This window comes from Callospermophilus lateralis, chromosome 4 (genome assembly GCF_048772815.1).
Source record: "Callospermophilus lateralis isolate mCalLat2 chromosome 4, mCalLat2.hap1, whole genome shotgun sequence".
Taxonomy (NCBI): Eukaryota; Metazoa; Chordata; class Mammalia; order Rodentia; family Sciuridae; genus Callospermophilus; species Callospermophilus lateralis.
The window spans coordinates 107660362-107721309 of NC_135308.1; the positions used below are offsets into that span (position 1 = coordinate 107660362).

Sequence of the window (60948 nt, forward strand, 5' to 3'; positions counted from 1 at the left end):
TCATGGTTGATATGTAGAGATGGTGAAGTAGTATTAATTGATTCATTTGGAATATTCATAAGGGGTAAGTAAAACCCATTTTTAAAATCTAGAGCCATATTCAGAATAGTACAAAAACACTTTTGTGTGAAAATAATAGTATTTTCTTTGATTAAAGAATTTTTCTAATTATAACACATTAGAATTGAAGCCTATTTTTACGAATTCCAGAATACTTCTGTTCTACCATTTACTGTTCCTCCCTATTGTGATCCTAATCTATCAAAGGAGTTGTATACTTTCTATAATCACTGGGGTCTTTTGAGAACCTGATTGACTTTATTGAAACATTGTGTTAGTTTGAAAGTAGACAAACACACATAAGAATTAGTAGGGTTGAAACTAGGAATACAACACCTTTTACAACATCCCCTCATTTGTACATTTTCTCATCAACATTAGATTTTACACCACAATATAAAAAAAGGAAATAATAAAAGTAAACACTTGACATTTTCTTTAGTATATTTATCATTGATTTTTATAATATTTGGAGATACCAAATACTTCTCAAAAGAATAAAGGTCAAATGCTCTCATTAAAGTAGACCATCAATGCAAATATTAGAAAGACAAAAAGATCACATATGATTTAAATATCAAATTCTTTACAGAAAAATTGTGAACATATATATTTCAACCATTAAGGAAGACTAAATAATTCAAGGCACACTGCTGAAAACGGTTGAAAGCATCTAATTCAATTTGCTTCAATTTGCTCCCTCATATGAGGACACCTGTACTAAAGATTTTCCTTTTGTATTTTTCAAGTATTCAGATTTTAGAAGATTGGATACAAAATGTTTCATTAATATGACAATGAATCAGTGGCAATCAATACTAAAAATAAAAAAAACAATACAATGCAATTAAACATCAATGAAATTAGTTGAGTTACTCTGTTAAAATCATGATGGCACAGAAAATAATGACTCTTTCACAGTGACAGTTTTTTTTAAGGAGATAGACTGAAAGAAAGTCTCTGTGAATATATTTTATAAAAGAATCAGGTTTTGCAACTCATAAAGCATTCTTCTTTGGGATGGTGTTTCTGAAAATCACAGAAGTTTCTGTGTGAGTTTAACATTTTACCAAAGCAAATTTTCTCCCACAATGCCAGTAAACCCAGAGGAAAAAATAATGTTAAATCCCCCTTTCTCCCACTGTCATAAAGATAAAATGAGAAAGAGTGAAAATTGTATTTCTATTCATGAAATGGCTGCAAATTTTATTGATGTCTAAGATATGCAGACATAACACTGTTCTTTTATAGAAGAATGAATGATGGATGAATACTACCCCTTCATTAGTAATAAATCATTAGTGAGGTGGTCAGCTTAAAAACTCCCTGAATGACTCAAACTTGATCTCATATTAAAATCAAACCAGGATAAATCAGTGGGACCCTCAATGAGGAAACACCAAGAAAGGAGAATTAAGGTAAAACTTTCTTGTTTCCTAGGATTTTTCTCAAAGCTTGTTTGACATCTTTGTTTCTTAGAGAGTAGATCAGAGGGTTTAACATGGGTGTTACCAGTATGTAAAATACTGAGGCCACTTTTCGGAGTTCAGGATTGCTGGGAGGTACGAGATACACAAACGAGACAGTCCCATAAAGCACACTCACCACCCCAAGGTGGGAGCTGCAGGTGGAGAAGGCTTTCTTTCTCCCTTCGGTGGAGGGAATCTTCAAGACTGTGGACACAATGTACATGTAAGATACTACAATGACAACTATTGTAGGCAAAATAATGAAGATAGCCAAACTCAGAGAGACCATCTTATTGACAAAGAGATTAGAGCAGGAGATCTTCTCAATTTGGTAAGAATCACAGTAGAAGTGATCAATGACTCGGTATGCACAAAAAGACACTGAGAATGTCACACTGACTTGAATGGTGGAACTGACCCAGCCACAGAAATAGGAACCAGCCATCAGCTGGCTGCAGAGGCGTCTTGACATGTAGACACTATAAAGAAGAGGATTGCAGATGGCACTGAAGCGGTCATAGGCCATGGCTGCCAGGACAAATCCCTCTGTTACAATGAAGAGTGTAAAAAAGAAAAGCTGGGCAGCACATCCTCCAAAGGATATGGTTTTTTTCTCAGACAGGAAGATGACCATGGCTTTAGGAGCAATAACAGTGGAGTAGGAGAGGTCAATGAAAGACAGATTTCCTAGAAAAAAATACATTGGTGTGTTCAGCTGGGAGTCAGTCACAATGACTGCCATCATACTAATGTTCCCCAAAAGGACCATGCCATAGATCAGCAGGAACAGGAGGAAGAGGAGAACATAGAACTCTGGAGGCACCCTGAAGCCTGCAAGAATGAAGTCAGTTACATCCGAGTGGTTGTTTCCTCCCTTGTCACTCATGGCAAGAACCTACTAGGAGGTATGAGACAAGGTTAAGAATTAAATTTTATACCTTTGCTCTAGTATCATAAAATATCCTTTTTTTTTCTTGGAGAAGACGTTGAGATTTGTATTTTCATCTCTTTTAAGCCACCCACTTCTTGTAGGTTTGAATTGTTATATCCTTTTATAGGAATTGAATCTGAGGTATATTGAAATTGCTGATCATCACACAAACTCATGGCTTTCTAATATATGTCTTGGCATCCAGTGCTCTTCCCAGTATATCACATATGCTTTCACTACTAAAGAGCTATTTCTTTCTATCGATTGAGGTCACCACTTTATTTATGTGGTACGTTTAACATATCTGACAGTTTTGAGAGATGTACAATTTTTTTTCACATTTATCTGGTAATTTACACTTTATTTTTATCCTCAATAATGCTTCTTTTGTAATAATAATTTTTGTCATGTTTTGTTAAATGAATCTTGTAATAAACAAAAATTATTATTGCAAAAGAAGTATCAAAATTAAAGAGTGATTTAAAACTCCATGAATAGACATGAGATATTATTAGAGGTCAGTATAGTATTCATAATTTCTGAGAATTTTAAATAACTTTAGTTATATATCATGAACTAGAAAACCTTAAAAATAACATGCCTTTTAATTTCTTGACATGAACACTGTCCAGATGTGCTTCCAGAGAAAGAGCCTATGATTTTTACAAACCTACAAACCTCTGTACAAGAAACTAGATTGACCATCTGTGCAACCAAAAACAACAACAACAACAAAAAGGAAACTTTAAAACAATGTATGTACAAAATTTTTTGGTTAGGAAGAAGAAATATCAGTTGAGAAAGCTGATTTTATGATCTCTAATATTAAAGGTTTCTAAAGGTATTTAAATGGTCATAATAATTGCTTTGAGTCTATCACAATTAAATACTCTGATTTGTTTGTCTTAAAGCTTTTTTTCTGTTTTGAACAATGAAGTGACATGGTCATTTATTTATTGTATTTAGATTTTAAAATCTTCCTTTAATAGTCCCTTCCTCAGCAGAATAGAGAGATTATGTCACTTATCAAAAGCAGCCAATGATCTAAAATTACTCTGTGTTGGCCTGGCATGGGTGACAGGGGCACTTTCCTTTGTCCTTTGCTCCCATCTTCCCTCACACCGGTGACCACTCTGTCTCCTCTGTCTACTCTCCAAACCCTCAACTCCTGTTGCTATCATCACCTTCTCATCGCTTGATCTCTCTCCTCTCTCTTCTCAATACCAGCTTTTCTTTTAAAAAGTTAAAAACAGAATTCACAAGAAGACACCCAATGGGTAACAGCTCAGTTATGATTCTTAGAACTCCTGTCTACCCTATGGCTATCATTTCTGTCTAAAATCCACTCAATCTTAAATTAGTTTTTGAAAAAGGCACTGGGGGTGTGAGAACAATTCCACTCTAATACTGTGGTAAAACAGTGACAATAGAACAGGGAAAAAAGATTATAAATTTTTAGAGAAAATAAGAAGGCCTGTCAAAGGCACCAGATTCACACCACACAAATGGATATTTGACAATATTTAGCTGTAAGCTTTCATTTTATTTCTAATTCCCATTTTTGTTCCTCAGGTATGTTATCTGTCACTACATCGACCAGTATCTTAGTGGACAGGAAATTACTATTTTGAGACCACTACTTTTTCAAGAATAATGTGTATTCACCCAATCATTTATTAAATCAGTAAACACTTGTGGGCCACCTACTGTGTACCAGCCAGGATGAGAGAATGTGGCAGTCTTTGCATCAAGTTTCTTCTCACAGTACAGAGGCAAGGCTAGGTTAGTAGCTCAGAAGTAGAGCACACCCCCAGCCTACTCAAGGCCAGGGGTTCAATCTCCAGAACTGCAAAATGATTTTTAAAAATGTACAAATGCATTGCTTTTTCTTCTTTGTCTACATTCACTTAAAAATAACCAAGATATAATCATCTGCCTTTCAATAAAAAGGGTATTACTTTCTAAGGTGAGTACTGATTTCTTTTGTACATAATTGGTAAGAAGAAAGTTTTACTCATTATAAATTTTATTCTTTGAAGCATACACAAGCCCCTGCCCCTGCTTCTTGGCTGCCACGTGAACATCCTTGCTCTATCCCATGCTCCTCTCCATAGTGCCAGTCTACAAAATAAGTCATTGGTTATCTACTTTAAAAAAAGCACACAAGCTCATGGATAACTAGTTATTTGAGTGAAATAAATAAGTTTATGTTACTTCTTACCTGAATATTTCTTCTTTCCTTACTGCTTCTGAATAGTGATTTTGTAATAGTGGATGCAAGGACACAAAAGTTACTGCCTTTAATTCTAGAAAGGTAAAAAAAACAATTGTACAACTAGATAAATGTACTTAAAGCCAACTTCAGAATTAAGAATTATACACAAAAGTTAAGCACAAGATATTAAAAGCTGGATTAGACATTTTATTCTCAGTTTTAGGTTCTGCCCATAGATTAATATCTCATTCTCTAACTGAGTGGTTCTTTTTCATTTTCTTAGTAGTGCCTGAAAATCCCCTTTAAATGTGCACCCCTTCCTACAGACAAGAGATAAAAGAGTTGATCTCTTAAGCCCTCTTCCAGGCCTTTGAACATTTGTTAATAAGACTAAAAAGAAAACGCAACTGAACCTTTAAATCACACTCTGTGAGCATGGCTCTTCCGTATTAGGGTATATTTTATAGGCCTGAAAATGAAACCAATGAAAGTAAAACAGAAAAATAAAATCACCAATGAATAGAGAAATTCCCTAATGACCTGCAGGAATAGAGCAGGAGAAATCAACGCTATCTTTAGTTAGCATTACTGCAACAATTTCAGGTAATTACAGCAAAGACTGAGTAGAAAGTTGTCCCTCTGGGTGAGGAGAGGAATAACTCAACCATGAGTGATTAGAACAGAAAGCTCCAGGTCCATCCCATGTGGGCCAACAGGGACAGATAATAAAAAGGATGATATCTACCCTTATTACTCACCTAAATTAACACGGGGTCTTTTGGGATATGACTTATGGATAGAAAAACTTGCTTTAGAAAATATATTTTATGAAGTTTTCATTCTTCAATTTACACCTTCAACAGTCACAATAAATTTATTTTTTGCTTCTTTTACATATCAGCTTATAGTTCATTTCTCCTGATTTTTCATAGGATCCTAACTTTTGCTGGATTTCTATTTTGCATATTATAGCATAAATTATATTATAGACCATGTTATTAATATAGCCAAAATTTAAATTAATATTAATGTTTTACAAATAAATATTTGAATGTAAGACCTTGTTGCCATTGGTGAACTTAATACTGTGAGTCTAGCTACACCTCAAGTATGAGGATCCAGATATCAGAATGTCCTTTTTCCATAAAATATAAGAAGTAATCAAAGGAGTGATAAATTGGAGGAAATAAATATTTAGAACTCTAGCAAATCTTACTCTACAATATACTGATTTTCGAAATCCATACTGATTTCCATAGTTGTACTAACTTACAGTCCTACCAACAATGAATAAATGTACCTTTTCCCCCACATTCTTGGCAGCAATTGTTGTTAATTGTATTCTTGATGACTGGCATTCTAACTGGAGTAAGACTGAATCTCAATGTATATTTTATTTGCCTTTACCAGATTGCTAAGGATGTTGAACTCTTTTTCATATATTTGTTGGTCATTTGCCTTTCTTCTTTAGGTAAATGTTCGTTTAGTTCATTGGCCAATTTACTGACTGTATTATTTGAGTTTTGGTCTTAAGTTCTCTGAGTCCTTTAAATATTCAGATATTAATTCCCTGTCAGGAGGATTGGCAAGGATTTTCTCCCATGCTATACACTCTATGTTCACACTATTAATTGCTTCCTTTGCTATGTGAAAGTTTTTTAATATGATACCATTCCACTTACTGATTCTTTTTTTTTTTTTTTTGGTTAAAATTTAGGAGTCTGAGGATCCATCATGGTGGTGGGAAGGGAGTGAGCTGCCCAATGCCCACACAGCCAGACCCAGAGATCTTGCCTAGTCGGAATACTACATCTCTGAGAGTGTTAGAGGACCCCTATCCAGCTGCTCTCTGCAAAAATCACCAGTGCTGTGACCCCACACAGAGCTCCAGGCCTCAGGGTTCGAGTAGGATGCCTGGTTTGGAGCAGGACCCAAAGCCCGGAAGTTCCTGTCCACGCGAGTCTTTGTGAGCGCCTTAGCAGAATCACCTATCAACACATCTGCAGATCGCCAGGACTTTGCTCTGCTCCCACGCAGGTCACTCAGCTGCTACCTACCCACAGCACAACGCCATTGCCTGGCTCCCCCCACCTCACCAGGCTCCCTTCACCTCACCAGACACCCCGGTGCTGAAAGCAGACTGCAGCCATCTTGACTCAACATTCTCACCAATTAGTTGGGGGCAGTTCTCAGATTGGATCTCCGGCAGCCAGGTACCAGATTTCCAACCTTCCCCCCTCCCCAGCTGTGGTAACCCAACACAATAGCTGCCCAACACAGGTGTGCAGTGCAACCAGGGAGCTGCCCACGGGAGCTCAATGGGGAAATGACTGCTAGGGGAGAGGGAGAAACCAGGAACTGAGAAATCTCTAGGCAAGAGATGGAGATAGTACCGGGCACTCACGTCATGAGTGAGTGGTCCCAAAAAGAGACCCTTGAGGTGCAATCTTTCTGCAGGGGACTGGTGGGTGCCACTCCCCGCATCCAGGCGCCCTGCACCAGGACCAGCCTTCCCACCCTGTTTACCCCCATCATCTAGAGGGCAGAGACACTAGCTTACAACAGACAATGCCACTTGCTGAATGAGAAGAGAAGCAGGAAAAGATACGGATTGCTAAAGCTAGCTACAATCCTGGTTTCTTCCTTTGAGTTTTTGTCTGTTTTTTTTCTCTTCTACCCCTCCATCCTCTGGCCCTCACATCCCCAACATATGTGAAACCAAGAACTTTGCATGAAATAGGACTTTGAAGTGGCAGTATCCCTATAGTATGCTCTTTTGAGGTCCTCAGGGAATAGTCCGAGAAGGGCAATAGCTGGGTCAAATGGTGGTTCCATTCCCAGCTTTCCTAGGTATCTCCATACTGCTTTCCATATTGGCAGCACCGTTTTGCAGTCCCACCAGCAATGTACAAGTGTACCCTTTTCCCCACATCCTCGCCAGCACTTATTGTTACTTGACTTCCTAATGGCTGCCAATCTTACTGGAGTGAGATGGTATCTTAGGGTGGTTTTGATTTGCATTTCTCTGACTGCTAGAGATGGTGAGCATTTTTTCATATACTTTTTTATTTTATTTTATTTTATTTTATTTTTTTTTTATTCAAAACATTACAAAGATTTCAGAATCACATCGGTTACACATCCACATTTTTACATAATACCATATTTTTCATATACTTATTGATTGACTATATGTCTTCTTCTGAGAAGTGTCTGTTCAGGTCCTTGGCCCATTTGTTGATAGGGTTGTTTGTTATCTTATTGTTTAATTTTTTATAGCAGCACAATTCACAATAGCTAGACTTTGGAATCAACCTAGATGCCCTTCAATAGATGAATGGATTAAAAAACTGTGGCATCTATACACAATGGAGTATTACGCAGCACTAAAAAATGACAAAATCATGGATTTTGCAGGGAAATGGATGGCATTAGAGCAGATAATGCTAAGTGAAGCTAGCCAATCCTTAAAAAACAAATGCCAAATGTCTCCTTTGATATAAAGAGAGCAACCAAGATCAGAACAGGGAAGAAGAGCATGAGGAAAAGATTAACATTTAACAGAGACGAGTGGGGTGGGAGAGAGGGAGAGAGAAGGGAAACTGTATGGAAATGGAATGAGACCCTCAGTGTTACATAAAACTACATATAAGAGTTTGTGAGGGGAAAGGGAAAAAAAAGGGAGAGAATTAAACCACAGCAGATGGGGTAGAGAGGGAAGAAGAGAGGGAAGGGGAGGGGGGATAGTAGGGGATAGGAAAGGTAGCAGAATACAACAGTCATTAATATGGTATTATGTAAAAATGCGGATGTGTAACCGATGTGATTCTGCAACTTGTATTTGGGGTAAAAATGGGAGCTGATAACCCATTTGAATCAAATGTATGGAAGATGATATGCCATGAGCTTTGTAATGTTTTGAACAACCAATAAAAAAAATATTAAAAAAAAAAAAGAAATAGGACTTTGAGGACTGAGTCATCTGAATAATATAATATAGAGGTGTTGTATATGCCCCCTTTTTTCTTTTCCTTTTTATTCTTTCATTTGTGTTTTCCCCTCCAAATTTTACTGTTTTAACATCTGTATTTTTCTAAAAATACAGTTTGTTTTATGTATTCTACTGTCTTCCCATGTACTTGCCTACCCTAAATTACTTCCTGTCTATTCTCTTGCTATTAACCCTCTTCACTAGATTTCTCCTTTATACTTCCTAAGATATATTGACTCTATATCCTCACATCCTACCTCCTCAGGTTATTGTCCATTGTCAGAAACTGTAAACCTTATTACAAAGCTACTGATTATATTTTAGATAATAATTGAATCCAATATTTTTGTACATCGAGACTAATCTATAATTGTATTCATAACAACAAATTGTTCATAGGTGGTATATTGTTGATATTTGGATCTGTTAACATTGTCCTTTCCCACAAAGGAGAGGTCTTGGAACCCTACAAGAGCACTACAAACCTATAGGGTAAAAACAATAACAATCTAGACCCACAGAGCTGGAAAGCAAGACACACAAGCAACATGAAAAGACAAGGGAAGAAGGTGCCCCAAACAAATGAAGACACCACATCATTAGAATCATTGGCAGCCACAGCAGGAGAAATGACAGAGAAAGAGAAGGAATTTAGGATATACATAGTTAAAATGTTCTGGGAACCCAAGGAAGATATAAGAGAGCCAATAAGGCAATGAAAGATCACTTCGACAAGGAGTTACATAAATAAATACACAAAGCAAAAGATCACCTCAACAGGGAGATAGAGGTGCTAAAAAACAAAAACAAAACAAAACAAAAAACCAACCAAACAGAAAATCCTTGAAATGAAAGAAATAATAAACCAAATTAAAAGCTCAAATGAAAGCATCACCTACAGAGTAGACCACTTGGAAGATAGGACATTAGATAATGAAGACAAAATATATAATCTTGAAAAAAATATAGACCACACAGTGATAATAGTAAGAAACCACAAGTAGAACATTCAAGAAATATGGAATAGCATAAAAAGACTAAATTTAAGAATAATTGTGATATAAAAAGGCATAGGGGTCTAAACCAAAGGAATGAACAATCTATTCAATGAAATAATATCAGAAAATATTTTAAACATGAAGATTGAATTGGAAATCCAAATTCAAGAAGCCTACAGGATGCTGAGTGTACAAAATCACAACAGATCCACACCAAGTCACATTATAATAAAAATGCCCAACATACAGAATAAGGAGAGAATTTTAAAAGCCACAAGAGAAAGGAATCAGATTACATATAAAGGAAAACCAATTAAGATAATGGCAGATTTTTCAACACAGACCCTGAAAGCAGGAAGATCCTGGAATAACATATATCAAGCTTTAAAGATAATGGGTGCCAACCAAGAATCTTGTATCCAGCAAAATTAAGCTTTAGATTGAAGATGAAATAAAAACTTTCCATGATAAACAAAAGTTAAAAGAATTTATAGCTAGAAAACCGACACTGTAAAACATCCTTGGAAAAATATTCCATGAAAAGGAATCAAAAAACAACAATGAAAATCAACAGAAGAAGGTAGTACCCTAAAGGAAAAACTAATCAAAGAAGAAAATCAAGTCAAGTTAAATAACAAAAATAAACAAATATGGCTGGGAATACAAACCATGTCTTAAGTAACACTGAATGTTAATGGCTTAAACTCACCAATCAAAAGATATAGAGTAACAGATTGGATTAAAAAAGACCCAACATATGCTGCCTCCAGGAGACTCATCTGATAGGTAAAGACATACACAGACTGAAGGTGAGAGGTTGGGACAAATCATACCACTCACATGAACTGAGGAAGCAAACAGGAGTTTCCATCCTTGTATATCAAATAAAGTAGACTTCAAGACAAAGTTAATCAAAAGGTATAAAGATGGAAATTACATACTTCTCAAGGGAACCATACTCCAACAAGACATAACAATCATAAATATATATGCCCCAAACAACGGTGCAGCTATGTTCATCAAACAAATTCTTCTCAAGTTCAAGAGTCAAATTGATCACAACACAATAATCTTGGGTAACATTAACACACTTCTCTCACCACTGGATAGATCTTGCAAAAAAAGTTGAATAAAGAATCTTGAGAACTCAATAATACAATCAATAACTTAGGCTTAACTGACATATGTAGAATATTTCAATCTGCATCAAGCAGATAGACTTTCTTCTCAGCAGCACGTGGATCCTTCTCTAAAATAGACCATATACTATGCCACAAAGCAACTCTTAGCAAATATAAAAAAAGTAGAGATACTACCATGTATTTTATCAGATCATAATGGAATGAAATTGGAAATCAATGACAAAATAAAAAATAAAAATTACTTCAACACCTGGAGACCAAATATGCTACTGAGTGAGCAATGGGCTTCTACATAAAAGAAGAGATTAAAAAATTCTTAGAGATAAATGGGAGCCTAGACACAACATATTAAAATCTCTGGGACACTATGAAAGAAATTCTAAGAGGAAAGTTTATTGCATGGAGTTCATTCCTTAAAAGAAGAAAAAGTCAACAAATAAATGACCTCACTTTACATCTCAAAGCCCTAGAGAAAGAAGAACAATTCAACAGCAAAATCAGTAGAAAGCAAGAAATAATTAAAATTAGAGCTGAAATCAATGAAATTGAAACAAAAGAAACAACTGAAAAAATTGACAAAACAAAAAGTTGGTTCTTTGAAAAAATGAATAAAATTGACAGACACTTAGCTACACTAACGAAGAGAAGGAGAGAGAGAATTCAAATTATGAGCATACGTGATGAAAAAGATACTATCACAACAGACACTACAGAAATACAGAGGATAATTAGAAATTACTTTGAAAACTTATACTCCAATAAAATAGAAGATAGTGAAGGCATTGACAAATTTCTTAAGTCATATGACTTGCCCAGACTGAATCAGGAAGTACACAATTTAAACAGACCAATATCAAGTGATGAAATAGAAGACACTATCAGAAATCTACCAACAAATAAAAGCCCAGGACCAGACAGTTACACAGCCAAGTTCTACAAGACCTTTAAAAAAGAAATAATACCAATACTCTTCAATTTATTTCAGGAAGTAGAAAAAGAGGGAGCAGTTCCAAACTCATTCTATGAAGGCAATATCACCATGATTCCAAAACTAGGCAAAGACACATCAAAGAAAGAAAACTTTAGACCAATATCTCTTATGAACATAGATACAAAAATTCTCAATAAAATCCTGGCAAATTGAATACAAAAACATATCAAAAAGGTTGTGTACCACGATCAAGTGGGATTAATCCCAGGGATGCACGTTTGGTTCAACATAAGGAAATCAATAAATGTAATTCACTACATCAATAGACTCAAAGATAAGAATCATATGATCATTTCAGTAGATGCAGAAAAAGCACTTGACAAAATACAGCACCCCTTCATGTTCAAAACCCTAGAAAAAATAGGAAAACCAGGAACATATCTCAACATTTTAAAGGCTATCTATGCTAAGCCTGAGGTTAACATCATTCTATATGGAGAAAAATTGAAGGCATTCCCTCTAAAATCTGGAACATGACAGGGATGCTCTTTTTCACCACTTCTATTTAACATAGTTCTTGAAACACTAGCAGAGAAATTAGATGAAAGAAATCAAAGGGATACATATAGGAAAAAAAGAACTTAAATTAGCACTATTTGCTGACCATGTGATTCTATACTTGGAAGACCCAAAGAGTTCCACCAGAAAGCTTCTAGAACTAGTAAATAAATTCAGCAACATAGCAGGATATAAAATCAACACCCATAAATCAAAGGCATTTCTGTATATCAGTGATAAATCCTTTGAAAGGGAATTGAGTTGACTTTTATGCAGAATCAGAGGTAAGGATCTAGTTTCATTCTTCTACTTATGGATACAGTTTTCCCATCACCATTTGTTTAAAGATCTACATTTTCTTCAGTGTTTTTGGCAGCTTTGTCTCTTATGGGGCAGGTTATACAGGCAATGACCAAACAGACTCCATTTTCCCTGAGACTCCACATCATGTAAGAAATGCTTCTCCCATGGAAAGCCCCACCTCTGTACCCATCAACAGTTCCTTAGAATAGTATATTTGTTAACACAAAATGGCAATTCTTATACAATAGAAAAGTGTCCTCTCTTTGGTTTCTATTTTTCTTTAACAATTTACCCTGTCAGAGATTGATTGGCTAGTAGTTAATAACCATTCTTTAACTTGTACTCAACTAGGGACATTTTGGCCCACTCACTTTTCTGCTTATGGTTTTAGATCTCCTGATGTTTGCTTATGGTTTTGAATCACAGCCACTTATGCTTTAATATGGTTAGGGACTATAAATTGTGTACTCAAACCCTGGGAGGGGGTTTAAGGGTGTAGACTTGCAGCCTACCCTTGGCCCACCAGCTGGTGAATCTAGAACACCAACTTGTGAATAAGTTCCGTCTCCTGTCTTAAGATTGACTGGGTGATTTATTGCCATCTCGCTTTAACATCTCAAGAATCAGTTAACTGTGTCTATGTGAATTTGTGTCTTTGTCTTCTATTCTATTCCACTGGCCTATGTGTCTGTTTTGATACCAATCCCTTACTGTTTCTGTTACTGTAGTTCTTTAGGATAATTTGAAGTTGGGTCTTCTGTTACCTCCAGCATTGCTCTTGTCACTTAGATTTGCTTTGGCTTTTAAAGCAAATTTTTAATTATATCTACTTCTGAATAAGCTGAAATTCCCAAATATTGTTATTTTTGTCCATGTTTATTTTCACTCTGTACTTAGGTTATTATTATTTGTAATGGCTTGTGCTCATATTGTGCCTGTTCCATCACCTCTTTTCCCAAATCCAAGCCAAAAGTTCAGAATAATGAAACTCTTTAGGTATCTCTTCCCCAAGTAGCACCCATTACAATTTTCACATAGTATTTACAAAGATTTTCACCTTAACATTATTTTTAATTTTTTATTTTAGCATTTTATAATTATACATAGTATTTGGGTTCATTTTGACAAAACCATACATTCATGGAATATGATTTCAATCCCCTCTCCCCAACATTCCCACCCCACTTCCCTCCTGCAGTCTCCTTTCTCTTCTGATCTTCCTTCATTTGTTTATTTATTCATTTTTACTGGTACCTTCTACATATTCATAAAGGTAAAATTCCATGAGGCATATACATATATTCTCATAATGTGATTGTGTTAAATTCATTCTATATTTCCTCCCCTTTCCCATCCCTCATCCTTCTCTTTTGATCTCCTTCTTCTATTCCACTGATGTTCTCTATATCATTGTAATATCTAATCCCTCCACATACTCTACCCACCTTCTTTCCTTTATTTTGCTCTAGCTTCCACATATGAGAGAAAACATTTGACCCTTGATTCTCTGAGTCTGGCTTACTAGCAAATGCCAAAATTTCATTCTTCTTTATGGCTAAGTAAAACTGCACTGTGTATATATACCACATTTTATTGGTCCACTCATCTCTTGGCAGGCATCTGGGCTGATTCCATAATTTGGCTATTGAGAATCCTGCTGCTATAAATATATCTTTTGGATAAATTCCAAGGGGTATAATAGCTAGGTCATATGGTGTTTGCATTCCTAGTTTTTTGTTTTTTTATGTTTTTTCTTAATCTACACATACTAAATTTCTTTTATTAATCCAGAATGGTGTGCTACAGACACTGTACAGCATGAACATTTATTCAATACAAAAATGGCTTCCAAGCCTTTAAAGATGAACTTGGAATAAGAGTATGAAATGGACCGGTAATATCATAAATGTTAGGAAATATTGAAAGAATTCACACACAAAAAGAAATATTATAGTTAGTTTTTTAATAAACCAGGGAAAAATTAAAGGCAGTTTTATAATCACTTCATGTCAACAATAATGCCACTGAATGAATAGCTTTCAGCTTTATACAGGATTTTGCAACTTCATCACATCTAGGGTTTTTGGTTTTTTGCTTTTTTATTTGTTTGTTTTAAAATTCACTACCTACTTGTATGTGTACATACATAAAAGTGGCAGCTGGTTTTTCATTTAAGAATAATCCAATATGCAGAATTTTGGCTCTTAAGTGTTTATGCCTCTTTGTTTAAAATGCTTTGGACAATCTGCTACCAAACACAATATTTTATAGGTGAAATTAAAGCTACATACAAATCTACTTATATAACATCACAGAACAAAAAGTACAGCATCAAAAACAGGGAAAAAGCTAAAGTCACTGAGAATTTTGGCACATCAAGTTTTGCACACAGTCAGTCCATACCCCTAGGGGGGGTCCAGTCATTTGAGTAGGAGTTCAAAGGGGCAACAGGCAGTTCCCTCTGTCGCTCAGACAGCTTTGCTAAGATTCCCTCAGTAATGTTCAGGTCTTGTTTTACATAATGGCTTTTAAAGAAACTTTTGTTAATGCTACTGATTCTTAATGCAACTATGAATGCCCTTTGATGACATCTGGGTTTCAGACAAAATAAATCAAAAAGGGAAACAAAAAATTTATCCATTTTTACATATAAATTTAAAAACCTTGTACAAATAAGTTGTTATATATAAGATGCTTATTCTGAGGAGCAAAAACTTTATACAGTTTCAAAAAAACAAAACAGGAAAACATTTAAAAAGAAACACACGTACCACAAGCAACCACTAAAGAACAACACCATTCAACAAGGTATATTCATTTAAACAATAAAAAGTAACACCACAATAAGTTGTTTCACACAGTAAAAGACAAAAGAAAACACACAGTGGCACTGCATTCACTGTGTCCCTGTGGTTAAAAAAAACAGACATAAGAAGATTTGTTCTCAAGTTCATATTTAATACAAATGATACAGAACCAACTCTATTTGGAGAGTCGCTTCAAAATTGCTTTTTTTTTTTACTGTTTTTTTTTTAATGAGTCTTTTAAAACTAAGCTATTGAAAACTACATAACAGTAGCCAAGTGGCACAAAGTGAAGAGTACAAAAGCTTTCTGGTGTGGGAGGGCAAACCAAGGACCAGCCCTCTATCTTGCCTCTTGGCCACTTCTTCCACACTGTCCCAAGATTTATCTAATAAGCTTTCTGAGAGAGGTGGAGGCCTTCTTCCCACCTTCCTTGGGGTTAGGGCAAGGCAAACACCACACAGAAGGGGGAGGGAACCCTTCTGTGTGATGTTTGCCTCTCCCTAAACCCAAGAAATAATGGGAAGGGTACTGGGATGGAAAAACAGAGTTACAAGTTTTGGCATGCACTATTGCCCACGCAGCCCCCCATTCTTAGTATTTTGAAGAATCTCCATACTGCTTTGTAGAGTGGTTGTACTAATTTTACACCAACAATGTAAGAGTGTACCTTTCTCCCTACATCCTGCCAGCATTACTATATTTGTGACCTTGATAATTGCCATTCTGACTGGAATGAGAAAAAATTCTTAGTGTGTTTTGATTTTCACTTCCCTCATTGCTAGAGATGCTAGAATATTTTTTCATATATTTGTTAGTCATTAATGTTTCTTCTTTTGAAAAATGTTTATTTGGTTCTTTTGCCCATTTATTGATTGGGGTACTTACTTATTGGTGTTAAGTTTTATGAGTTCTTTATATATTCTAGATATTAATTCCCTGTTGAAGGAGTAGCTGGCAAAGATTTTCTTCCATTATTTAGACCCTCTCCTGTTTTCTTAATTGTTTACATTTCTGTGCAGAAGCATTTAAATTTAATGCCATCCCACTTGTTGATTCTTGTTTTTTTCTTTTTGTTTGTTTGTTTGTTTTTTAGTTTTAAGGGTCTTATTAAGGAAGTAAGTGCTAACACCTATATGATGGAGCATGGACCCTATTTTCTTTTATCAGTTGCAAATTTCTGGACTAGTTCCTAAGTCTTTGATCCATTTTGACTTGATGTTTGTGCAAGAAGAGAGATAGAGATCTAGTTTTATTATTTTACCTATGAATATCCAGCTGTCCAGGTACCATGTGTTAAAAAGGCTATATTTTCTTCAACATATTTTTGACAAGTATCCAATGTCTGTGGGTTTGGAGATTTCATTCTGCATCTTCTATTCCATTGGTCTTCATGTCTATTTAGATTCCAGTACCATGCTGTTTTATTACTATAGCTCTGAGGATAAATGAGATCAGGTGTCATGATGCCTCCTGCTTGCTTTTCTTGTTCAGGGTTGTGTTGGTTATTCTGGTCTCTTATTCTTCCAAATAACTTTTAGGACTATCTTTTTTTTCTAGTTTTATAATGACCCCTGTTTGGCCTTCTGGCTTAGATCAAGTATAGTATCTAGTTTTGTGAAGAATTGCATTTTATTTTGATGAAAATTTCATTGAATCTGTATACCATTTTTGCAATAATAATTCTGCCCATCCAAGCTCATGGAAGTTCTTTCCCTCTTGTAAGATCTTCTTCAATTTCTCTCTTCAGTGTGTTATAATGTTCAATGTAGAGATCTTTCACCTCCATGGTTAGATTGGTTTTCAAGTTTGGGGGCTTTTTTGTTTGTTTGAGGTTATTGTGAAAGGAATAGTTTTCCTGAGTTCTTTCTCAGCAGATTCACTGTTGGGGTACAGAATAGCTATTGATTTGTGAGCATTGATTGTGTATCCTGCTACTTTGCTGAATTCATTTATCAGCTTTATATGTCTTCTCCTGGAGTTTTGGGGTCTTCAAGATTTAGGATCATATAATCAGTAAACAGAGATAATTTGATTCTTTCTTCTCCTATTTGTATCTCTTTAATTTCCTTCTCTTACCTAATTGTTCTGGCTAGAGTTTTGAGAACTGTGTTGAACAGAAGTGGTGAAAGCAGACATCCTTTTCTTGTTCCTGATTTTAAAGGAAATGCTTTTAGTTTTTCTCTTTTCAGTATGATGTTGACTGTGAGTTGTTCACATATAGCCTTTATAATGTTGAGGAAAGTTCCTTCTGTCCCTGGCTTCCTTAGCATTTTTTAAATAAATGGTTGTAGTATTTTTATTTTCTGCATCTATTGAGATAACCATATGATTCTCATTATTCATTCTATTTAAATGGTCAGTTACATTTATTGACTTGCAAGTGTTGATCCAACCTTGCAACTCTGGGATGAAACCCCCCTCATAATGGTATATTACGTCTTGATGTGTTTTTTAATGCAGTTTGCTAATATTTTATTAAGGATTTGCATCTATTTTCATCAGGGATGTTTGCCTGTATCTTTTCTTGTTGCATCTTTGCCTGGTTTAGATATCAGGATTATACTGGTTTCATAGAATGTATTTGGGAGTGTTCCTTCTGTTTCAATTTCATGAAATAATTTCAGAAAGACTGGTGTTGGTTGTTTTTTGAAGGTCTGGTAGAATTAAGCTGAGAATCCATCTCATCTGGGGATTTTCTTTGTTAGAAGGCCTTTTATTGCTACTTCAATTTTATTACTTGACATTGTGCAGGAAGCCACCCATGACATGTGCATGGACCTTTTCGTCTTTGAAGACAGTGAGTGGGAAGGTCTGGTATTTGGGAACTTAACGCAGCAATCCTGCTGTCAAGATGGCCAGATACACATGAACTCCCTCTCAGTTCTGCCACAAAGAGGTCCAAAGCAGCATCAGAGATGGGCGTGACCTGTCAGGAACCAGGCAGCCTCACCTCTATCCTGTTTTAGGTGAAAAACTTTCTATGAAATTCCTTTGATCTTTTCCCGTATAAATGTGGGCTCCTCTCTTTAGAAACTACACCTGTCTGGACAGCTTGGCCTGTTGCTGCCCCTACTCTGAAACATACTTTTCTGTGTCCTGTGATTACTTCATAGTACTATTTTCTTAACTTTTATTTATCAGCCAGCCCATCCCTGTGGAGGGGAATGCTTTCCCTCACCCACTCAGGACATGAGAGAGAATACTGGTCTGTTTAGATTTTCTGTATTTCCTGGTTAAACTTGGGCAGGTCATAAAAATCTAAAACTTTTTTATTATCTTCTAAATTTCACAGTTTGAGTATAAATTTTCAAATAGTTTCTAATGACCCTCTGGATTTCAGAAGTGTCTATGGCGATATCTCCTTTTGCATCTCTAATTTTGTTTATTTGAGCCTTCTTTCTCTTACTTTGGAGTTTGTCTAAGGGTTGATCAATCTTATTTGTCTTTCAAAGAACCAATCCTTTGTTGCATTGGTCCTGTGTGGTTTTCTTTATTCTCAATTTCATGGATTTTGACTATGATCTTAATTAGATCCCACCTTTTGCTGATTTTGAAATTATTTTGTTCTTTCTTTTGTAAGACATTGAGGAGGAGCACAAGCTTATTTATTTGGAATTCCTCTATTTTTTTAATATGGGTACTCTATGCTATAAATTAATATGGGTACTCTATGCTATAAATTTTCCTCTAGTAATGCTTTCATACTGTTCCAAAGATTTTGATATATTTTGTCTGTCCTCATTTGTTTCCCAGAATTTCTTGGTTTCTTCTCTAATTCATTTTTCATTTAAAATAGTACAGTTCAATCTCCATGTGTTTATGTGGTTTCAATTATTTTTCTTGGTGTTGATTTCTAATGTTATTTCATTATGATCTTATAGGGTGCACAGAATTATACTAACATTTTTGTATTTGCTAAGACATACACTGTGATTTAGAATATGGTCTATTTTGGAAAAGATTCCATGGGCTGTTAAAAAGAAGGTTCATAAATTCAGCTGTAGTGGGGTGAAATGTTCTGTTGATATTTATTAGGTCTATTTTATTTATAATATTATTTAAGTCAGAAATATCTTCATTGATTTTACGTTTGGACAACTTGTCTTTTGGTGATATGGGTATGTTATAATCACTCCATTTTATTGTATTGGGATATATCGGGGGTCTCATATCAAGAAGTACATTTTTATGTAATTATTTATGCTTACATTTGGGGTATATATATTTACTATCATAATATCGTCTTCTTGGATTGTTCTCTTTACCAGTATGTAGTAGCCTCCTTTTTCTCTTCTAATTTTTCTTTAAATCTGCTTTTTCAGACATGAGAACAGCTGCTTCTGCTTGTTTTCAGACTTTGTTTTTTTTAGAGTATTTTTCCATCCTTTAACTTTCTACCTCTAGGTGCCTATGAGATGAGTCTCTTGCAAACAGCATATAGTTGGGTCTTGGTTTTTGATCCATTTTGCTCATCATTTAATTGGGGAGTTGAGACTGTACACTCATTGGTATTATGGATATGTGTTTGTGTTTTCCTGCCATTTTGATTTGTTTGATATGTTTAATTATCTTGATTTTCATTTAGTTGGTTACTCTTCTAGTGATCTTCATCTGTATGGGGGTTTGGATTTGTTTGTAAGTTCCTCTGTTTACAGTATCTCTTTGAGTATTCTTTGTAATACTGGTTTGATGATCTAGTTAATCCTTTTGAAGAAAAGTTTTTATTTCTTCATCAATTTTAATGAAGTTTTGCTGGGTATAGCAATTTTGGCTGGCATTTATTTTCTTTTAGAACTTGTGATATCTCAACTCCAGGCTCTTCTTGATTTTAGAGACTAAGTTGTGAAGTCATAGGTGAGCCTCTAAATATAACCTGCCATTTTTCTCTCACAGCTTTTAATATTCTTTCCTTATTTTCTGTGGTTGTCATTTTGACTATGATGTGTCTTGAAGAATTTCTGTTCTGATCTTGTCAGTTTTGGGTCCTGTATGCATCCTGTATATTGATGTCTATCTCATTTCTGATATGGACAAACTTTGTTACTATCTCATTGAAAAGATGCTTGATGCCTTTAGTCTGTATCTGTGTGTTCTCTTCTATCCCAGTGACTCTTGGATTTTTCCTCTTGAACAAATAACTGGGTCAAATGTTGGTTACATTCCAGATTTTCTGAGGACTCACCACACTGCTTTCCATAGTGGTTGCACCAATTTGCAGTCCTACCAGCAACGTATGAGTGTACCTTTTTTTCCACATCCTTCCCAACATTTATTGTTACTTGTATTCCTGATAATTGCCATTCTGACTTGAGTAAGATGAAGTCTCAGCATAGTTTTAATCTGCATTTCTCTAATTAATAGTATTGTATTTTTGCCACTTGGTTTCTGTTTCTCCTGGTTTACTTTTGAGGTGTAGACCATTTCCAGTTTCATATAGTCTTCTGAATTCACTTTATGGTTCTATTCTTTTTTTAAAAAAAGAATATTTTTTTAAGAGAGAGAGAGAGAGAGAATTTTTTAATATTTATTTTTTAGTTTTCGGCAGACACAACATCTTTGTTTGTATGTGGTGCTGAGGATCGAACCCAGGCTGCACGCATACCAGGCAAGTGCGCTACCGCTTGAGCCACATCCCCAGCCCTATGGTTTTATTCTTAAGCAAGTAAATGCGCCCATCAGAAAGGAAGGCCAATGGAATGTTCCTGAATGGAATGAAGTTTTGACAGATTGCTTCAGAGACTAATGATGCTAGAAGCTCATATGTTCAATTTGTGACATTCTTATCAGATGGATGTATGTCCCACTTATTTTTTAAATGAAATTATTTATTTATTCGAATTTGTTATACATGATGTCAGTGTTGCACTTCTTTTTGCTCTGTAGTGTGTTTGCTCTTACCCTACTTTAAATGAGTTTTCTGCCCCCCCACACCAATTTTTTTTGTTACCAATATCCTTATCCTTTTAATACAACTTCTTGCTTAGGTTACCTAAAATCAGCCTCTATTGTATCCACCCAAAATTCTGAACAAATACCCCCAAATTAGTGCCAAGGCATACATGATACACTTGCTCCAAAGAAAATTAAGGTTTAGAACTGCCTATCTGGCTGAAAATATGATAAAAGAAAAAGAACTCATTATGTGTTGGTTATGGAAACAATGTTCACATTATTTGAGGATATTTTGTCGAATAACTAACTTATCACATGGTTAAATGAATCACTGCCTACAAAAAACAAGAATCTAGTGGACCATATGGCTACCATCATGAAATATAATTATAACATGATTAATTCAAAGACTGAAACATGTTAGTGCTTCTGCACTTAAAGCAAAAATTTATTTGACAGCATTAACACTGTCATCTCTAGACAGGGAATTTGTGTCTCCATAAGAAAGCAATTCCTTACTTTTTATACCTGCTGAGATGAAATAGCAGAAAACTAAACACAGTTTTTGAGTATAAACTGTTGAACTCAGATCTTCGACATCACTTATACAACTACACAGTGGATTTCTGAGTGTGTCAGACAATTAAAAACACATCACATACCCTTGGATTTTTTATACTTCATCCTAACTCCTTCTGCATAAGGAAGCAAACACTACTCATTTCTCTGATGAAGCTCTTCTCCACTTGCTTCAAGACATACTTCTTTACTCCTTCCCTTAAGGAAGTTACCTTGAAGGAAGACGCTATTAATTTTCTCACACCTCACTTCTTATTTTAATGAGACCAGTACTAGAGTCAGATCCCAGACAGCTAGACTGGAGTACTCCTCAATTACAGATTCAGAATGCACAGCAGACTGGTTTTAAAATTTGAGAAGTTTTCTGATACATTTTGACAGAAATGCAAGGTATTTTGATGTGAATGCATTATGGGAGTTCTTTACCGGGTATTAGCGGGGTGGAGGCAAGAGGGATATTGGGCAGAATTTGCACTTGAAGGAATTTGACATTTTATGTCTCACTCATGTAAATAAACAGAGATCGGACAGTTTTCTAGATTGATAAACTGTTAACTAATGATGGGTTTCAGTAGAGGAAGTTGAGGCACTAGAAACACTTTGAGGAAACTCTTCTCTTGAGCAGTGATTAAAGGAATGGCCATCGACTTTCAGACCAGCTGTGGTGCTTCTTTCTTTGAACATTGGTATGAGACAAAAAAGTCCAAATGGCCTCTCTGACATCTTGGGAATACTGGAAAGACAGAGTCCAAATCATGTCATTTGTGTAACATAGCAAAAAAATATTTGGTTTTCAATGATGGTAGAAGTTTTGGCTTATTAGTCAGGTGGACAGATATGCTGTCCACCTGTGGTAGTCAAGTTACCAGTGACTCTGGTCTTGGAGATCAGGAGTGGGTTCTTGTTCTTGTTGAAGACTAAACACAAGAAATGTGGAGGCAAGTGTAGAAAGCAAGTTTTATTTAAGAAAAGAAATAGCAACAGGCTTTTCTGAGTAGGCAGGAGCCCAGAGCTGGGTGTCCTTGGGGGTTGTGTGTCTTGCACTCTTGTAGACCCCCAGACTCCCCACCTTCTCTTTCTTCTTTAGGCCTAAAGACAGGATGGGGCAGGAGCACAAGGGATAAGAGTTAGCAATCCATTGAATTAGGCAGTGTGATCCCTGGAGGGTAGCTGTTAGCAGCCCGTAGTTTCTTCTTTGATAACCAGCCCTCATCTTCTCCACCCCCTGTCATTCATTGCCTACACTACCTGCTAGACCTTCGCCCCCTGCCTCAGTTTGTCAGTTTATCAAGGAATGTGATATGTCCTGTCCTATCAGATCAAACAGGGCAGCAGGCAGATTACTTTTTGGAAAAGTAAGCATGTGGAGAGTCAATACAATGGGCTCATTTTATAGAATTATTCTCTTAACCATGTTTCCATCATCCTCATCTATCTGTCCTCTTATACCAGGATATCTAGGAAAGAAGTAAGGAGAAAGAGAGAGAGAGAGAGAGAGAGAGAGAGAGAGAGAGAGAGAGAGAGAGAGAGAGAGAATGAGAGAAAGAGAGAGAGAGAGAGAGAGAGAGAGAGAGAGAGAGAATGAGAGAATGAATTTGATCAACAGAGACTCCTTATAAGCTACTGATTCAGATTATGTTCATCTCTACATTCTTAGAACCAAGTTGCTTCACACAGAGCCATAAGATGAAGAGAAGCTCGGCTACCCTCCAGTAAGAACCCCACCCTAACACTACACAGGTGTCAACCAAAATCTTCCCAACTATTTCAGTAGCTGATTTATGAGTGATCAAAATCGGAATAAAAATATAAACTCAAACTTTATTTTACAGATCTTTAGGGATATTTAGGCTGTCTCTCATATTTTATTTAAATATATTTTAGTAGAACATGTTCCCATTCCTAAATTAATGACCACTAAAGAAGAATAAAAACATCATAACCAGAGTAGACTGAAAAACAACCCCTGAGGATAAGAACTTTTCTGACTCCAGATAAATCAGATAGAAAAGAAGAGAGTGCCTACCGTAGAGTCAGCCAATGAGTACTACCTCCAGGTACTACACAAAGCTAAGACCATGCAAGGCCTAGATCCCTTAAAGAATAGAATTACAGAGAACTCACCAGACATGGGAATACGAACAGGAGAAATCAAAGCCAGAAGAATACCAAGTACAGAAAAGAAGTGTAAAATGTTGTAATATGTACTATAAGCCATGACCAGGTTCATAGATGAGGACTATTGAATGGGTCATATCTACTGCTTTGGGAAATATTTTCATAGAGTTTCAATGCCTTATGTTTTAGCATTATTAAATGATATATATTCATATATATATATATATCATTTAATTTATTATTGATTATAGTAGTGACAATAGTTATTCTAATCATAAAATTTTAAAATAGGATACTAAAATAAACAATAGAGGAATAGAAATCAACTAGAGATCTTACACGAGATGTTGAATAACAACGAGTAATAGTTGGGGCCTTGTCTCTTAGGGGACAGACTATAGTTTTGTAAGAACACAAAATTTTGGCATTATATTAGATGTTGGAAATCTGAGTATTGTATAAATAGAAAGAAAAGCATGTAAAACTTGGCATTGTATATGTGGAAGAAGAACATATAGAATTTGAACAGTAAAATACATGGGTTATTGGGAGAATATTGTTTTGATCTGTTTACCATAAATTTCCCCTTATAAAGAGTTCTCTGTTTTTCTTATTTTAAGAAGAATTAGTACTTCAGGATTGTATCCACAGTTTCACTTTATACACTTTCAATTTCAACTGCAGTTCAAAAATATAGGACAGCAAAATAAGATATTTTGAGAAAGGCCACATTCATATAATTTTTATTAAGTGTATTGTTATAATTGTTCCATTTTATTATTAGTTATTATTGTTAAACTCTTACTGTGCCTAATTTATAAGTTAAACTTTCCTGGGGTTTATAGAGTTAGAAAAACCATAGTGAAGAGAGCGTTTGGCATCATCCACTGTTTCAGGCATCCACTGGGAACTTGAAATGTATCCCTTGAAGACAGGGGGGAACATTGTACAGGCTAACAGAGTTTCAGTTAGGAACCTTGCCTTCCCAGAGAAAATGAATGCAACCCACCGTAAAGCTAGGACATAAGTGCCTCCTTCACCAAAATTTGAGTTTCCAACAGAAGGACCAAAAGCCCCAAATTTCTTGGAACAAATATCTCGGCACTGTGGCATTTGACAAGTTGGGAGGCTGCTTGGAAGTTGCTTCTCTGTTTTCTATTTTCCAACCTCCTGGAATGTTAAGTAGGAGCTCATCTTCTCCAAACTTACCATTGCATATGTGCACACAAAGCAAAGAAAATACACATGTGTAAATATTTATATCTTGTGTAAGCCATCTATAGGTAATTTATGTAGGTTGTTGCAAAAGAAACCTAACTCCAAACATTGAATGGAGGAAACAGATGCCAATTATTTGATTGCCAAAGGGTGTGTATGAATGGGTGTGTTTAAAATGTTGATGAAAGGAAAGAAGAAACTAGTTCAAAATCTAGAAGCCTTGTTCTATAGAAATAATAAACATGGAAATCAGTCTGGTTAAAGTTTTTGATTTGCTGTTGTTGCTTGTCTTATTATTATTATTTTTAACTGGAATAATTAAGAAATGACCTCAAAATGAATTCCTGTCCTCAGGTTGTTTTCAGTTCCTGGATACCATGTGTTTTTCTTTTTTCATGTTTTCCCACTTCTTCTCCCTTTTTTACCCTCAACATAGCTTTGTCCTCACTAAAATCACATCTTAAAAAAATTTCTATTGACTTCATGACCTATACTGATGGAACTGGACAAACTGACGACAGACAATACTACACTCATGAGAATGAGAATAACATAGCCCAATGTTGTTTCAACACTAAGATGTTTTTAGGATACCTTATCACTTTAGCTACTTCAATCACCATAACAATTCAAATCTCATAATGAGTTGAACCTAGCCTAATAGGATACAAATGGAACAAGCTGTAGGTGCCAGTCTGCAATGTTTTATTTAATAAATTTGACTTATATTTGTGAAGTTTGACTCAGTACTTAATTAACAGAAAAGCTTAAAATCCTGGTGATACAAAATACACTAAACACTGCATCAATACAATAAATATTCAGTAAATACCTACTATACATAAATTTTTTTTTTCTGGTACTGGGAATTGAAGCCAGAACTCTAACACCCAGCTACATCCACGACTCTTTTCATTTTTTTGAGACGGAGTCTCGCTAAATATCTATGGCTGGCTTCAAACTTGCAATCTTCCTGCTTCAGCCTCTTGAGTCACTGGGATTACAGATGTGCACCACTGCACCCAGTCATAACATTTAAAATGCATCACATGATGTTATAGTACAGTAGATAAACAAGCATGTCCAAACAGTTGTAACCAGGGAAGATGAGCAATGCAGTACAAGTAAGAGCATTTGAGAAAGCCTAATGCAGTCTCCAGCCTCTTAAGGTCATAGCACCATGTTCGAAGTTTTCTCTAGGTATACTTTTGGGTAGTTTTAAAATTACCTCTAAACAATGACTTATAATGTTCAGGACACAAAAGAGAATCTTCAAACTCTCTAGGATGTGGCAAAATTTTAAAAGCAGTTCATGTACCACCGAAAAACAAAATACAGCACGTTGGTATTACAGTGGGTAGGTTGGATGGATCTTGATGGCACAAGTGACAAGCGATAAGTTAGGCATTACTTCTTATACAAGGTTTGGTATCCAGAAAAACAATTAGCAAGGAAATTGCTTATGGAAATTTTAAAAAGAGAGAAAAATCTGAATTCAACATTTTTGGAAGCATTCTGCCTTGGATTTTCAACTTTTCTAGATTCCCTTGAACATTGAGAATAATAAGCAATGATATATGTGAGGTTATACAATGGAATACTGAAATCTGTTAAAACTACAAGCAGGAAATGGAAAGCACTGTATTTAAAAGAAAAGCAAATGGATCTAGGCTGTATTCTTATCCAATACCTGATTTTATTTTCTCAGTAGTCCTTAATAACCCTTGCTTGGGAGATACAGCAGAGAAGCAACATCCTGAGGCTAATGAGGGTACCATGGAAATGAGTAAATCCTAAATTTAGAAAAGGAGTCTTCCAGACCAGCACTAGTCCATGCCAAAGATCAGTTTACCACATTCTGGGGTCCCAAATTTGCTCTCAGGTGGTATTTTTGTGAAACTAAGCATCAAGAGAAATAGCAGATTAATAAATTTATAAAGAAAGGGATAAATATAACTTCATCTTATTAGGTAACTTAGCTTCCCTCTTTATTTATTAGATAGGAATTATTCTTCAAATCCCCTATCCCAATAAACATTAACCCACAAATATACATGACATTGTGCATCCATAAAAGGATGTTTTGCTACCTAATCAAAAACAGAAAAAGAGACCCAAACGACAATCCATATTTCAGGTTTACATATTGCTGGGTATATGGACTAAACTGGAAATTATTCTTTATTTCTTAGGTTGACTTTTTGCCTATGATAATATTGCCTAGATTTAGGTATTGGAATTATTTACCTGAAGCATTACTTAAATTACTTGCACGCTGGTGACTCTGGCATGATCTTCTCTCAAACCTGGCTGCTACTGACACCTGTCAAATCTGTGAGAATGTAAATGACCCTTTTCTCATTGATTTTTGATGTTTAGAATTAGTCATGTTGTTGAGTTACTCTGTAACCACCAAACTATACACATATCTCTATACATGTACACATATATACATATGCAAACACACAGACATACAATCTAACTATTTATATAGGTTATTGTAAAGTCTTACATTACTTTTAATTGAATTTTCAAATGTTCATGTCAATATAGTACTGTTACTTATTGCATATTCACAACCAATAATTTGTATTATCCTAAAGATAGAAGGCCTGAACTGAAAAACACTATAAACACCATGAGATGTTTTCATTATACTAGAGCAAAGCAGAGGTGACTATTCCATTCAAAGAACACTATATAAAATATCTTGATTTAAATCAAACCAAAGTCAATTTCCATGTTTCTTCTTTAATTAAACAGCGTATTCTCATTAATTTTTCCTTCCACATCCTCTTCATCATGCACACATGCTCTAACATCTTTCACATGCCATCAAAACCAAAACACAGCACTATTATTATATCCAGAATCATTTTCATATAAACCAGACAGGACATGCAGTTTTCAAACTAATCACTTCATAGAATATTTTCTATGAAGGAAAGAAAAATAGTAAAATACTATTTGTCCTCATTCACATAACATACTATTACCTGGTGGTTAAGAGATATGTAACTTATTAAAAATGCAGCAGATTTTTCATAAATGTTCTGAGTATTCAGATTTAATATTGCCTTGAGGAAGAGTCAGTAATTTATTTGAAGCATTCTTTTCAGGAAATGTTTAATGCCGTGGGATAGAACAGTTGAGGATGTCTCGTTTCTTTTTTTAAATACACTTGAATTTTAAATGCCTATCGAGATCAGGCAGACAAAATTCAGTTAATGGAGAAACCATAAAGCAAGTGGAAGCAGATTTAGAATGAAAATTTTTTCTTCCATAGGACTCTTTTCATGGCATCTTTGACATCCTTATTTCTTAGAGAGTAGATTAAGGGATTCAGCATAGGTGTGAACAAAATGTAACAGACTGAAGCCACTTTACGAAGCTCAGGGTTATTTGGAGGTGTGAGATACACAAAGGAGACAGTCCCATAAAGCAAACTGACTACCCCCAGATGGGAGGTACAGGTGGAGAAGGCTTTCTTTCTCCCTTCACTTGAGGGAATCTTCAAGACTGTGGACGCGATGTACATGTAAGATATTACAATAACAACTATCGTGGGTAAGATAATGAGGACAGCCAGACTAAATGACACCATCTTGTTGATAAATGTATTAGAACAGGAGATCTTTTCAATGGGGTTTGAATCACAGTAGAAATGATCAATCACTCGCGAGGCACAGAAAGACATGGAGAAGGTTACGCTGATTTGAAGGATGGAACTGACCCAGCCACAGAGATAGGAACCAGCCACCAACTGGATGCAGACACTTCTTGACATGCGGACACTGTAAAGAAGAGGGTTACAGATGGCAATGAAGCGGTCATAGGCCATGGCTGCCAGGACAAAGGCCTCTGTGACCATGAAAAGTGCATAAAGGAACAGCTGAGCCACACAACCTGCAAAGGATATGGTCTTTTTCTGAGACAGGATGTTGGCCATGGCTTTGGGTACAATAACAGTGGAGTAGGAGAGGTCAATGACGGAGAGGTTGCCTAGGAAGAAATACATTGGTGTGTTCAGCCGGGGATCCGTCACAATGATGCCAATCATGCTAAGGTTCCCCAGGAGAACCATCCCATAAATAATCAGGAATAGTAGAAAGAGGAGATTGTGGAGCTCTGGACGGACCCTGATGCCTACAAGAATGAAGTCAGTCACTTCTGAATGGTTGTCTCCTCCCTTGTCACCCATGGCAAACTTCTGCTTCAAAGTATAAGAGAAAGTCAACACATCAACCTTCCACTGTTAACTCTACTATAACAGAACTTCACACTACAGAACACTTTACAGTTGACATATGCTTTCATACCCATTGTTTATACACACCAGTGAACTAAGGATGAGAGCTATTTTGTTGCCTAAGGTAACACAACTAGCTACCAATGGAATTAAAACTCAAGGTCAAGTATTCTATGTCCAAGACTAGAATGAAATGGTTGGATGCTTCATTATGTCTTTCTACCTTTTTATATGACATGGCTTATGACATGTAATTTGTAAATAATATTTTCCAACTATTGAAGTCTGAACATTCCTTAAAAAAGGCACTTTCTTAATTCCTAAGAAAGATACCTCCTTAAATTTTAATTTACCACTTAATATTTATGATTTTTTGATAACACTTTTCTTCACCATAGTAATAAAAAATAAAGAAAGAAAAAAAAAGTATCTTAAAGTACCTTCCAAAGGAATATGAAATTTCTATCAAAAAGAGGTCTTGGCACTGCTGGTGGGACTGCAAATTGGTACAGCCAATTTGGAAAGCAGTATGGAGATTCCTTGGAAAACTGGGAATGGAACCACCATTTGACCCAGCTATTCCTTTTCTCGAACTATACCCAAAGGACCTAAAAACAGCATATTACAGGGACACAACCACATCAATGTTTGTAACAGCACAATTCACAACAGCTAAACTGTGGAGGCAACCTAGATGCCCTTCTGAAGATGAATGAATGAAAAAAAGTGGCATTTATACATAATGGAATATTACTCAGCAATAAAAAATAATAAGATCATGGCATTTTCAGGGAAATGGATAGCATTAGAGCAGATTATGCTAAGTGAAGTTAGTCAATCCCAAAAAACCAAATGCCAAATGTCTTCTCTGATATAAGGGGGGTGACTCAAAATGGGGTTGGGAGGGAGACCAAGGGAGGAAGATTACCTCTAGATAGGGAATAGGGGTGGGAGGGAAAAGGAGGGAGAAGGGGAATAGCATGGATGGTGAAAGGAGACTCTCATCATTATACAAAATATAGGTATAAAGATGTGAATTTGGTGTCAACATACCTTATATATAATCAGAGATATGATAAATTATTGTATAATGGTATATTAAGAATTATATTGTAAAATAAATAAATAAAAAGAGGTCTTGGCAACTGTGAATAAATTAGCAGGAAGTTAATTATTTTACTTAAGTCTTTTAAAATGCAAACAATCTTCAGCTCTTAAAACTAGTATAAATTTATAAATTTATTTAGATGCAAAAGCAAAATGTGAATGAGTCATTTATATTTTTTAATCCAGTGAAGTTTATTGATTTAGTCTCTCTACATAAATCTGTCAAGAAATTCATCAGAAACTTCTGAATTTGAGGGAAAAAATATAAGCTTCAAAGTAAGGAACCAATCAAAACCATTGACTGCACAAAAGATTATATTAGAGTAGAGAGCAAATTTTATCGAGCTCTTAACTTCACAGTAAGAGCTCAGTAGTTTTAAAAATAAATATGCATTAATTTCCTAGAGGTGTCCAAATTCACCTATTTGGATTTGGGCAACAATTTGAGCAACCAAAACAATTCTGGTTACTTTGAATATTTCTACTTTTTATTGAACATGAAGCTTCACACTTATTGTAAATTATCTGGCACTAAGGATAGTGCTATCATTTTCTTCTTTTGTAATGTGTAAACCATGTGTCATTAATCCTTTCAAGGAATAGTATAGATAACAATGCCAGGAAAAGCCTCCAAACTTTCTGGCCAAAATTGAAAGTCGTGGTAGGGGAGTAATCAAAATTAGAAGGTATGCCATTTCTCTTCTACTTTTCCTCCTTCAGTTGTAAAAGATTTAATTGTATTCTTGTTTTTTTCTATTGGCTACAAAAATTCCTCAAGACCCCAAGCCTTCATGAGCATTTTTCTCATTTTTTATTTGTTACCACTCCTAACAACTTTCTCAATAAAGGATATAAACATTAATTCCTATAAATTCAAATCAACATAAAAACAACTAAACTAAAATGATATTACTGTTCTCCATCTCCATCTTTACCCCTATGTTCCAGCACATAGTTGAAATCCATTAAAATGAGTTTATAATAATTTGGTTTTTTAAAAGACTTTTTAAAAAAGATGGACACAATTTGTTTTGTTTATTTTTTATGTGGTGCTGAGGATTGAACCCAGTACCTCACAAGTACGAGGCAAGTGCTCTACTGCTGAGCTAAAACCCCAGCTCCAATAATTTGGTTGTAATGAAGGAGATAAACTAGCTTTACAGGTTAAGATACATAAGAATGATTACATTTTATTCTGGAAGTTTGAAACTTTTTAGGCATAAAGCTGAAGAAATAATTTTAAGCCTCAGCCATCATGTGTTGGCTTGGAATGGGAAAGAAAATTTCTTTTAGAAAATAGAAAAGATTTTAAGACATGCTAAAATCATTTCTCTTTGTTTTACGGTGTCACAAGATTATGATTAACTTGATTGTAATTATCATTTCTCTTTAGTAATTATCATTACTAAAACATCAAATTTTATATCATGAAAATATGCTATGTTTTGTCAACAATATCTCAATAAAGCTTTGAAAGAGTCACAGTTTAATAGTTCTTGATTGATCTTATTTTTAAAAGCAAAGGAGAAAGAGAAGGTAGAGGAGAAGACAAAATCTTAAATTTTTATTCCCAATCAAATGCCACTTTATTGACCCGATGTCAACAAAAGAAACATAATTTTCAAGAATAATCCATTTTTATCTGTCTGACCATTCAATCATGTATTTTGCTAATATTGTAAAGCATGTGTTCTGTTCCAAGAATTACGTTTGGTACTGGATATGATGATTGACTGTAGTACTAACTTATGGCATGATATGATAAATGATGTGTAATGTTTATTATAACTGGTTTTAGTTCACTATTGAATGATCAATAATAAATAGATACCTTACTGCTAGCTTTTTAAAAAATATTAACTGAAAATGACAAAATTTTTGACTAAGAGGCTCCCTTTGTAAAGGTAGGCTTCTGAAGCCAACCTTAAGTTTAAATGGTTTGAAATATATACTATATGTCATGATTTTTGATACAGAAAATATAATCAAAGTATCTTTGAAGAAACACTATTTATTCTAACCTACAGTAATAGAATCTAGCAAAGCAATATTGTTTATTTCTTTCATGCAAAATTATAGAACAGAGACTATGAAAAGGTTTATTGCAATGAAGAAAGAATTATACTGTTGAATATGAAATAATTGAAATGAAGAAAATGGAAAATGTCTGTGGTTGTGAGGTTTTCTAAGCAGTGAAATGAGAAAGAATGAGATAATATCACTGTGACTATAATTTAAATATCAGTTATTGCATTCCCACTCTGATTTAGCCATAGTCTTCCTTCAAGCAATGAAATTTGAATTATCAAGGTTTCTTTTCGCTTTGATAATTTTTAACTTATGACATCACACATTTTGAAACTGGAGAAAAATTATATTAGAAGCATCTAGACAATGTTTTTTGCTATCTTCAAATATGATTAAAGTAGATAAATGTTTTATAATTATTCTTACCTGGATTAATATTTCTTTTCTGTCCCGTGAACTTCTTCACACAAAAACTTAGAGTTCTAAATCCTTTTTATTTCATTCTAAAAAGTATATTTGAAAAATTAAAACCATCAATGGCAATGCCCAAATTAAACATCTCATGATTTTTAATTCCCAATAAATAATAACCTCCATTGTCATGACTTGAGCATGTTTTTAGTGGTTTTGCCTAAGTCCATCATTTCCCGTTACCTGTTATTAAAGTGAGCTCTTTCTTCAAAATGATTCCATATAATATAAACCCGTTGCATTGACTTCCTGAACAGAGTGAAGATAATGAACTAGTAATCTCTTTTGTTTTCTTAGAAGATTATAACTATTTCTCTACCAAAATTTAACAAGCGCCAATGAATCTATGAAGCCAAACTGAAAATCTCTCCCCTCCATGCTGCCATTTCACAGGCCTTAGAATAAAGATGGGGGGACATGGAAATTTAAGATGGGCAACAAGATTGCCGGAGCCCAGATGATCTCAAAAATAGCAGCCCAAATCCGTGGCAGTCTTAGTTTTTGCTGACTCCATGAAACTGTTGCAGAGAATTGCAGCATAGAGGTTTTCAGAACTTTAGAAGAAAAGTTCCTCTGAGAGAAGGTTAAAAAGTAAATCAATTATAATTTCATAACAAGACCAAACTTCAGGGCCCTCCCATGAGGACCACACACGGAGCAAACACTGTGATCTCTTCACTTGTGGAATGCTCCTGGGACAATCACAAAGTTATTTTGGACAAGACTCCTTGTTAGAAGTTTTTTCCTTGCTATTAAGCTAAAGTTTGCTTCTCTGTAACTTCTACCTATCTCATTGCCAGAGCTTCTACTCAATATTCTGTTTTTGAAGCTACACTGAAATACTTCTATTTTATCCTTTGACATATTTTCAGACTTTTAAAAGACCCTTTTGGCCCATAGTCTTTCATTTCCAGATTTAACCTGCTTAATTTCTATTAGGATTTCCTTTTCACAGCAACTGAATAACTTCTATCTTGCTGATAGACCCAAAAGCATATATACTGCCAATATTTTACATCAGGCTGAATGCAGTCTGTTCAGTTGGAATTCAGTTCAGTTGGAATATCACTGTCTAATTACTTGTGATTTATACTTCACTTAAAGCATATGAGACTAAAAGGTTTTTTTGTTGTTGTGGGCCCTTTTAATATCTTGTAGTCAAAAGAAACCTTCAGTTTTGCTTTTGTCTTATCTTGGTCTCCTATGAATCACTACTAAACCAGATGTTCCCCTATTCTGGTTTTGTGATTGATCCTATATTACCTTCCTTCTGACTATTCCTTCTCAGTTCTCAGTATTTTTTTATTTACCTTTTAGACTATTGGTTTTATATTATATTTCTGTTATAAAAATTAGTGTTATGTACTTGTGGGTCCTTCCAGTTTTATTAGTGAGTGCTACATGTTTTTGGATGTAAGGAAGTTTTAATGTATTCCAAGCCTTGTGGTATGTATCCATGATTACAAAATTAATATATGACATGAACTTTTATGTACTAGTCATTTTGCCTGTGTGTCACCTGACTATCACAAATCCAGACAATAAATTTTTCATATTCCAGCTTCATATATAAGCTCTTCACAATCTTGCTTTAAAGCATGCATTTCCAGTTTCTGGAACTATCTCTTCCCCATCCCAGTTTGAGATACCACTCCCTTTGCCTGAGCATACCTTGCAGTTCCTGGGCTTCTGCTGTTACTGTGCTGTTACTAATGCATTCCTTTTATTGCCTGAGTATTTTTCCTGCCTTATTGTTACTTCTATAATAAAATTACTTATTAATGCCACAAAAATACCTCTACATTCTTTTCTTGGTGTGTTCACTTAACTTAAAATATTGCAAATTGGGCTATTACTGTCTAAATTGTAACTTCCATGAAGTCAGCTGAGAAGCTCCACTTGACACCCATTCATATTGCTCAGGGTAGGCTCAGTACATTGATTTAAATCAGTCTTCCTGCTTTCTCCTTCACTCCGCTTGTAAATCCTACCAACATCTGAGATTCAGTTCAGATCTCTTCAGAATTACCACTGTCTTGCTATAGTAGCCCTGTTGCCACCACCTCCTCTTACTCTTTTTAATGCAATTGTAGTCATTAATAGTAGCACCTGTTTATACTTTGATTATTTCATACTTTTCATTTTATATTACCAGCTAAATAAGAATTGTAAATTTAGACCTTGCTTGCAGATTTATCCGTATTTCCTACAGATAAAACTGTAGATAAAATATAGTATTAGTATATAAGCTAATGTAATGGATATTTTGGTACAGAAATGATATATAGCTAATATAAAATTATATCATGGCATACCATGATGCAAAATTCACAAAAAGGTGAACATCTCTATCACAGTGTGTAACACACTGCATGTATATGGCTTACTAAAGGGAGGAAGCTTGCAATGGGACAAGAGGTCCAAGCTTCAGTTCTCCTGCCTTACCTAGGGATTCATCTCTCCATAATTAGGGTGCAAAGAGAACAGGAATTCTTGTTGGAAGGATACTATTAATAATATCCATCATTACTGTTTTCTTCCAGGTTAATTTGGGAAATGACTATTTCATGACTGGATGTTTTGTAGGTTCTTAAAAAACCCTCCCTAATTTCTGAGCCTTTTCTACTCAATGGCTCCCTATGTGAGAATAATTGTTTTATATTCCTACCTTGCTTTGTTCTGTCTCAGTATTTAGAAATGTTGGTATAACCACTATCCACTATCTAGGATGTGCTATCAGGATCTTCTGGAACTAGCTCTGGTCCATCATCTTTTCATGGTACTTCACCTGAAAGTCAATGTCTATATCCTGAAACATTAGTAGTATCTAAGACCTGTGTGGTTCTTCTTTAACACAAGAACCCAAGAGTAACTCAATTTAATCTGGATTTTTAAAATAAGAAAGCAAAGTTTAGATGCTTGGACACTGATGATTCTTTTTTTATAGTTAAGAAGAAGAGATCGTTTTATTCTATGAATCTGGGGTCTATTCATATTAACTACATCCTTTACAAGTAGTATCAGAAGAAGAAACTAAGAAAAACAATTTTGTAATACAGTCATCGTGTAGTTTTGGCATCAGTGGAGATTTCCCAGGAGAACTTCAGTTTTAGAAGTTAGATTTGACTTAGCACAGAAAAAGTTACTCAACACCTGCCTAGTAGTTTATGAACCATTTGGCACTTTTGAGTAGGGATGACACATGCAAGAAACACACTTCTCCATCAATGGTGCCCTTACAAGTTCTCTTCTACAAGTTTTAACATTTACAACTACAACACAAAAACTTCCTTCATTATCAGTCCCATCCAACTATCCCAGAATCTCCCCACTGGGATTTATTATTCTGTATTGGTTTCAGGCAGAAATAGTTTGCATTAAGATTTAACTTTAATGAATTTGTAGGTAATTTTTTTGCTGCTCCATTTGGCACAGTGCCTTGCAGACCTAGTGAAGTTTTGGCTTTAGTTAGTGTCACTGCTACAATTATTTCCTAATTGTCATTATAAGAGTAGAAACAAAGAGTAGAATACCATGATTAAGCAAAGTTTGTCTGAAAACACTTTCAATCTACAATAACTTTTTCATACAGTTTTTTTTTTCACTCAAAGCAATTGGGAACAAAATAGAATTAAAGAATCTTTAGATAAGTAGATGTCTTTTATAAATCTAGAGAGTTCCTTCTAATTTCTTTTCTTAATCCCTAGGCTAGATGTAGTTGGAAACATGCCTAAGAACAACTATGATGATTCATAATTTACTAGAATTCAATATATATTTGTGGAAAATATTTATATAAAATATATATAAACATAAACAGACATAAGTAGTGAAATTTGGAAACATCTATAATACACAGAAACATAAATTTTTTCAGAATAAGGAAAAGGTCTTAATGAGAATGATATTGTCATCTGGCTTCCAAAAGGCTATAGTAAAAGAACTGAGCCAAGAACTTAGGCCAATGGATCATGTAATAGTTTCAGGATGACCTATGATAAGATGGTTAGCCCCCTTAAACTTGGGTTCTCTATATTTAATCCCAGATGACTATGATGATTAAATGGGTCATTGTATCTCACACATTCCCAGGACTGCCATAAAGATGGTAAGTGCACTATCAGTATTGTCCCCAAAGCCTACAGTTAACATATTTTAATGGAGAAGACCAAAAAGATAAAGGTGTACAGATTGGGCGAGGAAATATAAATGTCTGTATTCACACATGATATAGCTGTGTATATAAAAAGTCCTAAGGAATTCTCACCCTCCCCCAACTCCCCAAAAAACTGCTAAAACTAAAAGATGAATTTAGCAAGGTCTTGGGATAAAAATTAATATATAAAAATCAATGTAGCTTTATATATCAAAACAAATAATTGCAAAATAAAATTAAATAAAAACAAAATTATTTATAATATCAAAATAAAAAACTCTTAGGTATACATTTATTTGAAAACATTTAAGGTTTTTCACATTTAAAATTACAAAATATTGCTAAAGGAACCTAAATAAATGGAAATATTATATATATAATTTATGTGAATTTAAATAATTAATATTAAAATATCAAATCTCCCCAAATTGATCTATAATTTAACATTATCAGAATAAGAATTCTAAGAAGATATTTACTTAAATTACTTTTAATTAACTACCAAATATGAAAATATATTATAAAATTACAATAATCAGGCTACAATGTAAAACAACATTGATAAAGCATTACTCTTTTGTATGCTGATTTATGTCCTTTGGATATCAACTGAGGAGTTAGATAGCTGGGTCAAATGGTGGTTCCATTCCAAGTTTTCTTAGGAATCTCCATATTGATTTCCAGAGTAGTTGCACCAATTTTCAATCCCATCAGCAATGTATGAGTGTAACTTTTCCCCCACATTCTCACCAACATTTATTGTCGCTTGTTTTCTTGATAATTGCCATTCTGACTAGAGTGAGATGAAATCCTAGAGTAGTTTTGATTTGCACTCATCTAATTGCTAGAGATGTTGAACATTTTTTCGTATATTTGTTCATCAGTTGCATATCTTACTCTGTGAAGGGTCTATCTTAAGCCCATTTATTAATTGGGTTTGTGGGTTTTGGGGGTTTTGTTTGTTTGTTTTGTTGGTGTTTAGTTTTTTTGAGTTCTTTATATGTCCTGGATATTAGTGCTCTATCTGATGTGCATATAGTAAAGATGTTCTCCCACTCTGTGGGCATTCTCTCCAAATCATTGATTGTTTCCTTTGCTGAGAAGAAGCTATTTAGTTTGAATCCATCCCATTTGCTAATTCTTGATTTTATTTCTTCCACTTTAGGAGTCTGGTTAAGGAAGCCAGGTCCTCAGCTGACATGATGTAGATTTGGGCCTACATTTTCTTCTATTAGGCCCAGGGTCTCTGGTCTAATTCCTAGGTCCTTGACCCACTTTGAATTGAGTTTTGTGCCGGATGAGAGATAGGGCTTTCATTTCATTTTGCTACATATGGATTTCCAGTTTTTTGAGCACCATTTGTTGAAGAGGCTATATTTTCTCCAATGTATGTTTTTGGAAACTTTGTCTAGCATAAGATAACTGTATTTAGGTAGGTTTATCTCTGTATCTTCTATTCTGTACCATTGGTCTACATGTCTATTTTAGTGTCAATACCACATCAATGTTTATAGCAGCTCAATTCGCAATAGCTAAACTATGGAACCAACCTTGATGCCCTTCAACAGATGAATGGATAAAGAAAATGTGGCATATATACATAATGGACTATTACTCAGCCTTAAAGAAGAATAAAATTATGGCATTTGTAGGTAAATGAATGGAGCTGGAGAATATCATGCTAAGTGAAATAAGCAAATCCCCAAAACCCAAAGTCTGGATGTTTTCTTTGATATGTGGATACTGATCCAAAATGGGGAGGGGGCTAGGGAAAAATGGAGGAACTTAGTGTTGGGCAGAGGAGAATGAAGGGAGGGGAGGAGGTACAGGGGTGAGAAGAACCATGGAATGGGGGTAGGCATTTTCACTCTATGTACATGTATGATTGCATGAATGGTGTGACTCTGCATTGCATTCAGCCAGAGAAATGAGAAATTGTGCTCCATTTTGCATTCCGCTGCATTCCGCTGTCACATATAACTGATTAGAACAAATAAAAAAAATTAAAAATAAATAAATAAAACATTACTCTAAAACAACAACAAACTAGAAGAAAGTGACAGAAACAACTCCAAATACATATTGTATTACTTTTAAACAAATGTGCCAAGACTATTCAATAGCAAATAGGACAACCTTTTAAACAAAGTGTGATGGGGCAACTGGATAACATATAGAATAAAATTAACTTTGATTAAACCAAATTATTTTAAGGTAAGTAATAAACTTAAACCAAAAACTAATATTATCAGTCCTCTGGAAGGAAACATAGGACAATATCTTTGTTGCCCTGTATTTTTCAAAAATATCTTAGAATTTGAAAAAAACCCACTAACTTTATTATTAGAAAAAATTAAAATTGCAATTAATCAAAATTAAAATATCCTGCTTTATGGAAGACATTATTAATAAAATATAAAAACAATATAACAACTAGGAAAATACATATTTCTTTCAAAGAATTAATATCTAGAATACATGAAAAAAAAACTCGTCCTTTTTGAAAATAATCCAGAAACATATTAATTTGATTTCAGGGAAACAGTAACATTGAAAAATAAGCCTACCATAACACACAAGTGTGCACCATGAAACCTTTGCTCAGCCTTTTTCCCAGAACACACATTACTCTGCAGGGCAACTGCATAGTAATAATGAAAGACATAATCAAACATTCTTAGGCAACACCAAAAATAGCCCCTAATAATTAAAAATTCTTGAAAACACAAAATATGCCTGTGTTCTGTTGGTCAGACTTATGGTAGTGAGGTGATGAATGGTATGGGAATCCATGTTAATGCTATCTCCACTGGATCCCTAAAACTATCCAATAATTTTCTGGAGTTCTTAATGGAAGAGACACCTCACCAACTGAAAAAAAAAATACTCTGTCTCTCAACTCTTGAGGGGCAAGGAGTTATTTTGGATAAAAGGTCAAGTAGCTGCTTAATTTGAAATGTTAAAAAAATGGGGGGCAGGATATAGAAAAAACTCTGATCTCTCAAAGTTCTATAGGCAGCAACCAAGCTGAGAACCTACCCCAGTGTCTGGACTTCTCAGGATCAGCCAAGAAATCTCCTTTTATATTACATCCAGTGGTAAGTGCTAGGGAACTGTACACTGGATACAAATTAGACAGTGATGGCCACAAGAAGACATTACCAGGAGGGGCTGTGATCATTCCCAATGTTGTCACCCCACCAAGCAAAGCTAGACAAGGTCAAACTAAGACCTTGTCATCAATTATCAAAAATAGAGATAGCTATTAGTTTTCATATCTACATATGTTTAATTTTGTATGTTAAATTTTCTTTTTCATTTTTCTCTATTTAGAAATCATTAGAGGAGTTTTGTTGGTTTGTTTCACTTTGGCTTTATAGTTTGTTTTGAGCTTTGCTAGAATAATTCCTTGGTGTCAGCAGATTCACACATTTGAAAATAGGCATATTGGGCAAGACTCTCAAAATGTGGACATTTTTTCTTTATTTTAGTTCTCTGACATTAATTTAGCCCCTTCTAAAAGTCTGCTCACTACTTTTTATTTAAATATTTTTTTAACAATTTTCATTTGTAAAACCCAAGTGTGTGTGTGTGTGTGTGTGTGTGTGTGTGTGTATATATATATATATGTCCAGGATCACAAACTGTAAACCCTTTTACAAACCTACTGAGTATATTGTAGATAATAATTGAATTCACCAATTCTCTACATTGTGACCAAACTGTAAACGTCTTAATAGCAAACATTTGTTTTTAGGGTGTATATTGGGATCTGATAACATTGTCCTGCACCTCAGAGGAGAGGTATTGAATCCCTATGGGAAACTATAAGCCTATGGAGTAAAAACAGTAACATCTCAGATCCACAGTGCTATAAGGGAAAGTTCCCCAAACATATCAAGATAGCACATTATTAGAATCCATGGCCAGCACAGCAGAAGACAGGACAGAGAAAGAGTTTAGGTTGTTGTACATGATTAAAATGTTCTGTGAATTAAGGGATGACACAAGAGAGCAAATACAGGCAGCAAAAGATCATTTCGACAAAGAGCTACATAAACAAACACAGGAAGCAAAAGATTAGTTCAATAGGGAGATAGAGGTTCTAAAAACAAAACAAAACAAACAAACAAACAAACAAACAAAACCAAAAAGAAATCTTTGAAATGAAAGAAACAATAAACCAAATTAAAACCTCAATTGAAAGCATCAATAACAGATTAGACCATTTGGAAGATAGGACCTCAGACAATAAAGACAAAATATATAATATTGAAAAGAATGTAGACAACACAGTGTAAATGGTAAGAAACCATGAGCAGAACATTCAAGAAATATGGGATACCATAAAAAGACCAAATTTAGGAGTTACTGGGATAGAGGAGAGAATAGAGTTCCAAACCAAAGGATTGAGCAATTTATTCAATGAAATAATGTCAGAAACTTTTCCAAATATGAAGAATGAATTGGAAAACCAAATTCAAGAGGCTTACAGGATGCCAAATGTACAAAATCACAATAGAACCACTCCAAGGCACATTACAATGAAAATGCCTAACATATAGAATAAGGAGAGAAATTTTAAAAGCCATGAGGGAAAGGAATCAGATTACATGATGAAATGAATTAGTTTACATGCAGATTTTTCATCCCAGACCCTGAAAAAACTAGAAGATCCTGGAACAACATATATCAAGCTCTGAAAGAAAATGGATGCTAACCAAGAATTTTATATTCAGCAAAATTAAGCTTTGATGATGAAATAAAAATCTTCCACAATAAACAAAAGTTAAAAGAATTTACAACTCGAAAACCTGCACCACATAACATCCTGGGAAAAATATTCCATGAAGAGAAATTGAAAAACAACAGCAAAGGGAGGTATTACACTAAAGGACAAACTAATCAAAGGAGAAACCAAGTCAAGTTAAATATCCCCCCCCAAAAAAATATGGCAGGGAATACAAATCATGTCACAATAATAACCCTGAATGTTAATGGATTAAATTCACTAATCAAAAGACATAGATTGCTGATTGGATTTAAAAAAAATCAGTCTTGCTGACTCCAAGAGACTCACCTTATAGGAAAAAACATCCACAGACTGAAGGTGAAATGTTGAGAAAAATATCATTCTCAGGGACTGTGGAAGCAAGCAGGGTTCTCCATCCTCATATCAAATAAAATAGACTTCAAGTTAATCAAAAGGGATAAAGAAGGATATTTCATACTGTTTAAGGGAAGCATTCATCAATAAGATATTACAATTATAAATATATATATTTCAAAAAATTGGGCATCTATGTTCATCAAACAAACTCTTCTCAAGTTCAAGAGTCACATAGATCACAACACAATGATTCTGGGTGACTTTAACAAACCTCTTTCATCACTAGGTAGATATTCCAAACAAAAGCTGAACAAAGAAACTATAGAACTCAATAATACAATCAATAACTTAGACTTAACTGACATATATAGAATATTTCATCCTTCCATGAGAGAATAAACTTTCTTCTCAGCAGCACATGGATTTTTCTCTAAAATAAACCACATACTATGCCACAAAGCAACTCTTAGCAAATATAAAAAACTAGAGATACTACCCTGCATTCTATCAGATAATAATGGAATGAAATTAGAAATCAATGATAAAATAAAAAATGAAAGCTACTCCAACACCTGGAGACTAAATAATATGCTATAGAATAAACAATGGTTTACAAAAGACATCTAGGAGGAGATTAGAAAATTCTTAGAGGTGAATGAGAACATAAAATGTATTGAAATCTCTGGCACAGTATGAAAGCAGTTCTAAGGGGAAAGTTCATTGTATGTATTTCAGTCCTTAAAAGAAGACAAAGTCAGCAAATAAATGCCTTAACATTACATCTCAAAGCCCTAGAAAAAAAGAACAAATCTACACCAAAAGCAGTAGAAAATGGCATATAACTAAAATCAGAGCTGAAATCAATGAAATTGAAACAAAGAAACAATTGAAAAAATTGACAAAACATAAAGTTGCTTCTTTGAAAAAATAAATAAAATTGGCAAACAATTAGTCACCTAATGAAGAGAAGGAGTGAGTACACTCAAATTACTAACATATATGATGAAAAGGAAATATCAAAACAGACACTACAGAAATACAAAATATAATTAGAAATTATTTTGAAAACTAGTACTACAATAAAATAGAAGATATCAAAGGAATTGGCATATTTCTAGAGTCATATGATTTGCCCAAATTGAATCAGGATGATATATACAATTTGAAAAAATAAATTTCAAGCAATGAAACAGAAGACGCCATCAGAAGCTTACCAACCAAGAAAAACTCAGGACCAGATGGATACACAGCCAAGTTCTATAAAACCTTTAAAGAAGAATACCAAAAGTCTTCAATTTATTTCAGGAAATAGAAAAAGAGAGAGCACTTCCAAACTCATTCTATGAGGCCAATATCACCCTGATTTCAAAACCAGTAGACACATCAAAGAAAAAAACTTCAGGCCAATATCTCTAATGAATATAGGTACAAAAATTCTCAATAAAATTCTGGAAAATTGAATACAAAAACATATCATAAAGGTAATGCACCATGATCAAGTGGGATTCATCCCAGGAATGCAAGATTAGTTCAACATACAGTAATCAATAAATGTAATTCATCACATCAATAGACTTAAAGATAAGAACCATATGATCATATCAATAGATGCAGAAAAAGCATTCACCACTTCATGTTCAAAACACTAGAAAAACTAGGAAAAACAGGAACATATCTCAACATTTTGAAAGCTATCTATGCTAAGCCTGAGGCCAACATCATTCTAAATGAAGACAAATTGAAAGCACTCCCTCTAAAAACTGGAAGAAGACAGGGATGCCCTCTTTCACCACTTCCATTTAACAGTTCTTGACAACTCTAGCCAGAGCAATTAGGCAAATAAAAGAAATTAAAGTGATACAAATAGGAAAAAAAAGAACTCAAATTAGCATTATTTGCTGACAATATGATTCTATACCTAGAAGACCCCAAAAAATTCCACCAGAAAACTTCTAGAATTTGGCATGGTAGCAGAATACAAAATCAACACCCATAAATCAAAGTCATTTCTGTATATCAGTGACAAATCCTCTGAAAGGGAAATGAGGAAAACCACCCCATTTATAATAGCCTTAAAAAAATACTTGGGAATCAATCTAACAAAAGAGGTGAAAGACCTCTATAACAAAAACTACAGAACACTAAAGAAAGAAATTAAAGAAGATCTTAGAAGATGGAAAGATCTCCCTTGTTCTTGGATAGGCAGAAATAATATTTTCAAAATGACCATACTACCAAAAGCATTATACAGATTTAATGCAATTCCAATCAGAATCCAAATGACATTCCTCATAGAAGTAGAAAAGCAATCATGAAATTCATCTGGAAAAGTAAGAGACCCAGAATAGCTAAAGCAATCCTTAGCAGGAAGAGTGAAGCAGGTAGCATCACTATACCAGACCTTAAACTATATTATAGAGGAATAGTAACAAAAACAGCATGGCATTGGCACCAAAACAGACTGGTAGACCAATGGTACAGAATAGAGTACACAGAGACTAACCCACAAAATTACAATTACCTTATATTAGACAAAGGTGCCAAAAACATACATTAGAGAAAAGATATCATCTTCAACAAATGATGCTGGGATAATTGGAAATCCATATGCAACAAAATGAAATTAATCTCCTATCTCCTACCAGGCACAAATCTCAACTCAAAGTGGATCAAGGATATAGGAATTAAATCAGAGACCTGCATCTACTAGAAGAAAAAATGGGCCCAAATCTCCATCATATCAGATTAGTGCCTTAATCTACTTCCTTAACCAGACTCCTATAGTGCAAGAATTAAAATCAAGAATTAATAAATGGGATGGATTCAAACTAAGAAGCTTCTTCTTGGGGAAAAAAATTGGTGAGGTGAATAGTAACCTAGAGCTTGGAAGCAAATTTTTACCCCTCACACATCAGATAGAGCACTAATCTCTAAGGTATATAAAGAACTCGAAAAGCTATACTCTGAAATAACAAACAACCCAATCAATAAATGGGCCAAGGAACTGAACAGACACTTCTCAGAAGGTGATATACAATCAATCAACAAATATATGAAAAAAATGTTATTGCAGCACAATTTACAATATCTCAACTGTGGAACCAACCTAGATGACCTTCAGTAGATGACTGGATAAAGAAAATGTGATATATATACCAAATGGAATATTACTCAGCAATAAAAGTGAATAAAATCATGGCATTTAAAGATAAATAGATGGAATTGGAGAATATAATGCTAAGTGAAGTTAGTCAATCCCAAAAAACCAAATGTCAAATGTTTTCTCTGATATAAGGAGGCTGATTCATAGTAGGGTTGGGAGGGGGAGCATGGGAAAGTTAGACAAACTCTAGATAGGGCAAAAGGGAGAGAGGGAGAGGGAGGGAGTAAGGGGGTTAAAAATGAAGGTGGAAGGAGATGGACATCACTACCCTAAGTATATGTATGAAGAAGACAGGAATGGTGTGAATATACTTTGTATACAAGCAGAGATATGAAAAATTGTGCTTTATATATGTAATATGAACTTTAATGCATTCAGCTGTCATATATAACAATTTAGGAGAAAAAAATAAAGAAACATGTTGGCCATGGCTTTGGGTAAAATAACATCGGAGTAGGAGAGATCAATGACTTTCCTAGATGATTTCTATCTTGCTTATTATACCATAAATATATTACAGACCATGTTACAGACTATGTTATATCATAAACTATATAGCAACCCTATTTAAGACTAATGAGCAAAATCAATGACTAAGCAAATCTATTTGGATGTAAATAATAATTATCATTTTATGGCCTTGTCATCAGTGGCCATCATTATGGCCCTAACTAGACCACAAGTTGGAGATCCAGATATCAGAAAGTGCTTAACTCATTGAAATACAAGAAATAATAAAACAATTAATGCCCTTAAAGGAAATGAACATGTAAAACTGTAGTTATTTTTAGTATATTTCAGTTATCAAAAATTTGGAAATGGTAGGAGACCCTCAATGTTACACAAAATTACATATAAGAGGTTGTTAGGGGAAAGGGGGGCGGACAAGGGAGAGAATTGAACAACAGCAGATGAGATAGAGAGGGAAGATGGGAGGGGAGGGGAGGGGGGATAGTAGGGGATAGGAAAGGTAGCAGAATACAACAGTCACTAATATGCCATTATGAAAAATGTGAATGTGTAACCGATGTGATTCTGCAATTTGTATTTGGGGTAAAAATGGGAGTTCATAACCCACTTGAGTCAAATGTATGAAAGATGATATGTCATGAGCTTTGTAATGTTTTGAACAACCAATAAAAAAAAATGTACGTGCACAAAGGAGCCAAGATGTCTGCAAGAATATGTCAAAATGTTAGCAGAATAGAAACCTCTTCAGGGTTTGAGATATGATAGGCTTTATTTTGTCCTTCCTGTATTCTATGCCTTTTTAAAATTGTATAAATAGTGAAAAGTATAATCTAATAATTACTGAAATATATGATCTTACGACCAGAAAAAAAAAAAAAAAGGCAGGGGATGTGGCATGTGGGTCAAAGGTTGAGCACCTCTGGGTTCAACCCCTGTGAGATTTGCTGTCCCATCCACAAACTATTTGCTACAACATGAGGAATCAGTTGCACAATCTGTATCTTGCTTCATCAGGGGAAGAGTTGGTATTTCATTGGCAAAACTTCATATGAAGTAATTGGTTTACATTTGGGTTATCCTATATGAAATAATTTCTATCTCTAAAAGCTAGAGTCCCTCACTGTGCAAGATTTTTACAAGTGTGTGCAGCCCAGGACAACTGAAACCCATAGAGAAACAGCAAGTTGACATCACAGTTTGGGATGTGTGTTTCTTAAAAGATATCAGGGTTAATCAGCCACGTTTTGAAATTATTATTTCTCTCACTGAGCAGCTATAGCTCAATTCATAGAAGTTAAATAGATGTGTAGCCAGTTAAAAATTTACAATCATAAAATTATTTGTTCAAGATTGTAACTCTATGTATCTGTAACTGAACACCTTTATCAACCAGGGTATGCTATCAACCTAAAGAATCCCCAAATCTCAATGGGTCAAAATAATAAAGGTTTATGTTCCACTCAAAAAAAATTTGGAATAAAATACATAAGACATAGTGCTCAAACAAATTTTTATTTACTATTACGTATTGGCTGGCTGTTATGAAAATAGGTGTAGAAGGCTGGGGATGTAGCTCAGTGGTAGAGTGCTTGCCTAGCAATCTCAAGGCCTTGGGTTTGATCCCTAGCACCATAAAAAATAATAATAAAGCAACAAACAGAGAAAAGTCAGAAAACCTCAGCATCGTATATCCTCATGTAACTGGAGTCATCAATGAGGCAACTCTGCTGAGGTGGGACATGCAGTCTTAATTGTTACCTGGTTAAGGATGAATGGCCTTAGCTGGGAGGACTGAGGCAAATTGTCTCTTCTGCTGCTTCTCCTCTTCCATCAGGCAGTACTGTGCATCATCTCCATCTCCATAGCAGTGGTTGAAAGGAACTAATGAAAAGAGGAATGAGCAAGTACTTTTCACATTAACATCTCATTAGCCAAAACGACTGATATGAATAAATTTAGACATGGGGCAGGGCATACTTCCCTGAACTGGAAAACACTATAAAATTTCACTTCAGTGAGAGGAAAAATTGGAAGATAAATAATTGAGAAAGTTTCTTTAAAACATAGGGCTAAATTCAGAAACTGTTTTAGTGAGCTTTTTGCTGCTGTGACTAAAAGATCTGACCCGAACAATTTTAGTGGAGGAAAAGTTTCTTTGGGGGCTTATGGTTTCAGAGGTCTCAGTCCATAGAGAGCAGGCTCATTCCTCAGGGCTCCAGGTAAGTCAGGACATCATTGTGGAAGAGTGTGGCAGCGAGAAGTGGCTCACATGATGATCAGGAAGCAAGAAGAGAGAGACTCCACTTGCCAAAAACAAATATATATCCCCAAACTACACCCTATATGCCCCAAATCCTCCAGCTCCACCCCACCAGCTTATCCCATCAGGTTATTAGGTGACTAATTCACTGATTGGGTTAAGGCTATTAATATCCCAATCATTTCTTCTCTGAACCTTCTTTCATTGTCTCACAAGTGAGCTTTTGAGGGGTACCTCACATCCAAACCCTAACATTGAGCACTTGTTTAGTATTCTTGATGCCCTGAGCTCAATTCTCAGTAAGATAAAGAACTATTTTGATTGTTGCTAAGTGACAAAGTATTCTAAGTTTAGTAATATAATCTTTTTATCCATTCAAAGGAATGACTGTTCTTGGCTGTTGTGTATATCTGTACTTAACACCACATAAAAAATGTAGACTTGTTGAAATGTTTGTATTAATGATTATTCCTTTATATAGTTAATCTTGATAAGTTGAAAATCTTTTTGATTTGCTACTTCTTTTCATTGGTGGGCTTGATAAATGGAGAAAGCTTTCTCCATGGTGTTCAGTTAATGGTAAATATTGAGAATGTCTTGGTTTCTTCTGTTCTAATGTTAAGGTGAGGAGAGAGAAGATGGTGGATTAGAGGAAGGATTCACTTCTCAGCAGGTCCTTAGCAACAAATTTATAAAGCAGGAAGACTGCTCCTCAGCAAGGTGGGTAACTAAGAGAACTCAGTGAAATTTACTTGACTATAAAATACTTGACTATAAAAGGAACTAAAGGTAGAGGAAGTCAGAAAATCGGAATATGATATGAGGAATTATGTGTTACAGATGCACTAGCTTCTTGGTAGCTGAGGCCACTGAGGGGAGGAGGGAGTGCAGGCAGACAGAGAATATTGCACTGTGAGCAGATCAAGATAAATAAAGAAATAAAATTGACTGGAGAGACCTGTGAATTAGAGAGATCAGGAACTTATGTAGGATGTTTCCACCAGTCACCTATTAGAATTCCCAGCGTGAACCTGAATCCCAATGACTTAAATAGGCACAAAGAAAATTGTTCCTGGACCACACAGGCTCCAGATATCCAAGGAGAAAGGTACATTTGCTGCTGGTGCCCCTTAAGAGCTATTGGAAGACACTGATAGCAGCCACACAGGAGCATCTGCACCTTCAGGGAGGATAACTGGTATTCATAGTGGTGAAGGTGAAACCTGTGGAGGGTTATCCCCTACTCCCTAAAAGTGGATTTTTTTGGAGGCCCTCGAGATCCAGACTTCCGGCAGAGACTGGCATCTCCCCAGCAATAGAGGGTGTGAATCAAATCTCAAATACCCACTGACAGAGTTCCAAAGTTCAGCCAAGATTAAACTCTATCTACTGGAACTTCCAATTTAAAACTTGTTGCAGAAATACACAATTTGTGAGCTTTTTCCTCTATATCCCCCTTCTACTGGGAGAATAGAGGCTGAGATGAATTACTGCAATCAGCTTTACCTCGTAGCCACAATGGCTCACAGCTAAGTGAGAAACACAAAGACACTGGATTTAACAACACCCAACCCTTGACCCAAGGATTACAAAGCAAAAAATAATGAAATTTGATTGGGACAGTTCAAGTTCATAGGGTAGAGGTCCTGCTGAAGAGAAATGCCTGCATCTCAGCCAAGTAATAGTGATTCTCATCCCACACAAGATAGAGCCCCACCTGAACCTCATTATTTTATCACATAGGATAGGAGATATAAATACCCAAACCAACAACCAACTGCTAAGGATGAACAACCAGAAGGGGTCCTCAGTTCACACCCATGGGCATCTACTTATAGATCAAAAACAGAGAAAAGTTCCCAAACAACGGATAACTACAAGCAAAAGTATACAATATAAAAGAGGAAGGGGAGTCCATTTCATTTGATTATAAAAATGTTCAGTGAACTAAAGGAAATTATAAGGAATGAATTAAGAGAGCACATACAGGAAATGAAACACCATTTAAATAAAGAAACAGATATATTGAGAAGAAATCAACCAGAACTTCTGGAATGAAACACACAATGAATCCAATAAAAATTTACTTGAATGCATAACCAACAGATTAGATTGCATAGAAAACAGAAATTCAGGCTTTGAAGACAGGATATATGAACTTGAATACTAAGTATGAAATAAAGAAAAAAATAAAAACATCATCAGAATATACAAGAACTCTGGGTCAGCATCAAGAGAACAAACCCAAGGGTCACTGGGATAGAAGAGAACATGCAAGTATAGATAAAGGCATCCAGCATCTTTTCAATGATATAGTAACAAAGTTTCTCCATAACAGAAATGAGATAGACATCAATATACAGGATGCATACAGGACCCCAAACTGACAAGATCAGAACAGAAATTCTTCAAGACACATCATAATCAAAATGACAACCACAGAAAATAAGGAGAGAATATTAAAGGCTGTGAGAGACAAACGTCAGGCTATATTTAGAGGTAAACTAATAAGGTTCACTTATGACTTTACAACCCTAAAATCAAGAAGAGCCTGGAGTTGAGATATCACATGTTCTAAAAGAAAATAAATGCCAGCCAAGATTGCTATTTTAGCAAAACTCTCATTAAAAATTGATAAAAATATAAACTTTTCTTGAAAAAGTTGAACTAAATCATCAAGCCAGTATTACAAAGAATACTCAAAGATATACTGTAAACAGAGGAACTCAAAAACAAATTCAAACCCCCAAATAGATGAAGATCATTAGAAGAGTAACCAACTAAATGAAAATCAGGACAATTAAATATAGCAAACAAATCAAAATGGCAGGAAAACACAAAAACATATCCATACTATGAATGAGTGCAAAGTTTCAACTACCCCAATTAAATGATGAGCAAAATGGATCAAAAACCAAGACCCAACTATATACTGTTTGCAAGAGACTCATCTCATAGTCACCTAGAGGTGGAAAGTTAAAGGATGGAAAAATATTCTAAACAAACAAAGCCTAAAAACAAGCAGAAGTAGCTATTCTCATGTCTGAAAAAGCAGATTTAAATAAAAATTACCAGAAGAGAAAAAGGGGGCTACTACTTACTGGTAAAGAGAACAATCCAAGAAGATGATATTATGATAGTAAATATATACACCCTAAATGTCAGCATACGTAATTATAGAAAAAAGTACTTCTTGATAAGAGATCCCAGATATATCTCAATATAATAATATGGAGTGATTATAACATACCTAATCACCAATAGATAGGTCTTCTAAACATAAAATCCATGAAGATTTTGCTGACTTAAATAATATTATAAATCAAATGGAAATGGACCTAATAAACACCAACAGATCATTTCACTCCACTACAGCTGAATTTACCTTTTTTTTTTTTTAACAGCCCATGGAACCTTTTCCAAAATAGACCATATTCTAAGTCACAGTGTATGTCTTAGCAAATACAAAAGTGTCAATATAATTCTGTGCGCCCTATCAGATAAAAATGGAATAACATTAGAAATCAACACCAAGAAAAATAATTGAAACCACATAAACACATAGAGATTGAACTGTACTATTTTAAATGAAAAATGAATTAGAGAAGAAACCAAGAAATTCTGGGAAACAAATGAGGACAGACAAAAACATATCAAAATCTTTGGAACAGTATGAAAGCATTACTAGAGGAAAATTTATAGCATCGAGTACCCATATAAAAGAATAGAGGAATTCCAAATAAATAAGCTTGTGCTCCTTCTCCATGTCTTACAGAAAAAAAGAACAAAATAATTTCAAAATCAGCAGAATTTTGGATATAATTAAGACCAGAGCCCAAATCCATGAAATTGAGAATAAAGAAAACAGCACAGGACCAATGCAACAAAGGATTGGTTCTTTGAAAGACAAATAAGATTGATCAACCCTTAGACAAACTCACCAAAGTAAGAGAAAGAAGGCTCAAATAGACAAAATTAGAGATGCAAAAGAAGATGTCGCCATAGACACTTCTGAAATCCAGAGGGTCATTAGAAACTATTTGAAAATTTATCCTCAAACTATGAAATCTAGAAGATACTGAAAAAGTTCTAGATTTTTATGACCTGCCCAAGTTTAACCAGGAAATACAGAAAACCTAAATAGACCAGTATTCTCTCTCATGTCCTGAGTGGGTGAGGGAAAGTATTTCCCTCCAGAGGGATGGGCTGGCTGAGAAATAAAAGTTAAGAAAATCGTACTATGAAGTAATCACAGGACACAGAAAAATATGTTTCAGAGTGGGGGCAGCAACAGGTCAAGCTGCCCAGACAGGTGCAGCTTCTAAAGAAAGGAGCCCACACTGGTTTATTTATATTAACACATCACAGGAAATTGATAGAAAGTTTTTTGCCAAAAACAGGATAGACGTGGGGGCAGGTAGGCTGCCCGGTTCCTAATAGGTCACTCCCATCTCTGATGCTGCTTTGGATCTCTTTTGGACAGAACTGGGAGGCAGTTCATGTGCATAGGGCCATCTTGACAGTGGGATTGCTGCTCTAAGTTCCCAAATACCAGACCTTCCCACTCACTGTCTTCAAAGATGAAAAGGTCCATGCACATTTCATGGGTGGCTTCCTGTACAATATCAAGTATTAAAATTGAAATAGCAATTAAAAACCTTCTAACAAAGAAAATCCAAGGATGAGATGGATTCTCAGGTTAATTCTACCAGACCTTCAAAAAAGAACTAACACCAGTCTTTCTGAAGTTATTCCATGAAATTGAAATGGAGGAAACACTTCCAAATACATTCTATGAAACCAGTATAATCCTGATATCTAAACCAGGCAAAGATGCATCAAGAAAATATACAGGCAAACATCCCTGATGAACATAGATGCAAAACATCCTTAATAAAATATTAGCAAACTGCATTAAAACACATCAAGATGTATTATACCATTATTAGAGGGGTTTTATACCAGAGTTGCATGTAAGTCAATAAATGTAATTGACCATTTAAATAGAATTAAGAATGAGAATCATATGGTTATCTCAATAAATGCAGAAAATGAAATACAACCACCATTCATTTAAAAAATGCTAAGGACACCAGGGATAGAAGGACATTTCTCAACATTATAAAGGCTATATATGACCAACTCAAAGCCAACATCATACTGAAAAGAGAAAAACTGAAAGCATTTCCTTTAAAATCAGGAACAAGAAAAAGATGTCTGCTTTCACCACTTCTATTCAATACAGTTCTCAAAATTCTAACCAGAGCAATTAGGTAAGAGAAGGAAATTAAAGAGATACAAATAGGAAAAGAAGAAATCAAATTATCTTTGTTTACTGATTATATGATCCTAAATCTTGAAGACCTCAAAACTCCAGGAGGAGACATATAAAGCTGATAAATGAATTCAGCAAAGTAGCAGGATACACAATCAACACTCATAAATCAATAGCTATTCTGTACCCCAACAGTGAATCTGCTGAGAAAGAACTCAGGAAAACCATTCCTTTCACTATAACCTCAAACAAAAAACTCCCAAACTTGAAAACCAATCTAACCATGGAGGAGAAAGATCTCTACACTGAAAATTGTAGCACACTGAAGAGAGAAATTGAAGATCTTATAAGACGGAAAGACCTTCCATATGCTTGGATGGGCAGAATTAATATTGCAAAAATATCCACGACCTAAAGCAGTATACTGATTCAATGCAATTCCCATCAAAATAAAATTCAGTTCTTCACAAAACTAGATACTATACTTGATCTAAGCCAGAATGCCAAACAAGGATCTTCATAGAACTAGAAAAAATAGTCCTAAAAGTCATTTGGAAGAATAAGAGACCAGAATAACCAACACAACCCTGAACAAGAAAAGCAATGCATGAGGCACCATGACACCTGATCTCATTTATCCTCAGAGCTATAGTAATTAAACAGCATGGTACTGGAATCTAAATAGACGTGAAGACCAATGGAATAGAAGATACAGAATGTAATCCCCGTACCTACAGACATTGGATACTTGTCAAAAATATGGTGAAGAAAATATAGCCTTTTTAACACATGGTACCTGGATAGCTACATATTCATATGTAAAATAATATGAAAAATTTCTCTCTCTTCTTATACAAACATCAAGTCAAAATGGATCAAATACTTAGCAATTAGATCAGAAACTTTGCAACTGATAAAAGAAAACATAAAGTCTACGCTCGATCATATAGGTGTTAGCACTGACTTCCTTAAAAAGACCCTTAAAACTAAAACAAAACAAAACAAAACCAAAAACCAAAAACCAAAAAACCAAAACAAAACCAAGAATCAACAAGTGGGATGGTATTAAATTTAAATGCTTCTGCACAGAAAAGTGAACAATTAAGAACACAGGAGAGGGTCTAAAGAACAGAAAAAAAATCTTTGCCAGCTACTCCTTCAACAGGGGATTAATATCTAGGATATATAAAGAACTCATAAAACTTAACACGAATAAGTAAGTAACCCAATCAATAAATGGGCAAAAGAACCAAACAAACATTTTCAAAAGAAGAAACATGAATGGCCGACAAATACATGAAAAATATTCCAGCATCTCTAGCAATGAGGGAAGTGCAAATTAAAACAACACTAAGATTTTTTTCTTATTCCAGTCAGAATGGCAATTATCAAGAACACAAATAATAGTAATGCTGACAGGATGTAGGGAGAAAGGTATATACTTACATTATTGATATAAAATTAGTACAACCACTTTACAAAGCAGTATGGACATTCCTCAAAATACTAGGAATGGAGGAGGGGGTGGGCAGCATGTGCATGGGGTGCCACCATGGCAAAAACTTGTACCTCTTGTTTCTCGATCCCAGTACCTTGCCCATTATTTCTCCCCCTTACTATTCTGTGTGGTGTTTGCCTCTCCCTAACCCCAATTACACCACCCCAGGGAGGTGGGCAGAAGGCCTGCACCTCTCTCAGAAAGTTTATTAGATAAATCTTGGGAGAGTTTGGAAGAAGTGGCCAAGAGGTAAGATAGAGGGCTGGTCCTTGGTTTGCCTTCCCCCACAAGAAAGCTCTTGTACTCTTCATTTTGTGCCACTTGGCTACTGTTATGTAGTTTTCAATAGCTTAGTTTTAAAAGACTCATTTAAAAAAAAAATTAAAAAAAACAATTTTGAAGCGACTCTCCAAATAGAGTTGGTTCTGTATTATTTGTATTAAATATGAGCTTGAGAATGAATCTTCTTACATTTGTTTTTTTTTTTTTTTAAACCAAAGGGTCACAATGAATGCAGCGCCATTGTGTGTTTGCGTTTGTCTTTTCCTGTGTGAAACAACTTTTATGGTGGTGTTACTTTTTATTGTTTAAATGAATATACATTGTTCAATGGTGTTGTTCTTTAGTGTTGTGGTATGTGTGTTTCCTTTTTAAATGTATTCCCTTTTTTTGAAACTGTATAAAGTTTTCCCCCCCTCAGCATCAGCATCTTATATATAACAACTCATTTATACAAGGTTTTTAAATTTATATGTAAAAATGTATAAATTTTTTTGTTTCTCTTTTTGATTTATTTTGTCTGTATGAAACCCGGATGTCATCAAATGAACATTCATAGTTGCAAGGATCGGTAACATTAACAAAAGTAGCTTTAAAAGCCTTTATGTAAAACAAGAGTTGAACATTACTGAGGAAATCTTAGCAAAGCTGTCTGAATAGTGGGAACTGCCTGTTTCCCTTTTGAATTCCTACTCAAAAGACCAGACCCCTAGGGGCATGGACTGACTGTGTGCAAAACTTGATGTGTCAAAATTCTCAGTGACTTTAGCGTTTTTTCTGTTTTTGATGCTGTACTTTTTGTTCATCATGTTTTGCTGTGATGTTATGTAGGTAGGTTTTTATGTAACTTTACTGTCACCTATAAAAAATGTGTTTCGTAGCAGATTTTCCAAAGCATTTTAAAGGAAGAAGCAAAAAGACTTAAGGCCCCAAATTCTGCATATTGGATTATTCTTAAATGAAAAACCAGTTGCTACTTTTATGTATGTACACAACATACAAGTAGGTAGTGAACTTAAAAACAAACAAACAAAAAAACCCCAAACACTAGTTGTGATGAAGTTGCAAAATACCAGATAAAGCTGAAAACTATTTAATCAGTGCCATTGTAGATGATATGATGAATTATAAAACATTTCAATTTTTCCTGGTTTATTAAAATTCTAACTATAGCATTTTTTTTTGTGTGTGTGTGTGAATCCTTTCAATGTTTCCTAACAGTTGTGATATTACGTTCCATTTTATACTCTAATTACAAGTTCATTTTTAAAGGCTTGGAAGCCATTTTTGTATTGAATAAATGTTCATGCTGAACAGTATCTGTAGCATGCCATTCTGGATTAATAAAAGAAACAGTATGTACAGATTAAAAAAAAACATAAAACAAACAAAAAATTAGGAATGCAAACACCATATGACCTAGCTATTCTACCACTTGGAATTTATCCAAAAGGTATATTTATAGCAGCAGGATTCACAATAGCCAAATTATGGAATCACCCCAGATGCTTGCCAATAGATGAATGGACCAATAAAATGTGGTATATATGCACAGTGGAGTTTTATTCAGCCATAAAGAAGAATGAAATTTTGGCATTTGCTAGTAAGCCAGACTCAGAGAATCAAGGGTCAAATGTTTTCTCTCATATGTGGAAGGTAGAGCAAAATAAAGGAAAGAAGGTGGGTGGAATATGTGGAGGGATTAGATATTACAATGATATAGAGAACATCAGTGGAATAGAAGAAGGAGATCAAAAGAGAGGGATGAGGAATGGGAAAGGGGAGGAAATATGGGATGAATTTAACAAAATCACATTATGGGAATGTATGTATATGCCTCATGGAATTTTACCTTTATGTATATGTAGAAGGTACCAGTAAAAATGAATAAATAAACGAATGAAGGAAGATCAGTAGAGAAAGGAGAATGCAGCAGGCAAATGGGGTGGGAATGTGGGGAGAGGGGATTGAAATCAGATTTGACAAATGTATGATTTTGTCAAAATAAACTCAACTACTATGTATAATTGTAAAAAGCTCAAATAAAAAAATTAAAGTTAAGGCAAAATCTTTGTAAATACTACCTGAAAAAATCTTAGTGGGTGCTACTTGGGGAAGACACCTAAAGAGTTTTATTATTCTGAACTTTTGACTTGGATTTGGGAAAAGAGTTGATGGAATGGGCACAATATGAGCACAAGCCATTACAAATAATAACAACCTAAGTACAGAGTGAAAATAAACATGGACATAAATAACAATATTTGGGAATTTCAGCTTATTCAGAAGTGGACATAATTAAAAACTTGCTTAAAAAGCTAAAGCAATTCTAAGTGACAAGAGCAATGCTGGAGGTAACAGAAGACCCAACTTCAAATTATACTAAAGAACTACAGTTGAAATGTTAAGGCAAGATGGCAATAAATCACCCTGTCCATCTTAAAGCAGGATACAGAACCTTTATTCACAGGTTGGTGATCTGGATTCACCAGCTGGCAGGCCAAGGGTAGTTTGCAAGTCTATACCCTACAACCCCCTCCCAGGGTTGAGTACACATTTTATAATCCCTAATGATATTAAAGCATAAATGGCTGTTGCTGTGATTCAAAACCATAAAGAAACCTCAGGAGATCTAATATCATAAGCAGAAAAGGGAGTGAGCCAAAATGTCCCTAGTTGAGTACAAGTTAAAGAATGATTACTAACTTCCAGACAATCAATCTCTGAAAGGGTACATTGTTAAAAAAAATGGGAACCAAAGATAGGACATTTTTCCATTGCATAAGAGTTGCAATTTTTTGTTGCCAAACATGCTATGCTAAGCAACTGTTGATGGGTACAGAGGTGGGTGTTCCCATGTGAGAAGCATTTCTTACATGATGTGGAGTCTCAGGGCAAAATGGAGTCTATTTGGTCATTGCCCATGTAGCCTGGCTCATAAGAGACAAACCTGCCCAAAACACTGAAGAAAATGTAGACCTTTAAACAAATGGTGGGGGGAAAATTGTATCCATAGGTAGAAGAATGAAACTAGATCTTTACCTCTGACTCTGCATAAAAGTCAACTCAATTCCCTTTCAAAGGATTTGTCACTGATATACAGAAATGCCTTTGATTTGTGGGTGTTTGATTTTATATCCTGCTATGTTGCTGAATTCATTTACTAGTTTTAGAAGTTTTCTGGTGGAACTTTTTGGGTCTTCTAGGTGTAGAATCATATCATCACCAAATAGTGCCAATTTAACTTTTTCTTTTCCTATATGTATTCCTTTGATTTCTTTTTTTTTAATTTTAATTTTATTTTTTTATTGGTTATTCAAAACATTACAAGAGGATAGGAAAGGTAGCAGAATACAACAGTTACTATTATGGTATTATGTAAAAATGTGGATGTGTAACCGATGTGATCCTTTGATTTCTTTTGTCTAATTTCTCTGACTTGTTCATCCTTATCTTGTTCCAATTTTTAGAGAGAATGCCTTCAATTTTTCTCCATTTAGAATGCTGTTAACCTGAGGCTTAGAGTAGATAGCCTTTAAAATGTTGAGATATGTTCTTGTTTTTCCTAGTTCTTCTAGGGTTTTGAACATGAAGGGGTGCTGTATTTTGTAAACTGCTTTTTCTGCATCTGTTGAGGTGATCACATGATTCTTATCTTTGAGTCTACTGATGTGATGAATTACATTTATTGATTTTCATATGTTGAACCAACCTTGCATCCCTGGGATGAACCCCACTTGATTGTGGTGAACTATCTTTTTGAGATATATATATATATTTGATTTGCCAGAATTTTATTGAGAATTTTTGAATCTATGTTCATTAGAGATATTGTTCTGAAGTTTTTTTTCTTTGATATGTTTTTGCCTGGTTTTGGAATCATGGTGATATTGGCCTCATAGAATGAGTTTGGAAGTGCTGCATCTTTTCCTATTTCCTGAAATAAATTGAAGAGTATTGGTATTAGTTCTTCTTTAAAGGTCTCGTAAAACTTGGCTGTGTATCCATCTGGTCCTAAAGGCTGTTCTTGGTTGGTAGCCTTCTGATGGCATCTTTGATTTCGTCACGTGATACTGGTCTGTTTAAATTGTGTATATCATCCTGATGAGGAAAACGTCCCCCTTTACAATAGCCTCAAAAAAAAAAAAATACTTGGGAATCAACTTAATGAAAGAGGTGAAAGATCCATACAATGAAAACTACAGAACCCTAAAGAAGGAAATCAAAGTACAGGTATGAAGACACAAATTAGTTTTAATATACCGTGTGTTCAACCAGAGATATGAAAAATTGTACTCTACATGTGTGATAAGAATTGTAATGGATTCTGCTGTCATGCATAAATTAAAAAAATTAAATTAAAAAATAGAAACTATAAGACTAAATACAAAAGGAAGGTACACAAACATAACACACTCTTTGGCATTTTTTTTTCCTGAAGGTTGTAAATTTACAATCTCAAAACTCTGTGTGTGCATCTGGAATTGAAAAAATGAGTAAAAGTGTGGTAGATGTTGGAGGTCACCAGGTTTCTTACTGTTGGAATGAGGAATTACAGATTAGTAAAGGAAAAGTCTAGAGTGAATCATGATATGGAATAGGAGCTGGAGACATCAGTGTGAATTTGTCGTAAGGTCAATATAGATAAAGATGGATGAATGGTGAAATAATATTAGACACATACGTATGCATGGCTTAGCATGTATATTTTCTAGTTGTTTGTTGAGATATCCTAAAAACAATGCCACCCAGTAGCAATAAGCACATCTAGCATTCCAACAGTGGTTTCTAATAATATTCCTAATCAAAGAGAAATAAAGAAAACAAACAAACAAACAAACAAATATAAACAGGAAAAACTGAAAAACTGGCAGATTTTTATGACCAGGCAGGGAGCATCCAAGAAAAGTCTTAAGGATCTTGCATGTTAAAGCATAATGGAACTTTTAGCAAACACAACAGATGAGACATTTTAAAGGGATACAGGAATTAATTTGATAGAGCTTCCAATGGTCAAAGCTGCAAAACATAAAGCAATAACTTAAAGAATACAATTTGGGATTATATTTCAAGTCAAAAAATAAGTATGTACAAGTCTATAATAAATAATGGTTGACTAAATAAATAAATGGGCAAGAAGAGACACATTTTATCATGCTCTCCAAATCTAGGAAAAGTCCTTCCAGTCTCAAAGAGGTAGAACATCTGCCTACTTGAGTATAGGATCCCACAGTGAATTGCTTATAATATAGCATTGCCTATACTATTGCTTATAATATAATATTCTAGTATGGAAGGTGTAAGGAACAACTTGATAATGGAAAAACCTTAAAAAACACTCTTTCAGCCAGGTGATCAAGCTAATATCATCATTGATTGGCCTTGTTGGTAATATATACTTACTGTTATAGTATGATGAGAGAGTCAGTTCATCTTGCTGGCTTTCAAAATCCATACCTACACTTTATCTATGGTAAAAACATCATACAAAAACAAATGGAAGTTGGGCATGTTGGTATGCACAGGTATTCCCAGTATCTTGGGAGGCTGAGGCAGGATGACCGACAGTTCAAAGCCAGTCTCAGCAATTTACTGAGGCCCTAAGCAACTCAGGGAGACCCCATCTCTAAATAAAATATATATTTTAGAAAAAGGGCTGAGGATGTTGC

At 34.8% G+C, this 60948-nt stretch overlaps 2 protein-coding genes across 2 annotated transcripts; both read right to left on the reverse strand.

Moving 5' to 3' along the window:
* Positions 1–1473: 1473 nt before the first annotated feature.
* On the reverse strand, positions 1474–2415 carry LOC143398461 (olfactory receptor 9K2-like). Its single transcript, XM_076855379.1, has one exon. It carries the CDS (start codon positions 2413–2415, stop codon positions 1474–1476), a length of 942 nt encoding a protein of 313 aa, XP_076711494.1.
* A 26056-nt stretch (positions 2416–28471) lies between these two features.
* Positions 28472–60734, reverse strand: LOC143398462 (olfactory receptor 9K2-like). The gene is made up of 3 exons (XM_076855380.1): positions 60683–60734; positions 33023–33085; positions 28472–29214 (listed from the first exon to the last, which is right to left on the reverse strand). Exons 1-3 carry the CDS (start codon positions 60732–60734, stop codon positions 28472–28474), a joined length of 858 nt encoding a protein of 285 aa, XP_076711495.1.
* Positions 60735–60948: the final 214 nt, after the last annotated feature.

What these genes read in the sequence shown, in the direction of transcription:
- LOC143398461 (XM_076855379.1), bottom strand. Translation starts at nt 2,415, where the DNA reads ATGAGTGACAAGGGAGGAAACAACCACTCGGATGTAACTGACTTCATT.
- LOC143398462 (XM_076855380.1), bottom strand. Translation starts at nt 60,734, where the DNA reads ATGGATTTTGAAAGCCAGCAAGATGAACTGACTCTCTCATCATACTAT. An exon ending in TCTCTCATCATACTATAACA is followed by an intron (nt 33,086 to 60,682) that starts GTAAGTATATAT and finishes TGAAATAAAAAG; the next exon opens with GATTTAGAACTCTAAGTTTT. An exon ending in GAAAAGAAATATTAATCCAG is followed by an intron (nt 29,215 to 33,022) that starts GTAAGAATAATT and finishes ATTTCTTCCTAG; the next exon opens with GCAACCTCTCCGTCATTGAC.